We start from the raw sequence: 72,089 nt of genomic DNA, 5'->3' as shown, positions 1-72,089 counted from the left end.
GAACAGAATCCTTATCCTTGCATTGATCTTGTGAAAAGGCCTGCCCTTCGGACATACTTCAAAGAAACCATGTTCGACAGTTTGTGTATGTGTAAGCACCAGCAACTGATTACCAAATAAACGATGCCTATTTTTTGTTACTTACGATGCCATGGACTTAATTTTAACAGTTCAAATCTGCAGTCACAAGTTACCGTACACGTGGCAACTGTTTTTCTCAAGTTTTATGCCCCACCTTATTTCCTTAGGTTTAAGTCTTAATGCATGTAACACTGTTTGCTGATTAAAATATTTATTCAGAATTAGTTCTTTAGGGCCACATATACTGCATGGTATATTTTGTTTTATTCCTTGTAATTTAATCATGGTAATTAAACTTTTCATATGCGGTAGAGGAATGTCAGGTGTTAACTGGCCTTTCTTTGACGGAAATGGAGATGCGATTTTGTTTGCAGAGAAAATTTCAACGTGATCATTCATTTAAGCTAATTGGTGACAATTTTATTCTTTTAATTAATTTTTTTACTATTGTACTGTTGTAGTTGTTTAAAAAATCTGAAATTTACTTGAATAATGTTTAATCTTCACGTTCTATTTACTGAAGAAGAAAAAAAGAAGAAAAAAACTGTTGTATGATATTAATTATTTCTTCCAGTGCCGGGTTTAGACGTGTGTGCGTGTGATTTAAATTTTTAACGTAGCTTTAAGAATTTTTCAGTCATATCGCTACGATGTCAGCAGTGTGGCAGTTTAGACTGTGGATTGCATACGTTATATTTAAAAATGGTTTGGGGTTGGGGTTTTTTCTTCTGACAAATGAAAATTGACAGACATAATGTAATAATCGGGACTTCGCTGCGCAAAATTGAGAGATATTACGAGATCGGGATGTAGATGAGGAAATACCCCCAAAATCGGGAGGTTTTTCTCCCGGCTTGAGAGTTGACAGGTATGAACTGTCCGGGCTTATGGAATTTCATTCAGGACTTTAGTTTATTTAAGTCACCAGCCCGGGGCCTGTGCCTAACAAATTTCTTTTAGCAATTACTAGTACAGTACATAAACTATTATATCAGACTGCAGATTCAACTTTTGAATGTGCAACCCAAATGTGGTCTCCTGTCTGCCTCGCTCGCCAATGTCTATGTTTGTATTCGAGGACTGGCTAGTATAGCGTCACGGTACCACTTGATCTGTCGTCTCATTAAAACTCGGAAAAACTCGGCAATTTACGGAATCGTGGTATCTTCCACGCAATATAATCACTACCCGCTTACGATATTTAATTTATAAACATTGCACTCGAACTAAAATCTGTAGAGAATTGCATACGTAAAATAAAAATTTTGATTTCTAGCCTCCTTTAAGCATGGATGAAGAGACCTAAGTGACTATATCTGAAACACACAACTAGGAAATATCATATTTCTTGCTATAATTACATTAAAACAGTCAATTATATAAATTTTATATGTATTGCTTAGATATAACACTAAAATGCAAAACACTCCACCTAACATTGTCAGATCTACAATCTTTACCCACCACCTTCTTGTCAACGGCATTTGATGTATCTGAATATATGTTTAATATCCTACTGAAAGTTATTCTGTGGTTTACATAAAGTATGGACTTTGCTTGTTATTCACAAAGAGAATCATACGATTGCCTTTATAGTAAAGTTTATTGCACGTGCATAATGGAGTCATTATATTGCTGTAGCTGTCTATACAGTAGAATTTCAGTTCTAATATTAAACCTATGCAAACACCATGATATTAAAAATTCAATAACTTAGAATTTATGTGAGCTCATGATCAAACCTATATTTATCAGTATAGACGAAATCTGGATGACAGCTTCTGTGTATAGAAAAGGATATGAGCCGCGGCATGTGCTGTACATGCATGTGTTTGAAACACGTGCTTTCAGTTTCGAACCAAAGAGTCGGGTGCTAATTTCAGTAATGAGTGTTCCAAACTTAAGGATGTTTAAGGACTGAAACTCCATCAATAAAACAATGCCTCTATTTGTTTTTTCAACTTATAACTATCATACGCTCTCAAAAAAGATTAGTTTACCTAAAATATGATTTACATTATTAATCAGTCCTGGCCAGCCAAACGCATGTATACTCTATTTTATGTTCACCTATTACCAGGCTGGTTCCCATTTTTTTTTATACAATTAGTACTATATGTCCTTAAATAGAAAGAGGTATCAAAGTATTGACCTTTAACACTGACACAACTATGATGCTGAGATTATCTTCTGACGAAGCTGACAAATGCTGAATACTGTGGTTGTTAGATGTTAACTGGTAGAAGGCAAAGGACACAACTCCCGGAACGTTCACAACTTGGCCTTTTATACATATAGAAACCAAACGAACGGAAACCAAAACGAACCAAATGCGTTTGGTAACATATGAAGTATACGGAAAAGACGGAACAGACCCAAAATATGGCACAAGTGTCTGAAAATCTAAACGAAGGCAAACGTATGCCAGCTTGATACACTGGAAACACAATTGAAATAATGCATGTGTGTGTGTATTTGTATATGCTTGTCTGCATTAGCTTGCGTTTTCATGTGTGCGTTGGTATGTGCTTATGTGCGTTAGCGTACGTTTGTATGTGTGTGCGTTTGTATATGTATGTGTGTGTTTGTATGTGTTTGTGTGGGTTCGCGTACGTTTGTGTGTCTTTGTTTTCTTTTCTTAACGAAAAAAGAATCCATTAACAACAAAGTGATTGTATGTGTGTGTGAATTTGTGTGTTTGTTTGCTTTCCCTTATTCCGCTATAGCACCACCCATGTTAAATTTCCCCATGTTAAATTCCCATTGTCCCCAGACAGTCGCTATCCATTGTCATTATACATATCCTATGATCGATTCTCTTTGAAACTAAACATACTCAATATTATTTTGTCGTCAGGCAGACACAATAATTTTTGTCGCTAGACATGTCCAATAATTGTTGTCATTAGTCAGTCCCAATATTTACACATGCCGGGACCCTTTTTTAACATGGAAGTTCCTTGGGTGCCTGACTACATACATACAAACGTACGCACGTACATACATACATACATACATACATATATATATATATATATATATATATATATATATATATATATATATATATATATATATATACACATTGAATTTTGTTTTCAAAGACGTTCTGGATTATATAATTGTGACACAGCAAGACTGCTGATACATCAACACTTTCCGGATAGTTGGTACATCAGCATGTTCAAGACTATTAGAATTCATTCATTGATTTTATACATTTTGACTTCTAATAAAAACCTTAGGATTACTTGGAAGTTGACTCATAGTTGTTATGTATATTTGATTTAATTATATTGATTTAATTATATTTGATTTTATGGTTTGTAAGTTTTAAAATCTTTTTATTTTTTTTAATTTCATTATCTTTAATAAAAATGTAGTTCTGATTGCTAGGAACTTATACCTTTTTAGAAAATAGTTTGACCTTGACTGTTCGTTTTATTAAACACAAAATAATGACCTAGATCCTGACCTTGATTAAAAACCAGTACAAGCCTGGTAAATAATTACTATTTTTAATTTAAAATGATTGGTTGTTGTAGAGGTCATGATGTTACTACGTGTTTTAAGATGTAAACAATTTTTAAAATTTTTTATTTCCTAGAGTAAAATTATTGGTTTTCGTCAGGGTCATGTTAGGCGTACGTGATTTAAACATGATCACGTGACCCCCCTTTTGATTTCGCAATTTGGGGATTTTAGAATCTGCGCTTTAGAATACGATATAACCTTCGTTTATGGAGAGATATTCTTAGATAAGCTTTTACACTGGAAAGTGTTTAGTCGTTTTGAGTTATTTCAAATTACTTTGATTCTAAAAGATTATCTCTTTTTTCATGAAGATATACGTGTGGTCATACGAAATTCTGAAATAAAGACAGCTCTTATGAAAATTTATTCGAATTTCCGAAACCGGAGTGATATTTCTTGTTCCTACAAGGAACTGTAAACTTCAACACCTTGCACGGTACAGCGTACGTCATCGTCTTCCATGTTGGATTGTTTGTCGGGACTCGAACTTGAAATCATTAGAGCATTTTATTATTAAGACTTCTAAAATTTTATTTCTTGATTATTCTTGGATTATTTTTGGATTTGATTCTTAAAACAATAAGTTCATATTATTTTTATTTTTACAGAAATTTTCCAGGGAAACAAATTCTTATATTTTTCAAAGCTTGTTGTTGTCAATTTTTCTTGTGTTACTGTGTAACATAAGAATTGCGGTCTCGTCCGGAATAAAACTTAATATCACAATGGACACAGTTTTTGAAATCTTCAAGTAATACAAGCTGCTTGAGACTTTCATTATCTCGTTCAACTTTCTTGGCTAAATGCCATCTATCAAATAACTATCAAGTTTGTCCAACTTCTTTTCTATAGTTAGCTTTCAGGGACTAACTCTTAATCCCTTGGATGAGCGCTCAACTCTTCTGTCTGTTATTAATTTCACTTTGTATCATAGATTTTAATAAATGATTTTGCATTTTACAAAACATTCTGGTTTTGCTTTTTTCTGTAGCTTACTTTAAGATCGTAGAGTCTGAATACAAGAAGATTATAGCACCCGTCGATATTTCGTGAAATTGACACTTTTTTCGTGGCTATGCATCACTATAATAATTTTGTCAAATAGCTAGTGTTGCATATATGCATAGCTCCATGGAGACCATGTATATTTATTCTCTGATTTTGGCCTGTAGATTTGTTGACATGTAAAGACTTTTGATAGCGTTCAACAGACTGCAGCAATTAAACTATAGTGTTCAGTGCAATCAACTTCTTGCCTTTGTACTAAGGCGTGATACTGACAGACGGTTAAGAACCTCTGAAGTAGTAGAAGGTTTTACGGGTTCCGGTTCACTAAGCTTTACAGGGCTCAGTTTTACCAAAACAACGCTTAAAAGTTTGAAAAGCGGGAAGTCCGCTGAATCAAGAAAATTTGTGTATACGACATATTTTTTTTTTTTTTTTTTTTTTTTTTGTTTTACCAGGGAAACAAAATCGAGCTTCTTTCTAACCCAACCATTACGGCCAGGTTGCTAAACCACTTCGTTGAAGAAATTCATCGACTGATGGTGGATTCTCATTTAGCACATATTTACTGTTTCTATTTTTGTAATATGTCAATAGACAACGACAGCTTTTACCACCACATGATTTATAAATTGTAATTTTCCCTCGTATACCTTTACCACATCCATGACAGGGAAATATAAAAAAATAATTAAAGAAATGATAAACAATATACGATGTCACAACAGTGGATACAACAACAAGGGTTGATAATATCAACCCCAATCCTTGATTGTCGAGAACGCTTTACCAGCAAGATTACCAATAGTGCCGATGCCTTTATCACGAACAGGCTCAATAGCCTTCATCACTAATTGTTTTGCAATCGGTATTGCTTTTGGAGCCATCCTTCTCACAAAAACCATAACAGTATCACCATGTTCATCTCCGTAAATTGCTTTGTACGTTGGTAGTCGTGAATTTACCACCCTGACCATCAAAGGTCCATGTTGAGCATTGTGTATAATCATTTTTATATACTGATTAATCAATTGTTTAGTCGCTGTGATAATCATCAGCTATTTCATCAATAAGGGAACGATGCTGAGATCCATAATACCGTCAGTGAATAATCTTCGACAAATATGAGATATTTGATTAATAATTTCAGGTGAATTATTTCCTGCACGTTTTCCTCCGCTCAGAACTTCTAATCTATCTACGTTGGTAAGAACACTGTCAGGACAAGAAATAAGACCACTTCCTTGAGTACTTGAATAAAAGCCACTTCCAGTAGCGTATGACTCAAATTCGTAAATTTCATCAGTCATTATATCTCTCCTTAAGTCTTTAATAGGCATTCCTAAACCTTCTGGCATTTTTCTATATATACTAGTCCTATATGCCCTTACTTCGCGCTTAAAATCACGAAAATCTATAGCATTAACTTTCATAAAAGTGTGATTCTTGTGGGCGGCATATACTGTGAGAATCCAATCTTTAGGTAGTATATTTTCAGCAAAATCACTTTCTTCATATATTTTCTTCTATCATGAACAAACAGAATAAGTCTTACTCAATAATCTCCACTATTAAGTGAGTTATGAATTTTCTCTTGGAAAAGGTCTCTGTAAGGATTACCGTATTTTTTACTTATGTTTTGCTGCGGTGGAGGAAATTGATCAGAAGGTGACGGAGGCCGAGGAAATAGTTGATAAAGAGGTATTTGTTTTTCCTGTTCTTGTTCTATTTGCTGCTGAGGTGGAGGAAGTTGATAAGAAGGTTCCTGCGGTGGAGAAAGTCCTGATTGTCTATCAATATTTTTTATTTCTTTAACAAATCTTACATATCTTAGATCAGTATTTTTGGCCTGATTTTCGTTATAATATAAGATTTATTAAAAAGAGCACTATATGACAAACAAGGTAAATCTTCCTCCTCAGTATTTAAATTCCTTTAACAACACCTTCCTTAAATTTTCTGATTAATTTAGTATTTTCTTTCCATCTTTTATGTTTAGGCTCAGGACCTTTTTTATTTCACTAATACCTTCAAGTATTTCTTCATATGCGGGAGTGGCTGAGCAGCAGCTATGTCACCTGGAAGTGTTTATAAAAGCTTATTTGTTTTCTTAGTGTCTTTAGCAGTTTGTTTTAACTTTGGACGAAGACCTTCAGTTACCTCTGTAACTCTTTCAGTAACGTTTGTAACAGATTTAAATAATTTTTATGTACCTTCCGCATTTTCAACTTGTGCTTCTTGACGTTCTTGAAGTTTTTGGCTAAGAGAATCACGAACAGGCAAAAACGTTTTGATTCCTTCTGTCTTACTCTGGCTAATCTAGCTGTATAAGATTCAGCACCAGGTGAAATTATTGATATAAATAATGATCTAATTATAGCAGCAGAGGAGGTACGACCTCAATGAAACGTCCGGTGGGTAAACAAAACACATACAAATTTAGAAAAACACAAACTTCATAGATAAAGTAACAAAATAAACAAACCCAATTAGAGAAACTCTCGGTAAGTTAGTGGCTTCGGTTTGGCGTTATTGACCCTATTTTTCTCGTTTTCGTGGGAAGCTTTATTTTTTCAAAAATGACGTTCTAGCAAAAGATCTGTTCACCTCCTCTGCTGCAGGTGTCGATAAACAATAAATATATATTACACAATACGATGTCGATAAACCATATATATTACACACTTCGACAGTACGGTAAACCATATATAAATATATTACACATGTCCCTTGTTTAGTATCAATACACCATATGCATTACACATTTCGACAGTTTCGCGTCAACAAACCACATGTACATTACACATTTCGACAGTTTGGTGTCGATTAACCATATATAATTGCAATGGCAGTAGCTGATACAGGAAAGTGCCATTTTCACTGGTCAGAATGTTACCACGTGATCAAAATGAATTGCGTTCATTTCTGTATGAACTGTAAGAAGAACAATTGTTCCACTTCAATAAATAGAGTCACGTGTACAGTTAAAAGTTTAACGTTGTTTTTTCTGAGTTTATCGTGGTATAAACTGTCAGTTGCCGACTCAGACGGCAAATAACGCCCGAAGGTATTGTAGTTCTTCCCACCTTTTTACAGCAACAACAACACCTCGAAGTGACGTTCCTTCGTCCTCTTTATTTCTGCTAGGTCCATCGCCACCCTCGAGAAAGGTTCGTCAATCGGACGGGTGGTTCCTAATGACACAGGGCAAAGGGAGGTTTTAGGTGTCATTCGTTGACACTTGTCACAGGACAAACAAAACCTCTGAACATTTCCGTACACACCTGGCCAGTAAAACTCCCTCACCAACCTATCTCTGGTCTTCGCAACGCCCTTGTGGCTTCCAAGTAGACCCTCATGTGCTAGCCGAAGCACTTTTACTAGCATCGCTATCGACAACATATTAATTAAACGCGTCGGTCGCTTTCCTGTCGTACTGGACAGGAATATTCCTCTTGAAGTTTGCTTAACTCGCCAGTTAGCAAATTGTCTATAGGCAAAGTCGTGGGTCGTAGCGGCTTTGATCCTGACCTTCGCGTCATAGCCCTCGTCTCAACAGACCCCACGTGTATAGGTGACCAAGAAATAGGGTTAGGCTGAGGTAACACATACACACTAATATTACGAAGTAAGACAGTTCTGTTAAAATAATGCTTGAATTCGTCCCTTTACATAAAGCGAATCAAGAGTAATGTTAACGACGGGAGCGAATCTTTCGACGGTCAGCAAACTGGACTTCAAACGTCTCGCCTGTGGAATCTCCAAGCTTGAAATATCTACTATCTACCATGGCCGGATAACTATAGCCGGCCTTCATAGGTTAGCGCGGTACAAGATATTTTCATTCATTTCTCAAAATGGCTATGGAATTACGTGTCCGTTTTGGGAGCTCTCTTCGAAGATTTTCCGAAACGCTTCCGGCGACAGCTCATAGTGCCTTAGTAGAGCTTTCTTCAGAGAGTCGTAGTCGTCTACCTTGTTCAGTGTCATATTAAGGTAGACGTCTTTCGCGGTTCCCTATAAGAATGAAAAAAACTACTGATAGCCCACTGGTATCTGGGTAGCTGATAAACCGGTTATAACTTTTCGAACTGCGTCAAAAAGTAGTCAGTGATGTTGTCCTTTTCGTTGGACATGGACATGGTGATCTGTATTGGTCGTCCGTCTTCAGATCGCCTACTTGTGGGTGTTGAACATTCATTCAGGTCTTCACCCCTTCTGAACTCTGATTCGATCCTCAGCCTCTCCATGGCTAACATATGTTCGCGTTCTCTAGATTTTTCATCGGCCTGTAATATGGCTAGTTCGAGCTCTCGTTCGTGCTCAGCTGCTCGCACATCTGCTTGTCTGTCTTTCTATCCTTCGGCTGCTATTTCAGCTATTTGTTTGTCCTTCTCTAGTGCTGTGGATGATTCCTCCTTGTGTTATCTAACAATCCGCTCAACAAATGCAGCTAACTGGATGCATTCGAAACCTAATTCGTCCTTACAAATCGACTTAAATTCTCTAACTAATTGTCTGTCTGTCGCCATCCTGGTCTACTTGTACGGTGACACAAGAATTAAGTCCTTTACCTAGACTTAAGTTTTACTTCCCTGCTCGAAAATAGCCCCACACTTATCCATCCTACTTCGAGCATTGCCTGCTCAGTTAAACCAAACGTCCTCTTGCATTAACAATTAATAAACGGACATTATACAGCCGAGCTGTCTCCCGTAATACAGCGGAACGCTTGCTCACTCAAGGAATAATTAGTACTGCGTGTTGGGCCTGAATATATATTCTCCCAAGTGAATACAAAGATGAAAGATCGCTGTTTCTTGACAAGTAATATTGAAATTATCTCAGCTTAGTTACTTATTCTAGTCTATTTTTGCTCAGACTCTTTACTCGAATAACATGTTCTGATCCCCAGATGAGCACTCACTTTGTAGCGGTTGCTACTGGTGGTGTTGTTGTGAGGCTTTACTTTTTGTTTTACCAGGCGTCCGCTTTATTTGGCTATCGTTCTCTTGAGGGTGATCACCCTCGGTATTATTACACACGCTAATGTCTAGCTGGTGAAGACTTAGATGGCAAAAGTGATCGTTAACACGGTTTAGTGTTTCTCTAAAAATAAAGCCAATACGATGCATTAAGGTTTATCGTTGTCGTTTTCTTGCTTTTGTATGATTGCCCATAAAACGTTTCTCAAACTTCAGGATGATTGTACGTAAGAAAGAACCTAACCATCAAACTGAAATATATCTCTGATTATCACAGTTATGGCATGTGCGTTAGTTCCCGGGTTTGACAAGTGCGGTAACCTCCTGGATCTGATTGAAGCATAGTTACCAGGGTAGGAGTTGTGCGTTCTTTCCCAGTTGTGACATGTACTTAGTTTTCCCAGGAATGACTTGTTTATATTCCCAAGGAATGATTTTTTTCATATATTTCAGGGTATGACCTTTTCATAATTTCCAGGTATGAATTCTGCAGTAACAGTTTCTGCTCAGTAAAATTGCAAGATCACACAAATTCTATCATTGCTTGTCCTTCTTTTTCTCTGGTTCGTTGTTCTAAATTGCTCTGGATAAATATGAATATTCCTCCTTTCATTAAAATGGATAATTATTATGTGGATAGCAATAATATACACGATGACAATAATTACTACGTGGATAGCAATAATATACACGATGACAATAATTACTACGTGGATTGCAATACTTTAAAAGATGACAATAATTACTACGTGGATAGCAATACTTTAAAATATGACAATAACTACTACACTGATAGCAATACTTTAAAAAATGACTATAATTACTACGTGGATAGCAATATTTCAAAGATGACAATAACTACTACGTGGATAGCAATACTTTAAAAGATGACAACAATTACTACACGGATAGCAATACGTTAAAAGATGACAATAATTACTACGTGGATTGCAATACTTTAAAAGATGACAATAATTACTACTTGAATAGCAATACTTTAAATGATTATAATAATTCTACGTGGATAGCAAAACTTTAAAAAATGACAATAAGTACTATATGGATAGCAATGCTTTAAAAAACGACAATAATTACTATGTGGATAGCAATTCTTTAAACGATGATAATAATTACAACGTGGATAGCAATCCTTTAAAATATGACGATAATTACTACGCGGAGCGCAATACTTTAAAAAATGACAATAATTACTACGTGAATAGCATTACTTTAAATGATTATAATAATTACTACATGGATAGCAATACTTTAAAAGATAACAATAATACTACGTGGATAGCAATACTTTAAACGATGATAATAATTACTACGTGGATAGCAATACGTTATAAGATGACAATAATTACTACGCGAAGAGCAATACTTTATAATATGACAATAATTACTACGTGAATAGCATTACTTTAAATGATTATAATAATTACTACGTGGATAGCTATACTTTAAAAGAGGACAATAAGTACTACGCGGAGAGCAATAATTTAAATTATTATACTAACTACTAATTGGCTGGCAAAGATTTAAATGATGATAATATGGATAATTTAAATGATGATAATATGGATAATAATATGGATTATTAAAAGTATTACTACGTGGATAGCAATACTTTAAAAGATGACAGCAATTACTACATGGATAGCAATACTTAAAAAGATGACAATAAATACAAAGTGGATAGCAATACTTTAAAAGATGACAATAAGTACTACACGGATAGCAATACTCTAAACGATGACAATAATTACTACGTGTTTAGCAAAAATTTAAATTATTATACTAACTACACTTGGTTGGCAATGATTTAAATGATGATAATATGGACTCTGTGAATAGCAATAATTTAAATGATTATACTAATTACTACGAGAGTGGCAGTACTTTAAATGATGACAATATCAAATTCAGATCGTTTCACAAAACCAATAAGACCTTTCATAAACCGCGTTAGTCTTGACCAAAAATGCAGGTAATCAAAAGTTAAAAGGAATTTGTGTAGTAGGAATTAATTTAATTGTAAATTTTTACACGTGTGAGGTAGGAATTATGTCAAGGTATAATATGCCTTTGTACGTGTCATTTATGACTTATAGAAATGAATAGCTTTACACGTGTCAGATAGGACTTATTGAAATGAATACATTCACATGTTTCAGATTGGAATTATTTCAATAAGATGCTTTACATGTGTCAGTTGGGAATTATTTCCAAGTAAAACGTAACTTTACATGTGTCGTATAGCAATTACATGTACAATATAACGTTGCATGTGTCAGGTGGGAATTATATAAATGTATAATATAACTCCACGTGTGTCAGGTGGGAATTATATCAATGTACAATATAACTTTACATGTGACAGGTAGGGATTATATCAATGTGAAATATAACTTTGAATGTGTCAGGTGGAAATTTTGTTAATGTACAATCAAACTTTGAATGTGTCAGGTTGGAATTGTATCAATGTACAATATACATTTGAATGTGTCAAGTGATAATTATATTATGTACAATATAACTTTGAGTGTGTCAGGTGTGACTTATATCAATATACAATATACATTTGAATGTGTCAGGTAGGAATTATATCAATGTACAATATAATTCTATATTTGCCAGGTAGGACTTAAATCAATGTGCAATATAATTCCACATGTCTCAGGTAGGACTTCTTGTTGTTGTTGTTGTAGGGGTTAAAGCCATTTTTCAGCACAAGATAGGGTATACATGGCGGCCAGTATTAATGGTGGATGAAGAACCCGGGAAAACCCCAGAAAGAACCACCGACCCACGAGAAGCTACTGGCAAGCTTTCTCACATACCCACATTGGCTGAATCCGACACTCGAAACCACGCAGAAAGAGGTGAGATGGCAGCGATCCGTAACGAAGAGCTCTTTAGACCACTCGGCCACTCGGCCACTCGGGGCCCCCATGTAGGACTTATATCAATGTACATTATAACTTTGCATGTGCTACATACTCATTCTAAAAATAGCTCATGACTTTATGTAACCCGTGTGTTTAGGTGCAGCCAGGGGCAGAATGTTATCTTCTGTACTGATTTGAACTAAATCGTGACGTATCTATGTTAATGCTTAGAACTGAAAGATTATAGGATGAGAAGTCAAAATTTTGGAGTATGGTACACATGACAAATTACACGTGATTTAATGATAGATATAATTATGTCATCTTCCCAAAACCCCATCCCTCTCTCTCGCTCTCTGTCACAAACACACACACACACACACACACACACATGATAAAAATCTCAGCATTGTTGTGAATATGCATATTTGATGTGGCCCGTAAGTAGGTATCCTCAAAGTGAAATAAAGATATATCGTTTTCTTTTTGTTTAAATCAGACCCATAATTATTATCAGGTAATTATGAGAACTCTAGTATGTGGGCCTACTCGACACATGCTTTCATATGATACGATAGTTTTAATGCGAAGGTCTTAAAATTGCCGAATACTCTGAAATGCTAACTAAAGCCTAATGTCTTTTGTTTGGGTTCTTAAGATAACATAATCTTAAGCATGGGCATGGAAGATAAAAGCTTTTTTTTGAATGGCCAAACCGTTTTATAATTAACATTTTGTAGGAGCAGACGACATTCAGTGAAAAATCAGATTGATACCAGCCGCAGTATATTAGTTTCAATATGGCTGTGCCATTTAATCACTTTTAGGAATAAATGATAAGGCTCTTACAGTTGATAGGATTTTACGTAACGTTAACTCCTGTGGTGCTTTCCTAACTTGGGCACATACCTTGTAGCTCAATCAAATCGCAGCTCCAAAGATCATGTTTTGTGCGAGTGGACCGAATTTGTAGTTTTCTCCGTAAAACCTTCAGTCTTCCCGTGTTTAATGGACATGTACTGATATATATAATATTGCCACGTGATGTTCTAGGTCCTAATATCGATGTCTCCATTATATATGCTTAATCACAAATTACCCATAGTTATCTGGTAAATTTATACATGAGAATGTCTCATATATACTTCTAGCTGCTTACTTGGATCATTTTCTTCATTCGGACTTATAATTAGGGAACAATTTATGCAGGTGATGTTAGGTTTCGTATTGTATAGGTATCCAAGCGAGGATTTGTTAGCTTTGTTGCAAAACATATTCATAAGTCACATCGTTGTTGGTATGTATCAATAAAATCGTCTTAAAGATGACCAGATCATTTGAATAATAGCGTAGGTAATTGCATCATCATCATCATTATCCTTCTTCTTCTTCTTCTTCTTGGGGGTCCTGACTGGCCGAATGGTCTTAACCACTCACCGTTCCGGATCACTGCCATCTCACCTCTGTCTGCGTGGGTTCGAGTCTCATGCTTGGCTAACGTGGTAATGTGAGAAAGTGTGCTAGTAGCTTCTCGTGGGTCGGTGGCTCTTCTTGAGGTTTTCCTTGGTTCTCGATCCACCAGTTAGGCCGCCATGTATAGCCTATATTGTGCTGAAAATAGCGTTAAACCCTACAACACAAGCAACAACAATCCTATTCTTCTTTTTCTTCTTCTTCTTCACCTTTCATTAGTAATTTTTATATAGATATTAAAATGGCTTAGCTTGGTAGAGGCCACTTACTATCTTTGGCAGATCTCCAGGAAGGTCTAAGGTTATCTGACGGATCCGGTGGCCTAATGATTAAAGTGTCTACCAAACATGAGGTCGAGGGTTCGAACCCTGCTGAGTCATACAAAAGACTACTAAAAATGGCACTAAGAGCTACCTCGCTAGACACTCAGCATTAAGAGGTTAGTTTTAGGACTGGTCGGCCTGGTGTCAGGATAATGTGACTGGGTGGGACATCATGTTATATGTCTTAGGCGTGATGCCCCATTGCTAGAAATCACTTTAAAATGCCACACTGCAGACATCTTAGCGATATGATATGATCGGAAAATTGTTAAAGCTACATTAAAATGTAAATAACACATACACACCTAACACTGTATGTCTTATCTCGAACACCGACGTCTGTCCTATTTAAGGCCACGTCCCCGAGTTCAGGCCAGCAGTCTCTGGCCGCGGCACAAGAAGTATGGCTGCCATGTTTTTACTCCTAGGTCTGGTTATGACCGTCTTTGGTGGTAAGGAATTTCCTGAATCTTTGGTTTAGTTGTTTTCCCAAATATGCAGACTGATTCAAGTCCATTGAGACCAAAATGTTATGAATCAAATATACGTTAATTAGAAAAACTTTGCAAATTTTATGTCTAAATTTATGCAAGGAAAAACAAACATTTTTCAACCTATGTTCATTATCTCCAAGGAAATACTAATACAATTACTACTACTACTACTATTAATAATAATAATAATAATAATAATAATAATAATTCTTTACAGAAGGGATAATAAATTTAACATTTTCTAATCATGCACATGATCTAATGTGTACATCAGCTTTGCCTTTATTTAGGAGCGTATTTTAATATTTTTAGTTAATTTCATTTTTTCTATGAATGTCATTAATGAGCAGAAAGGTAGTCTGTCATTAATAGGGATAATTGGTACTTAAGTGCTGTCTCACCTTTACCCTACTTTTCTAATATAAAGTCGCGTGATTACAAAAACGTAGCTCCTTCAGGGAATACTCTATGGGATACGTTTCGTAATATGCTTTCAATCGTATTTGAAATGGGACGTCTGTGTTTCAGAACTGTAGATTTAAATGCTACACGTGGACGGCTCCACTAATAATGGCATTCTTAATTAGAGTGTCGTATCCACACAGAACGAAGTTCTCCGCGTCTATTCCGTCATGTCCGAAGATTTCATCAGTATAGCACGACGGTCAGGGACATTTTAAATGTCAGCTGTAGTTTAGCATCTAAACATTATCATACCTACTATCTTAACCGAATGCAAAGTAACGATTACATTACATGAAAAAAGCTGTTCATACAATGAATATAATAATGTTATTATTATGGAAAATTAGAACAATCAACATCTGGTCTAGGACATTCGTTATTTAAACATGTTGCCCTTGGTAAATCAAGCGTATTAAGTTGGACATTCGTTATTTAAACATGTTGCCCTTGGTAAATAAAGCATATTAATTTGGACATTCGTTATCTAAACATGTTGCCCTTGGTAAATAAAGAGTATTAAGTTGGACATTCGTTATTTAAACATGTTGCCCTTGGTAAATAAAGCGTATTAATTTGGACATTCGTTATTTAAACATGTTGCCCTTGGCAAATAAGAAAGCAATATCATGGGCATTCGTTCTTTAACTATGTCTTCCTTAGTAAATAAGGGATTATTATCATGGGAATTGTTATTTAATTATGTGGCTTTTGGTAACAAAGGGAGTGTTATCATGAGCATTCCTTATTTAATTATATCGCCTTTGGTAAATAAGGTACTATCAAAATTGGCAATCGTTATTTAAATATGTCTCTCGTCGTAACTAATGAAGTATTATAATGGGCATTTGCTATATAATTATGAAGCTTTAGGTAAAACAGGGAGTGTTATTATGAGCATTCCTTCTTTAATTATGTCGCCTTTGGTAAATAAGGTAGTATGAACATGGGCAATCGTTACTTAAATATGTCTCCCGTCATAAATAATGAAGTATTATAATGGGCATCTGCTATATAATTATGGCTTTTGGTAAATAAGGGAGTATTATCTTGGGCAAGCATTATTTAATTGTGTGGCTTTTGGTAAATAAGGAAGGATTATCATGAGCAATCGTTATTTATTTATGTGGCTTTTGGTAAATAAGGGGATATAATTATATGCATTCCTTATTTAATTATGCTGCCATTGGCAAACAAAAAGTATTGTTATAGGCATTCGCTTGCTCATATGAAAATGGAGAGCATAATTTTCTTTTGCATCGCATAATTTTTTTTTAAAGTCTGCGTCGAATTTGAAATCATTGTGTCAGCAATATGAAAACCAAAAATCTTTAATTTGTCACCTACGTTTTTCAAATGCATAGGTATTTGTACCTCATACATTAAGGCGAAATTACCATTCATATTATTGTGTCTAAATCATGCGAGATCAGTTCTTGAGTTGTATCAACTATGATAAGTTCTGGAATATTCTTGAAAAGTCAGTAATATATTCGAATAATCCGATCGTGATGAAACGTCTTCATTAATACCGCCATTGAGCTGTCACGAGGTCATTAAACTTTCATACAACAAATACAGGTAGACAATGTAGTCAACATATATAAAATTATTTACAATAGTACTTTGGAGATTTAATTACATGGTTGCTCTAAGTCCCTTGCTTTTTTCACAGCAGAAAATCATTTGCAGCCAAGGTATAATATTCTCTGGATCCTTCTTCATTTGCAGCAGTTAGGGCAGGAACCTATAGCAACCCAACATGCGCGGATGGTCGGCATACCATCACCCATCTGTTTGAATGGAAGTGGTCAGACATTGCACAGGAGTGTGAAAGATTCCTCGGCCCCTATGGATACTGTGGTGTCCAGGTAGGGATATTTCTTTGTACTATCGTTAATTATTGCATAATTTTCAGGTTGGAACACGGCATGAAAGGGATAGTCTTAAACTCCAGATTATTGTAAACATTTGCGTTGCGATAGCACTGGCCCCCACAGAACCGTTCTTAAAACCAACGTTGAAATCCGTTGATCCGTTGAACAGCAATATAATACTGTCACTGGAAATGTTATTCATTCGTTTTAACATATAAGCAGAATGAAGTTATTGTTTTGCAAGTTTTAATTTGGGATTATTCAACCGTTTTCTTCTCTGGAAATACAAAAGTGTTATGTAAACGTTCATGGAAATAAAAAGATTTCAAGTTATACTGAAATTTCAAATAAGGATTCCAGGATTGTATGACTGTTTTTCAAAGACTGTTGGCACATGAATACTTTATGAGCCATCAACATGTGGGACACTATAGGGACAATGGGGACTTAAATTTTAAAACGGGTATGTACACTATTTAACATGGGGAATTTGTAGGGACAATGGGAATTTAACATAGGTTGGGTTTGTATAGGGGCAACTTCATGGTACTAGACATTGACAACAATGTTGCAATTGGCTGACGTCAATCGGGCGAAGCAGTGACAGCGGAAAAAAATCTATAACGCTGTGCGGGACGGGACAAATAATTATATGTAAATTATAACAAATGTCCCGCGGAGAACTTCCGCGCGGTACTAACCAACGGTACAGGTTGACCGGTACCGTTCATACAAAAACACAATTGATGAACATGAACCTATCACATAAAACATCGATTAAAATGTTTTAGGCAAGAGGGAATGAATCTTTTCTAGACATATGAGTGGTCCTGAAAAGGGCCGTTTAGTTTTCTTCTTTTATATTTACTCCTCTTCTTTTTCTCCACCAGCACCTTATTTTCTCCATCACATTCGTTTTTTTTTTCTTCTCCTTTTCATTCTCATTCTCTTCCTCCGTCTTCACCTCCAGTTTCTCCCTTTTTTCATTCTCCTCTTATTTTTCTGTGTTTTCGTTCCATCTTCCCATATCTTATTTTTACTCTTTCTCCTCCTTCTCATTTTCTTGTTAAATTATTTCCTTTAATATTTTTACCTCTCTTCAAGTTATGCATCTCCATGCTTTAAAATGTGAGAACTATAAACCCCATACTGCATCCTCACCAACATTTCCTCCACCATGCGTATCGTATCCATCACCTCTTGCAACTGTATCATCTTCTGGTTGCTTGCCATTTTATATTCAATGCTGAATGGCGCTAATGACGAACGCTGCGCTTTATGTTTCTCAAGTACGGACGCTAAGGAAAAGATCCCCTCTCACCAACTGCCCATATCACCTACCAAACAATTCACAATATTGAGAGTGGTAATCTAATATAAACGTTTGTACAAAACCACTATAATTTCGATCAATATATAGTTGGAGATAATACAAAACACATCATTACCTACAATCACATCATCAAAGGAGCTAGTGTTTATAGTCACGCTCCTCCACATTCACATAAATCAAACACTCATCAGTATAGGGACAAGGAATTTGGTAAGAGAAAAACAAAACACACATATACGCAATCAAACGTACACGCCCCCACATACACACACACACACAAATACACAACATGCACACAATAGACGTACGCGCGCACACATTCACACACAAATAAACACACTCACATATACACAAATAAACGTACGTGCGCACACAAACACACACACACACAATTATATATTGGCGAACTTAAAAAGTGTCTCATTTCGAAAGGTCTGGTAAGCCCTGAGAAGGGCTGTTTTTTATACTCCAAATACACCTTGTTAATGGCGAGATCTCCAAGGCAGGGCGCCCACATATAACGTCTGCTCCAGCCATTATCCGACTTGATGTGTCTTGTTGTGAGCGCAATGGTGGGTTTAGTGGCCACATCATCCAAGTCTGTACTCTAAATGATGGTGAAAACTTCCCTCTGACGTCTGTTCTGCAGCTGGGGATGTTGATGAGGTATCTTTATTGTCTGTCTACGTCGCGGCTTCTACTCTTCCTGCTGTTTCTTCTATTCTGGCACGTTCTGCTAAGGTCTCTATAGCCTGCTCGTCTAGAAAGCACCTGGGATACTCCAGATGCATCTGGAATTCAAAAAATTTACTTATTCTGCTTATCTTCTGATTTGTTTCGTTGACGATGGGTTAGCTCCGCTTTATATTTCTCAAGCACTGACGTGAATGAAAGCACCACCTTGCGCCAAAACTAACAATACTCACTCGACTGTCAATCACCAGGAACCCGAGGACCTAACCCCCCCCCCACTTACGTTCACTTTTTACGTACAGACAAATACACACTATCTTATAAGTCAGGGAAACAGTGTTTTAAGAGACACTTCTATTTTTACATACAATAACACATACAATATATTACAATGGCAGGGAATGTAAGTCTTCATAGGCATACTTCTATTTTTTTAACCTCCATCTTGATTTGGTCTTTTAGTATATCTTATATCAGGTCTTGGGGCACTTTTGACTTCCTGACATTTTCAATCTCATTAGGCTTGTGTACAGGTTTAGCCCGAGAAGATGTAAAGTCACGTGACCTCCTTCCTTCAGTTTAGGTAAATTAGAAGGCATCTTCATAGGTGGATGAGTCAACCATAGATAGTCAGACTGGAAATCGACTCACTGTTTATATTTCAAGAGCGGATGCGATATTAAAAAATCCCTACGGTTTTGTTGGGTAGGAACGCTATATGCTTATATCATGTTGAAGGTAGAGAGAGAAGTCAAATAATATAACTTCACAATGGTTTTATAAAACGAACCACCGACACTTTGTTTACAATACATACTTTTTTATATTTAACTGACAAGCAGCCAACACATCATATAACATTTTTCCAAACAAGTTGTTTTTGATAAGATTAGCAACGTTGTGAAGTCAAGTTAGACTTCCACGGATGTTTGTCATTGGACCAATGATATACAATACGTTTCTTAACTAAAATCAAGAGATAACCATAATGGTCAAAAAACACTTTTTCATCGTTCCTAGAACAGTCACGATCAAAATAAGTCACTAAATGTTCTAAAGAATATCCAAGACTGCGTTGATGAAGAAAATACACACAATATTGTCAACACATCATATAATATCTGCCTTGTAGATTCACATTATTGAAGCGTGTCGTCTGGACATTTCTTCTCATAAAGACGATGTTGTCGTCGTCCAAAGGAGGTAATCCATACGACTCAAAATACTCCACACAGTCATTGTGGAGAAAATAGACGATTACGCAGAGGCTTCCTGGGTAATGATTATTATTAGTGTTGAAGACACAAGACTGATGGTCTTTAGGTTTACGATGAGGAGGTTCAGCTTTAGCCCACACGACAGGATTCCAAGAAGCGGAGTACAAACTGTTGTTCAAAAGGTAATAAGGTTCCCAGGTATCGATTTTGTTTTCTGTTTTCTTGTTTTTCACATGTAATGATAAGTCATCAAATCACTGCCCAGTAATGGGCTCTTTCGCTTCGTCTTTGCATTCTGGGCCAAGATAGATTCGATGTGATGGACCTCCAGATGGAGGGAAAAAATGATCGCGCAAGTTTTTATACCACTGATGAAACAATACTTCTTTTGCGATGGGACCCACAAGCGTCCGCCAGATACTCTCAAATTTTTATTATTGACTCATTATCAGGCATTTATCGTTTTGCATTCGACTGGGTGGATGGTTTTGACATCTGTAGCTACCTTTTTTGATCAATGCTGTAATTTATTTTCCGCCAGATATTTAGTAAAACAGGAAACAAAATTCTTGCTTTAGCCATCTGGATATGTTTTTGTCTTGTTAGTTGGATGGTTTTGCTTCCAAAATATCCTCCCATTCCATTTTCAAACAAACTGATCTTTCAACGAGTATTCCGTAGCTTCTGCACACTATCTCCTAACAGTTCTAAAGCTTCTTAACATTTTAAGCGAGCATGGGCTGTCACGTAGGCCGCAATGATAACGTTTCTACATTTGTCGAAGTTCAGTGCATCCTTGTAATTGATTAAGATCAAGTCCTCACGAAGGACGTCCACGTGTTTCATGATTTTCCTCTGGTCGTGAATCATTAAGAAGTAGCGGGAAGGATCGGACGAATACTATGTATTGGGTAAACACGGTCGATTGTCATTTTGCCCCACAAGCAAATCAACATCGACTTTATTCGTTTTTCTCCACGTGGATTAAAGTGATGCCTTTCTGTTACAAGTATTTTCCTTTGTTTTGTTTTTTGTTTTTTTGGTCTTCGGAAGTGTGACACCAGGAGGGATAGCAACTGGTTTCTTGTTTCAGTTTCAAAAGGGCATCTACGTAGCCTGGGAAAATGCCTTTCTGAATTTGGTCTCCTTTATGGTATTTTTCTGTCATGAGAAAGTGTACATTTTGTACACTTCTTACAATTGGTATCCCAGGTCGCGTGCTTTCATCAGTTCCACGCTGACCCACGTTCCCGTTATGCGATAACAAGGTTTTGGTCTTGGTTACAAGTTTCGGCACAGGTAAGGTACAAGAAAGCGTGGCAATGGTGAAACGGGATGAAACAAGTTCGAGCGGGGGGGGGATACATTGCATTTGATAAATCATTTGTATTGTCCAATGTTGACCACGTCGCCGTGTTCCATCGGCCATTCCGAGTGCCCTGTGTAGAGGTGACAATATTTGCACACATACTAGTATTTTCCTTTCTCCATGTCGGCTTATTACAGCAAACAGGTGGTATTTGTCCATCATCCGTACAATCTGTCGCACGGGTTCAGAGGGTCCACCAACTTGCAATTCTCCACGATACGTTCAAACACGGGATCGATTTCCAAACTGTGATCGTAATCTTTTCCCACATGTCCACAACTTGGTATCCTTACTGATCTTACTTTAATCGCCTCTGACAAGTGGCCTCGTACAAATCTTCCACGGTATGTTGTACAAACTGATAAACTGGTTTTTAGCATAACCCTGAGGATTGCAGATGGGACATCCATGAAAAAGGCAAACAATAAATGCGATCTTAATGTTTTCTAAGTTCCAACCATCCACGAATACGTTCCAATTGTATTTTCACCTCCTCCGTTTCGAGCGTGTGATAGATACATTTGTCTTCCTTGTTGCACGAGTAATGTAACCAGAGTAGGGCTATGACCGTGTGTTGACGTCTAATGACCTTGTTCGTCTGAGGCCTTATAACAGCCATGGATTTCTTGGGCATGAATCGTTTCGGTACACTAAGGAACACGCTTTAGCAATGGTGGATGCTTCTTTCAAAGGAGTTATCACTCCGTGTTCACTGAACAGTTCTCGAAATTGTCCACGACAATACTTTAAGATTTATTCCAGAAAATCGATGAGGTCTGAGGCGTGAGAGTGTTACCAAGCGCAGAAAGCTTTTCGTTGTTCGGTGCTTATGTTGTCGGGGTCATATTATTGAGCATCAGGAAAAATAGGTAGAACGGTGTATTATTTGACTTCGGTATTGCAAAAGTGCGGAAATAGCCATTGACCATTTTTGTCATTCCAAACGATTTAGGCATTTGGCTCAGTGGGATGGCCAAGCAATACATATAATCCTTAAACTGCACTTGTCGCACTTGCAAGGAAATGATTTTGCCTCCGTTCAATGTCACTTTAGGACGTTTGACGCTTTCCTGTGTATAGTATTTCAGAAAAAAACTATTTCGTTTCTCGAGATATTGGTAGCCATCACCGTAGTACAGCGATGGCAATCTCCTTAATGTTCGATGTCCTCGTGGCTCCAAATCTCGTAGATAGGGTCTAAGATGATCCATTGGGCGAAATCGATCAGTGTGTACTGTCCCCGGATGATGTTTTCATGTCCTCCGTGAATCTTGCTGCAGTGAAGGCAATGACTAAAGATAGACTATTAGATGCACGCCTAGTACGCTCGATAAGCCACGCAAAATTCAATCAGGAATCTGAATGCCGATCTGTTGCATGTATTACAAATCTTTTGGTCGTCTTCTCCTGTTGTTGGGGCTGGTATATTTGAATGTGGCGTTCATGTTTCAAGTTCACAATTTGCTAACAAATGTGACATCGTTTCTTTCCTGGATATACATGAGCCTTGGCACAATTGGTATGTAATCTCAGGAGTTGGCAAGCACGTTTCTGCTGTGAACTTTGCGTCTTCGGATGTTTTTGGTAACATATTGGGCTGACAAAATGCGCTGAAAAGCTGAGTAATGTATACGGTTTTGTCCTTTGTCAAGGTTTAGAGACCAAATATCCTAGACATTTCGTTTCACAATGCCTTTACTGCTCTCAATTGTTATAGCCACATTTCCCACAATTATATAACAGGAATCAAGTGATATTGGCAAGGTCATCAAAATGTGTATAGTGATGATATACCTGAATGTACTTTCCGTCTTTGAAAGTTTTACCTCGAAACGAAGTTCTCGCACTTCTAGAGGGTGTAATGTCAAGGTGTAGCATTGAGCTTATACGCCTTGTAATGTTTGGAATTCAGGAATACAACAGGGTTTGTCTTTGTACAGACCCTATTCTTGTAACAGTAGTTCTACTTCTTTTTGATGTTTGGATATGTTCGATTTTCAAATGTCCTCCTAGGCTCGTTTCTAATTTGCCGTGTCGTTTGTGTCGGCATACGTTCGTCCCACTACGACAACCATGGTTAAATACATCTGATCTTGAGATTTAATGATTGGAACAAAGCTGAACTTGATGATGAGAATGTCGTCCACCAATAACACCTTTTTGCGTCCTGTTCCTTTGAGAAGAGAAACGTGGGCCATATATAGATTTGCTTTTCCATCGGTCATGTGAAAGCTTTCGTTTTGCTGCTGCACATGTTGAATCTAGTCGATGACTTTAGAAGGTGTCCATTCAGATAGCCTTCTGAACTCGATACAAACGGGTGGATTCAGATTTTCGTGATAAATGGAAAGTGTTAAGCGATCGTCTTCTATGGCTTCATATTGCTGTTTCAGTCTGGTTAACAAAGAAGTCCTCAAATCGGTGATGTGTATAGTGATGAATTTGTTTCAGATTCTGTATCTCTACCAAAATGTATAAAAGTACCGTCACCGTTTGAGTTTCTCTCTCCTGCTTCGCTCCTATACCTTGTTTCTTCTCTCTCTCTCTGCTTCATCTTCTTCCTATCGCTTCATTTGTGCCTCTTCTTCTACTCGCTGTTTTCGTTGAATATGAAAGGCTTGTTCCGCTTCTTTCTGCTGTTGCTAAAATTATTATAATTCTTCGTTTTGTCTCTGTTTAAAATCCTCGATATGTGGTAAAGAAGGAGAACGCAGCGACGGTGCTGGTATCTGAACAAACGCTTTTGGAGAAGAGAGAAAATACACTAATTCAAAATTAAAATCGTTCTATTATGGAAGGAGGACTGTGGTAACTTTGGTAGACGATGTTATGCCATCACTTCTCGTCTCCCCTACCAGTGCACCCAAATTCATCGTCTTCTTAGTTTCCGTCATATTCTAACTCTGATGCATAGATTCACTGCGTACAGACGCTAGCGAACCTATATGGAGAATATGACGGCACAGGTAGCTCGCTTTTGATAGAACGACAAACTCATCCATCTGACTGAATTCTGTAACACATGTTTGGATTGGTGAAAAAAACATCATTGGTTTCTTTCCACTCCTCCACTATAAATAACTGCGGTTCAGTTCATAGCCTTCACCTGGTCTCGTTAAGAGAAGTGGACTAACGTAGAATCATCAACCCTTCTGTCCCCGACGCTGTGCAACCAGGATTATCCCATGTATATCAAATCACGTGTTATCAACCAGATAACAAATGCGACCTTTCGGAAACGAAGGATCTATGTGGAGAAGCAAGGCTGTCTGAACATAGTCTTAATGTACGGCCTTCGGGTCATACGAAGTTTGATGAAGAGAACAAGATCCATGAGGTGCTCTCTATGTAAACTGAACGGTATTAAAAAAAGGTTCTTTTCAATGCCAGTGATACGTCTAGAAAATATTTACTCTCTCATGCGTTAAAAACTATTAGTCGATATTTTATGTGATAGAATGATGTTCATTAATCCATGTTTGTATTGTTTGTGTGAACGGTGAGGGTCGACCCGTTCCGTTGGTTAGTACCGCGCGGAAATTCGCAGCGGAACATATGTTATAATTTATTGCTTTTTCCGCTGTTAATGTTTTGCCCGAATGAGGTCAGCCACTTGTCACTTTGTTGCCAATGTCCAGTACCGTGAAATCAGCCCTGTTCCATTCATACTGTCTCTCTACAAACCCAACCTATGTTAAATTCCCATTGTCCCTTTAGTGGATATAATATTCCCCACGTAAAATTTCCATTGTCCCTTTAGTGGATATAATATTCCCCACGTAAAATTTCCATTGTCCCTTTAGTGGATATAATATTCCCCACATTACATTTCCATTGTCCCTTTAGTGGATATAATATTCCCCACATTACATTTCCATTGTCCCTATAATGTATACACCCCTTTTTAACATTAAATCCCCATTGTCCTTATCGTGTCCCATATTACTAATTTTAGAAATTATATAGTTTTTGGGACTCACTCGTCTTCATAAGTTGACTAGAATTATCCTTGCCTAATATCTGGACCTTGACACTTGAGGCTGGGCTATCACCTCGCCTGTAATTATAAATACCAGTAGATATGGGCTGGGCTAAGTTTTCACCTAGCCGATGATTCCAAATACCACTGGATCCGGTCTGCATTACGTTTTCACCTAGCCAATGATTAGAAAAACCACTGGAAATGGGCTGGGCTAAGTTTGTATCTAGCCAATGACTATAAATACATCTAGATCCAGGCTGAAGAATTTATTTGTTATCAGTGATTATTGATATATTAAGCGCAACGATTGTTCAAATGACATGGATTGTATTTTGAGTATATAATTGATAAAAAGATTGAAAACAATAAACTAATGCAGATATATCACGTTTCCTGTTAAGATCAGTTGTATTTCGTTATATTGCTCATACTAGTTAAGGTTAGTTGTATTTCGTTATATTTTTCATACTAGTTAAGGTAAGTAGTAGTTCGTTATTTTGTTCATACAAGTTAAGGTAGGTTGTATTTAGGTATATTGTTCATACTAGTTAAGGTTAGTTGTATTTCGTTATATTGTTCATACTAGTTAAGGTATGTAGCAGTTCGTTATATTGTTCATACTAGTTAGGGTAAGTAGCAGTTCGTTACATTGTTCATACTAGTTAAGGTAAGTAGTAGTTCGTTACATTGTTCATACTAGTTAAGGTAAGTAGTAGTTCGTTATATTGTTCATACAAGTTAAGGTAGGTTGTATTTAGTTATGTTGTTCATACAGGTTAATTGTATTTAGTTGTATTGTTATATCCCAGTGTCCCTATAGTGGATATAAAACTATCCATGTTAAATGCACAATGTCCCTATAGTGGATATAAAACTCTCCATGTTAAATGCACAATGTCCCTATAGTGGATATAAAACTCTCCATGTTAAATGCACAATGTCCCTATAGTGGATAAAAACTCTCCGTGTTAAATACACAATGTTCTTATAGTGGACATAAAACTCTCCATGTTAAATGCAGAATGTCCCTATAGTGGATATAAAAATCTCCATGTTAAATGCACAATGTCCCTATAGTGGATATAAAACTCACCATGTTAAATGCACAATGTCCCTATAGTGGATAAAAACTCTCCGTGTTAAATACACAATGTTCTTATAGTGGACATAAAACTCTCCATGTTAAATGCAGAATGTCCCTATAGTGGATATAAAAATCTCCATGTTAAATGCACAATGTCCCTATAGTGGATATAAAACTCACCATGTTAAATGCACAATGTCCCTATAGTGGATAAAAACTCTCCGTGTTAAATACACAATGTTCTTATAGTGGACATAAAACTCTCCATGTTAAATGCAGAATGTCCCTATAGTGGATATAAAAATCTCCATGTTAAATCCACAATGTCCCTATAGTGGATATAAAACTCTCCATGTTAAATGCACAATGTCCTTATAGTGGATATAAAACTCTCCATGTTAAATGCACAATGTCCCTATAGTGCATATAAAACTCTCCATGTTAAATACACAATGTCCCTATAGTGGATATAAAACTCTCCATGTTAAATGCACAATGTCCCTATAGTGGATATAAAACTCTCCATGTTAAATACACAATGTCCCTATAGTGGATATAAAACTCTCCATGTTAAATGCACAATGTCCTTATAGTGGATATAAAACTCTCCATGTTAAATGCACAATGTCCCTATAGTGGATATAAAACTCTCCATGTTAAATCCACAATGTCCCTATAGTGCATATAAAACTCTCCATGTTAAATGCACAATGTCCCTATAGTGCATATAAAACTCTCCATGTTAAATACACAATGTGCCTATAGTGGATATAAAACTCTCCAAGTTAAATGCACAATGTCCCTATAGTGCACATAACACTATCCATGTTAAATACACAATGTCCCTATAGTGGATATAAAACTCACCATGTTAAATGCACAATGTCCCTATAGTGGATATAAAACTCACCATGTTAAATACACAATGTCCCTATAGTGGATATAAAACTCACCATGTTAAATGCACAATGTCCCTATAGTGGATATAAAACTCACCATGTTAAATACACAATGTCCCTATAGTGGATATACATCTCTCCATGTTAAATGCACAATGTCCCTATAGTGGATATAAAAATCTCGATATTAAATGTACAATGTCCCTATAGTGGATATAAAACTCACCATGTTAAATGCACAGTGTCCCGATAGTGGATATAAAACTCTCCATGTTAAATACACAATGTCCCTATAGTGGATATAAAACTCTCCATGTTAAATGCACAATGTCCTTATAGTGGATATAAAAATCTCCATGTTAAATGCACAATGTCCCTATAGTGCATATAAAACTCTCCATGTTAAATGCACAATGTCCCTATAGTGGATATAAAACTCACCATGTTAAATGCACAATGTCCCTATAGTGGATATACATCTCTCCATGTTAAATGCACAATGTCCCTATAGTGGATATAAAAATCTCGATATTAAATGTACAATGTCCCGATAGTGGATATAAAACTCTCCATGTTAAATACACAATGTCCCGATAGTGGATATAAAACTCTCCATGTTAAATACACAATGTCCCGATAGTGGATATAAAACTCTCCATGTTAAATGCACAATGTCCCTATAGTGGATATAAAACTCTCCATGTTAAATGCACAATGTCCCTATAGTGCATATAAAACTCTCCATGTTAAATGCACAATGTCCCTATAGTGGATATAAAACTCTCCATGTTAAATGCACAATGTCCTTATAGTGCATATAAAACTCTCCATGTTAAATGCACAATGTCCCTATAGTGGATATAAAACTCTCCATGTTAAATGCACAATGTCCCTATAGTGGATATAAAACTCTCCATGTTAAATGCACAATGTCCCTATAGTGCATATAAAACTCTCCATGTTAAATGCACAATGTCCCTATAGTGGATATAAAACTCTCCATGTTAAATGCACAATGTCCCTATAGTGGATATAAAACTCTCCATGTTAAATGCACAATGTCCCTATAGTGCATATAAAACTCTCCATGTTAAATGCACAATGTCCCTATAGTGGATATAAAACTCTCCATGTTAAATGCACAATGTCCTTATAGTGCAGATAAAACTCTCCATGTTAAATGCACAATGTCCCTATAGTGGATAAAAAAATCTCCATGTTAAATGCACAATGTCACTATAATGGATATAAAACTCTCCATGTTAAATGCACAATGTCCCTATAGTGCATATAAAACTCTCCATGTTAAATGCACAATGTCCCTATAGTGGATATAAAACTCTCCATGTTAAATGCACAATGTCCTTATAGTGCATATAAAACTCTCCATGTTAAATGCACAATGTCCTTATAGTGGATATAAAAATCTCCATGTTAAATGCACAATGTCACTATAATGGATATAAAACTCTCCATGTTAAATGCACAATGTCCCTATAGTGGATATAAAACTCTCCATGTTAAATGCACAATGTCCTTATAGTGGATATAAAAATCTCCATGTTAAATGCACAATGTCCTTATAGTGGATATAAAAATCTCGATATTAAATGTACAATGTCCCTATAGTGGATATAAAACTCTCCATGTTAAATGCACAATGTCCCTATAGTGGATAAAAACTCTCCGTGTTAAATGCACAATGTCCCTATAGTGGATATAAAAATCTCCATGTTAAATGCACAATGTCCTTATAGTGGATATAAAAATCTCCATGTTAAATGCACAATGTCCCTATAGTGGATATAAAACTCTCCATGTTAAATGCACAATGTCCTTATAGTGGATATAAAAATCTCGATATTAAATGCACAATGTCCCTATAGTGGATATAAAACTCACCATGTTAAATGCACAATGTCCCTATAGTGGATATACATCTCTCCATGTTAAATGCACAATGTCCCTATAGTGGATATAAAAATCTCGATATTAAATGTACAATGTCCCGATAGTGGATATAAAACTCTCCATGTTAAATACACAATGTCCCTATAGTGGATATAAAACTCTCCATGTTAAATGCACAATGTCCCTATAGTGCATATAAAACTCTCCATGCTAAATGCACAATGTCCCTATAGTGGATATAAAACTCTCCATGTTAAATGCACAATGTCCTTATAGTGCATATAAAACTCTCCATGTTAAATACACAATGTCCCTATAGTGGATATAAAACTCTCCATGTTAAATACACAATGTCCCTATAGTGGATATAAAACTCTCCATGTTAAATACACAATGTCCCTATAGTGGATATAAAACTCTCCATGTTAAATGCACAATGTCCTTATAGTGGATATAAAACTCTCCATGTTAAATGCACAATGTCCCTATAGTGGATAAAAACTCTCCATGTTAAATACACAATGTCCCTATAGTGGATATAAAACTCTCCATGTTAAATACACAATGTCCCTATAGTGGATATAAAACTCTCCATGTTAAATGCACAATGTCCCTATAGTGGATAAAAACTCTCCGTGTTAAATACACAATGTCCTTATAGTGGATATAAAACTCTCCATGTTAAATACACAATGTCACTATAATGGATATAAAACTCTCCATGTTAAATACACAATGTCCCTATAGTGGATATAAAACTCTCCATGTTAAATACACAATGTCCCTATAGTGGATATAAAACTCTCCATGTTAAATACACAATGTCCCGATAGTGGATATAAAACTCTCCATGTTAAATCCACAATGTCCCGATAGTGGATATAAAACTCTCCATGTTAAATGCACAATGTCCCTATAGTGGATATAAAACTCTCCATGTTAAATGCACAATGTCCTTATAGTGGATATAAAACTCTCCATGTTAAATACACAATGTCCCGATAGTGGATATAAAACTCTCCATGTTAAATCCACAATGTCCCTATAGTGGATATAAAACTCTCCATGTTAAATACACAATGTCACTATAATGGATATAAAACTCTCCATGTTAAATACACAATGTCCTTATAGTGGATATAAAAATCTCCATGTTAAATGCACAATGTCCCTATAGTGGATATAAAACTCACCATGTTAAATGCACAATGTCCCTATAGTGGATATACATCTCTCCATGTTAAATGCACAATGTCCCTATAGTGGATATAAAAATCTCGATATTAAATGTACAATGTCCCGATAGTGGATATAAAACTCTCCATGTTAAATACACAATGTCCCTATAGTGGATATAACACTCTCCATGTTAAATGCACAATGTCCTTATAGTGGATATAAAACTCTCCATGTTAAATGCACAATGTCCCTATAGTGCATATAAAACTCTCCATGTTAAATGCACAATGTCCCTATAGTGGATATAAAACTCTCCATGTTAAATGCACAATGTCCCGATAGTGCATATAAAACTCTCCATGTTAAATGCACAATGTCCCTATAGTGGATATAAAACTCACCATGTTAAATGCACAATGTCCCTATAGTGGATATACATCTCTCCATGTTAAATGCACAATGTCCCTATAGTGGATATAAAAATCTCGATATTAAATGTACAATGTCCCGATAGTGGATATAAAACTCTCCATGTTAAATACACAATGTCCCTATAGTGGATATAAAACTCTCCATGTTAAATGCACAATGTCCCTATAGTGCATATAAAACTCTCCATGTTAAATGCACAATGTCCCTATAGTGGATATAAAACTCTCCATGTTAAATGCACAATGTCCTTATAGTGCATATAAAACTCTCCATGTTAAATGCACAATGTCCCTATAGTGGATATAAAACTCTCCATGTTAAATGCACAATGTCCCTATAGTGGATATAAAACTCTCCATGTTAAATGCACAATGTCCCTATAGTGCATATAAAACTCTCCATGTTAAATGCACAATGTCCCTATAGTGGATATAAAACTCTCCATGTTAAATGCACAATGTCCCTATAGTGGATATAAAACTCTCCATGTTAAATGCACAATGTCCCTATAGTGGATATAAAACTCTCCATGTTAAATGCACAGTGTCCCTATAGTGGATATAAAACTCTCCATGTTAAATGCACAATGTCCTTATAGTGGATATAAAACTCTCCATGTTAAATGCACAATGTCCTTATAGTGGATATAAAACTCTCCATGTTAAATGCACAATGTCCTTATAGTGGATATAAAAATCTCCATGTTAAATGCACAATGTCCTTATAGTGGATATAAAACTCTCCATGTTAAATGCACAATGTCCCTATAGTGGATATAAAACTCTCCATGTTAAATACACAATGTCCCTATAGTGGATATAAAAATCTCCATGTTAAATGCACAATGTCACTATAATGGATATAAAACTCTCCATGTTAAATACACAATGTCCCTATAGTGGATATAAAACTCTCCATGTTAAATGCACAATGTCCCTATAGTGGATATAAAACTCTCCATGTTAAATGCACAATGTCCCTATAGTGGATATAAAACTCTCCATGTTAAATGCACAATGTCCCTATAGTGGATATAAAACTCTCCTTGTTAAATGCACAATGTCCTTATAGTGGATATAAAAATCTCCATGTTAAATGCACAATGTCCCTATAGTGGATATAAAACTCACCATGTTAAATGCACAATGTCCCTATAGTGGATATACATCTCTCCATGTTAAATGCACAATGTCCCTATAGTGGATATAAAAATCTCGATATTAAATGTACAATGTCCCGATAGTGGATATAAAACTCTCCATGTTAAATACACAATGTCCCTATAGTGGATATAAAACTCTCCATGTTAAATGCACAATGTCCCTATAGTGCATATAAAACTCTCCATGTTAAATGCACAATGTCCCTATAGTGGATATAAAACTCTCCATGTTAAATGCACAATGTCCTTATAGTGCATATAAAACTCTCCATGTTAAATACACAATGTCCCTATAGTGGATATAAAACTCTCCATGTTAAATACACAATGTCCCTATAGTGGATATAAAACTCTCCATGTTAAATACACAATGTCCCTATAGTGGATATAAAACTCTCCATGTTAAATGCACAATGTCCTTATAGTGGATATAAAACTCTCCATGTTAAATGCACAATGTCCCTATAGTGGATAAAAACTCTCCATGTTAAATACACAATGTCCCTATAGTGGATATAAAACTCTCCATGTTAAATACACAATGTCCCTATAGTGGATATAAAACTCTCCATGTTAAATGCACAATGTCCCTATAGTGGATAAAAACTCTCCGTGTTAAATACACAATGTCCTTATAGTGGATATAAAACTCTCCATGTTAAATACACAATGTCACTATAATGGATATAAAACTCTCCATGTTAAATACACAATGTCCCTATAGTGGATATAAAACTCTCCATGTTAAATACACAATGTCCCTATAGTGGATATAAAACTCTCCATGTTAAATACACAATGTCCCGATAGTGGATATAAAACTCTCCATGTTAAATCCACAATGTCCCGATAGTGGATATAAAACTCTCCATGTTAAATGCACAATGTCCCTATAGTGGATATAAAACTCTCCATGTTAAATGCACAATGTCCTTATAGTGGATATAAAAATCTCGATATTAAATGTACAATGTCCCGATAGTGGATATAAAACTCTCCATGTTAAATACACAATGTCCCTATAGTGGATATAAAACTCTCCATGTTAAATGCACAATGTCCTTATAGTGGATATAAAACTCTCCATGTTAAATGCACAATGTCCTTATAGTGGATATAAAACTCTCCATGTTAAATACACAATGTCCCTATAGTGGATATAAAACTCTCCATGTTAAATGCACAATGTCCTTATAGTGGATATAAAAATCTCGATATTAAATGTACAATGTCCCGATAGTGGATATAAAACTCTCCATGTTAAATGCACAATGTCCCTATAGTGGATATAAAACTCTCCATGTTAAATACACAATGTCCTTATACTGGATATAAAAATCTCCATGTTAAATGCACAATGTCCCTATAGTGGATATAAAACTCACCATGTTAAATGCACAATGTCCCTATAGTGGATATACATCTCTCCATCTTAAATGCACAATGTCCCTATAGTGGATATAAAAATCTCGATATTAAATGTACAATGTCCCGATAGTGGATATAAAACTCTCCATGTTAAATACACAATGTCCCTATAGTGGATATAAAACTCTCCATGTTAAATACACAATGTCCCTATAGTGGATATAAAACTCTCCATGTTAAATGCACAATGTCCCTATAGTGCATATAAAACTCTCCATGTTAAATACACAATGTCCCTATAGTGGATATAAAACTCTCCATGTTAAATGCACAATGTCCCTATAGTGGATATAAAACTCTCCATGTTAAATGCACAATGTCCCTATAGTGGATATACATCTCTCCATCTTAAATGCACAATGTCCCTATAGTGGATATAAAAATCTCGATATTAAATGTACAATGTCCCGATAGTGGATATAAAACTCTCCATGTTAAATACACAATGTCCCTATAGTGGATATAAAACTCTCCATGTTAAATGCACAATGTCCCTATAGTGGATAAAAACTCTCCGTGTTAAATACACAATGTTCTTATAGTGGATATAAAACTCTCCATGTTAAATGCAGAATGTCCCTATAGTGGATATAAAACTCTCCATGTTAAATACACAATGTCCCTATAGTGGATATAAAACTCTCCATGTTAAATGCACAATGTCCCTATAGTGGATATAAAACTCTCCATGTTAAATGCACAATGTCCCTATAGTGGATAAAAACTCTCCGTGTTAAATACACAATGTTCTTATAGTGGACATAAAACTCTCCATGTTAAATGCAGAATGTCCTTATAGTGGATATAAAAATCTCCATGTTAAATACACAATGTCCCTATAGTGGATATAAAACTCTCCATGTTAAATGCACAGTGTCCCGATAGTGGATATAAAACTCACCATGTTAAATGCACAATGTCCCTATAGTGGATAAAAACTCTCCGTGTTAAATACACAATGTCCCTATAGTGGATATAAAACTCTCCATGTTAAATGCACAGTGTCCCGATAGTGGATATAAAACTCTCCATGTTAAATACACAATGTCCCTATAGTGGATATAAAACTCTCCATGTTAAATGCACAATGTCCCTATAGTGGATATAAAACTCTCCATGTTAAATGCACAATGTCCCTATAGTGGATATACATCTCTCCATCTTAAATGCACAATGTCCCTATAGTGGATATAAAAATCTCGATATTAAATGTACAATGTCCCGATAGTGGATATAAAACTCTCCATGTTAAATACACAATGTCCCTATAGTGGATATAAAACTCTCCATGTTAAATGCACAATGTCCCTATAGTGGATAAAAACTCTCCGTGTTAAATACACAATGTTCTTATAGTGGATATAAAACTCTCCATGTTAAATGCAGAATGTCCCTATAGTGGATATAAAACTCTCCATGTTAAATACACAATGTCCCTATAGTGGATATAAAACTCTCCATGTTAAATGCACAATGTCCCTATAGTGGATATAAAACTCTCCATGTTAAATGCACAATGTCCCTATAGTGGATAAAAACTCTCCGTGTTAAATACACAATGTTCTTATAGTGGATATAAAACTCTCCATGTTAAATGCAGAATGTCCTTATAGTGGATATAAAAATCTCCATGTTAAATACACAATGTCCCTATAGTGGATATAAAACTCTCCATGTTAAATGCACAATGTCCCTATAGTGGATAAAAACTCTCCGTGTTAAATACACAATGTTCTTATAGTGGACATAAAACTCTCCAAATTAATGCAGAATGTCCCTATAGTGGATATAAAAATCTCCATGTTAAATACACAATGTCCCTATAGTGGATATAAAACTCTCCATGTTAAATGCACAGTGTCCCGATAGTGGATATAAAACTCACCATGTTAAATGCACAATGTCCCTATAGTGGATATAAAACTCTCCTTGTTAAATGCACAATGTCCCTATAGTGGATATAAAACTCTCCATGTTAAATGCACAATGTCCCTATAGTGGATATAAAACTCTCCATGTTAAATACACAATGTCCCTAGAGTGGATATAAAACTCTCCATGTTAAATGCACAATGTCCCTATAGTGGATATAAAACTCTCCATGTTAAATGCACAATGTCCCTATAATGGATATAAAACTCTCCATGTTAGATGCACAATGTCCCTATAGTGGATATACATCTCTCCATGTTAAATGCACAATGTCCCTATAGTGGATATAAAAGCTCGATATTAAATGTACAATGTCCCGATAATGGATATAAAGCTCTCCATGTTAAATGCACAATGTCCCTATAGTGGATATAAAACTCTCCATGTTAAATGCACAATGTCCCTATAGTGGATATAAAACTCTCCATGTTAAATGCACAATGTCCCTATAGTGGATATAAAACTCTCCATGTTAAATACACAATGTCCCTATAGTGGATATAAAACTCTCCATGTTAAATACACAATGTCCCTATAGTGGATATAAAACTCTCCATGTTAAATGCACAATGTCCCTATAATGGATATAAAACTCTCCATGTTAGATGCACAATGTCCCTATAGTGGATATACATCTCTCCATGTTAAATGCACAATGTCCCTATAGTGGATATAAAAGCTCGATATTAAATGTACAATGTCCCGATAATGGATATAAAGCTCTCCATGTTAAATGCACAATGTCCCTATAGTGGATATAAAACTCTCCATGTTAAATGCACAATGTCCCTATAGTGGATATAAAACTCTCCATGTTAAATGCACAATGTCCCTATAGTGGATATAAAACTCTCCATGTTAAATACACAATGTCCCTATAGTGGATATAAAACTCTCCATGTTAAATACACAATGTCCCTATAGTGGATATAAAACTCTCCATGTTAAATGCACAATGTCCTTATAGTGGATATAAAACTCTCCATGTTAAATGCACAATGTCCCTATAGTGGATATAAAACTCTCCATGTTAAATGCATAATGTCCCTATAGTGGATATACTCCTTTTTAACATTATGTCCCAATGACTCTATAGTGTCCCATATTTCTGCTAACATCAGCTCATTAATTTATTCCGAACTTTAATTATTTGACCATGTGTCTGTTATACTTCGATTATTTGGCATTCAATGTGCAATACCATACGTTTCGTTTTCGACACTTTTACTTTGTATTCTAAGAAAATATATTGATTGTTGATTTTTACAAAAGGTTGTTGCTTTTCACTCTTTTCTTTTAACTTTTTAAGAGTATACACTCGTAATAAAGTTTTGAAATTATATAGTTGTTGGGACCGACTCGTCGTCTTCATTTGCCACTCCACATCAATTAACTAGAATTATCCCTGCCTAATATCTGGTCCTTGTCACTTGAGGCTGGGTTATCACCTAGCCGATAATCAATAATTATAAATACCACTAGATATGGGCTGGGCTAAGTTTTCACCTAGCCAATGATTAGAAATAGAACTGGACCCGGGCTGGACTAAAAATTTCACCTAGCCAATGAATAGAAATACCACTGCATCCGGGCTAGATTAAGTTTTCACCTAGCCAATGATTAGAAATAGAACTAGATCCGGTCTGGACTCAACATTTCACCTAACCAGTGAATATAAATACCACTGGATCCGGGCTGGATTATGTTTTCACCTAGCCAATGATTAGAAATAGAACTGGATCCGGGCTTGATTAACAATTTCACCTAACCAATGAACATAAATACCACTGGATCCGTGCTGGATTAAGTTTTCACCTAGCCAGTGATTAGAAATACCACTGGATCAGATCTGGAATACGTTTTCACATAGCAATTGATTAAAAATACCACTGAATCTAGCCTTGCCTACGTTTTCACCACGTTAATGATTAGAAATAAAACAGGACCCTGGTTGGACTACGTTTTCACCTAGTCAATGAATAGATATACAGCTAGAACAGGCTAAAGGATTTATTTTTCATCAGTGACGATATATCATACACCACGATTGTTCAAATGACGTGGATTGTATTTCGATTATTTAATTCTTTAAAAAATTAAAAACAATAAGCTTCTACAGACATATCAAAATGATTCCCGTTACAGTAGATTCTATTTCGTTATATTGCTAAAGTTAATTTAAGTAGGTTATATTTAGTTATTATGTTCATTGAGGTTAATATGGGTTATATTTAGTTATATTGTTCATACAGGTATAGTAATATTGTTCATACAGGTTAAGGCCGGTTGTATTTAGATATATTGCTCATACAAGTTAAGGCCGGTTGTATTTAGTTATATTGTTCATACTAGCTAAGGCCGGTTGTATTTAGTTATAGTATTCATGCATATTAAGGCCGGTTGTACTTACTTACAATGTTTATACAGGTATCACCGCCGAATGAAAACCGTGTGGTGACCAGCCCCAACAGACCGTGGTGGGAGAGATACCAGCCTGTCAGCTATAAGCTGGAGACCCGCAGTGGAAATGAACAACAATTCAGAGACATGGTGGAACGTTGTAACAAAGCCCATGTTAGGTTCGAACAGAATATATTTATCTTTTGTCTGCGAATAGAACCATTTTCTCATCTTTCTTTGTAATTAAATCGTATAATTTAATGTAATACATTGGAAACAAAGACTTGCAGAGGGAATACGTTTGCAAGGTTTGATAGCATTTAAATTTTTCTGATTAATTTAGTCTTTTTTGTCAGTGATAGCAGATATTTTTTAGACGTGGTAATTTTTCGACTCACATTTTGACAGAGATATTAGTGTCATATATGCATGTTTCTAAGTGATCTTTCTTTTCTTTTTTTTATTGCATTTCTTATCAGACTTCGTTATCTATATCCAAACAACGATTTATACAAGCCGCATGTCGCTTAAAAGTACACTATACACACATAAACGCATTCACAGTTCCACCAGTTTTGTTCTATATCCCGTGAGGAGTTAACTAAAGGAAACCTTGTAGCAATAATCAATTGAATACAAGCCAACTAATTCTCTATAATGCCAAATTCTCTTCCGACATCATTGACTGGATCTGAACAAATTCTCAGTGTGCTTAATTTTCTCCTATTCAATATCGCTGTCGAAGTAATGACTCTATCGTAAAAAAACAATAATGTTTGCAGCATAAGCTCCGTGTACATTAAGAAGATTCTATGCTTTTTCGTGTTTCATTCTGTACAATCTCCAGAGAATTATTTTTTTTTCAAGGATCTTCCCTGATCTGGTAATCAATCACATGACTGGCTCAGGTGGAAGTGGTAGCGGTACAGGTGGCTCGAACTGGGACGGTAACTCCCTAAGCTATCCCGGTGTACCTTACTCAAATTTGGATTTTAATGACGGTTCCAAATGCCACACCGGGGATTTGAATATTCACAATTACAACAATGCAGAGGAAGTCCGAAATTGTCGTCTGGTGTCATTGGTTGATCTTAACCTGGGCAAAGATTACGTCCGAGGGAAGATTGCCGATTATATGAACCACCTAATAGACATCGGTGTAGCCGGTTTTAGAATCGATGCCGCTAAACACATGTGGCCAGGAGACCTAACCGCTCTTCTTGGACGTGTACATAATTTAAATACTAACTATTTCCCTAGTGGAACCAAACCTTTGATCTTCCAGGAAGTTATTGACATGGGTGGCGAGCCAATCAAAATGTCGGAATATTTCCAATCCGGAAGGGTTACCAATTTCATTTATGGAATAAAGCTAGCTCAGGTGTTCAGGAAACAGAACCAGGCTAAATTTCTAAAAACCTGGGGAGAGGGTTGGGGTATGCCGAATACCAATGACGTCATCGTGTTCATCGATAACCATGACAACCAAAGAGGCCATGGAGGTGGCGGTATGTAGACATTGCATTCGTCTAATGCAATCATGACGTATTGAGGATAAACTGAGGTAGTTGACCAACATGTTTCTTTTTGAGCTTCACTAACTCCGATGCATGAAGAAACGTGGCTGTTGGATGAGAAAACGTAGAATTAAAATGTTTTTTTTATAAAAATTCCTAGATAAAAAAAATTAATTAAATGTATGGACCACACCTTGTATTCTATATCTTAATCATGTAGTCTTTCTGTAGTTTTTGTAACTGTTAAATACAACATAAGAAATTAGGATATATAGGGAAATATATTTATGTCTACTAATCAGGTTTGTTTGAAAATTTGTATATGGGTACCTACAGGTTTAGACGGATGAAAAAACAGAAAAGGGTGTGTTAGCTAGCTGATTTTAATCGGGAAAGCTTGCCGAAACCTCAAACACTAAATAAAACATCGTTGAAAGTGGATTTTCTGACCAAATATAAGAAAGAATAAATGCCTGATTCTGACAATCAACAATTGATCAAATATTCTCAAATCTTTTGATACTTTTGATACAAAATACTTTGACAAACCATTTAGATATATTCATAAGGGAAAATGAGAAACAAACGCAGAATCGGGGAGATACAAGCATTGAAAAATCGTTGACACATTCAAAGGCTTACATATATTTTAATTGCATGCGCATAATTTCTCTAAACGTTTACTTAATGGAATTATGTTTTGTTTTTCTTAAACAGAACCGCAGATTAATATTAAAACATGGCGAAATATGTTGTAAGATTAGCAGTTACATTTAAAGGGGGAAGAATCATCCGTTTTGACATTTGAAAAGCTTTTTTTCCCGTGTAATTTTGTCAATACGTTTGACATAGATTGGATGCATTGATTTTCTCAGTGTTCTTATTACATTAATGTTGTTCATATCATGCGTCACTTCCGTGACAGCAATTAATACACGTGTAAAGGTCAGTCAAGATCATACTTTTCAACGTAGTTATTCGTAACTAGTCAGCACATTCACAAGAGTGATACATTTGTGGTGTCCACTTCTAAACGTTTTAGAATAAGATGATACCGTAACCTTGATATTTAACATTTAAAGGGAATTTGCAAAAATACATTATTTTCCCCACATTTCTTACGCAATCGATTTTTCATCTTTTCCAAAAGAAGTACGTGCAACATTATAGAACGAATTTAGCAGACCATATACATTGTTACAGCCATCGACTTTAATACTAATAAAAAATCTTACATCAAATGCAGGTGGCGTCTTGACACACTTCGAGCCCAAACCGTACAAAATGGCGACTGAATTTATGCTGGCGCATCCATACGGATGGACACGCGTCATGAGTAGTTACAACTGGGACAGGTAATAATGATTCAAAATTTAATCGGTTGGTCATTGGAAAAAATATATATCGACTGTTCATAATATGCAATTAACAATCATAATTCTAGTTTTGCATACGTATTTATATCGGAATATAATTTCACCTCCGATTTTGTTAATTATTGCAGTATATTCTGTCAAGAAATATGATTAAAGAAAAGACACCTCAATTATTGATACTGCAAATATAGTATAATTTACAGCTATTTGTTCCCTGTAGTCAAACGAAAGACTTGCCTCATTTACTTTCAAAAGATTTGCATTCGTTATGAAACAAATTGTGCAATTACCTATATAATGAAAAGAGTCAATATAATTTTACAATATCTGGCTGATCCTTACTAATACACACTAATTTCTTCGTCAGGAATTTTCAGGACGGTGAAGATAAGAACAACTGGATAGGTCCACCACACAATGGGGATATGAGTATCAAGGATGTTACAATCAACAGTGACATGTCATGCGGAGACGGATGGGTATGTATTATCTCAATGTAACCTCTGTCTTTCTGCTTTCACTGAAATATACTAGTAACTTGGTTTAAAAAAAACGTGTACACAGACGCCATATAGGTCATAAGATAATTGGGGTCCCGACAAATAGCATGCAAGTGACAAGGCTTAAATATGTCTTCTTTAGTTAGTAATAAGAATGACAAGAATTTCCTGAAACTGTACGTTCTTAGTTCTGCAAATCCGAATTAAATTAGCTCTGTAATGGGTTCTAAAACACGATTGCGCAACGTGAAATTGTACAATAATTTCGATTACATTTCCAAAAGCAATAACATTCTTATTATTGCACTCAAAAGTAAATGAACATGACTTGCCGTAGCGTTGTTTTGATAATTTCAATTGAAAGAGTTAATTGTCCCATATTATGATTCAAAACATTCAAAGACACGACAGAAACACACATTCAACTTAGTCGATATGCTTCCGTCCCTGCTCAGATCACATCTACTTGATGTGGGATTGACAAAGATAAATCCAGTCCATAATCAGCGTAACTGAGTAGAATCGACAAAAAGAACAAAACTCCATTCATTCCAGACCAACTGGAAACGTTGATGAAATCCACATTTGTTCAGAAAATGACTAAATTTAAATTTTAGGTAGACGAAAACGACAATGTCTTTTTATTAACTAATGTCAAGCGCGACGAAGTTCGAAAATCTCTGGTCGGTGCTATGTGTGCATTAATATTGGTAGTGTGTATTATTTAATCTACGGTCGTGCATTTGATTTGAAATGCATCCTAAATTCAGTTACTTTGTTTTCTTTTAGTGTATTTGTTATAATTAATCCTTTGATGGATTAAGAAAATAAGAAAACAATAAGAAGGTTACTGTTTTTAAATGGGAACATATGAATTCGTTTTTTCGGAATAATACTGCTGTCGCAGAGGTCGAACGGTATTATTCATAAAACAACTATTCATATGTTCCCATAAAATACAGTAAATTTTAAATATTGTTCGCATGCATAGTCAATACACCCTGTCTATATACCTTGTATGTATATAATGTCTGCATATATTACCCATATATCTTGTCTAAAACACCTTGTTTTATATATTCTCACCGTATTGTCATTTTCCATATGCTCGGTCTAAACACTTGTCTGCATAAGTAGCATGCATACATTGTCGGCATTACTATATTTATAATAAAGGAAAAGAATAAATGTTTTACGAAAGAAGCTTTCACCATCATTTATTGAAAATAATGGATGTGCATTTGAAATTTAAACGTTTAGTAAGAATTGAGCAACAATTTTTATAGGCATGCGAGCATCGTTGGCGTCAGATCTACAACATGGTAGCATTCCGTAACGTAGTTCATGGCACAGGACTGACACATTGGTGGGACAATGGCAACTACCAGATCGCTTTTGCCCGTGGAAACAAAGGTTTCATTGTCATGAACGCCGAAGGAAGCGATCTGAATTCCAATCTACAGACGGGACTACCCCAGGGAACATACTGTGATGTAATTTCCGGGAACTATGAGAACGGACAATGTACAGGTGCATCAATTCACGTTGGAGGCGATGGACAGGCGCATTTTCACATTTCCGGTGGATCGGAAGACCCTGTCATAGCTATTCATATAGGTAATTTTAATTGCCACAAACGTTTGATACCAACTAGATTTTTACTGAATGGATTTTTGTCTTCACAACTACACAGCTAATGCAAAATGAGGTTGGATTTCATGAATTTGATTCTGTTGTACTGTCTCATGTAAACCATGCCCATCGCGCTGAAGTTTGACACGGCACTTGACCATAATTATCAATTAGTATTCTTTCGATATGTAACTATTTTAAGAAGTAACACTGTTTAATTATCAATTTTTTGTGTGAGAATGAAAATATCTAATAAAACTTACGTCTTTGACTGGAGACAAGTCACATAATTTGTTATCAGTTATAGCTTTATTCAAAAACTTCGAAACTTCAGAATTTGTTTAAATTACAAACACTTTGCAAATTTTAATTATGTTAACAGTCAATAGATTTTTACATAACTAAAAGAGGGATTGGGTTTTGTCTGGATCTTTAAATCATATTAAATGCACATATTCTATATGTCGAATAATATATATATATATATATATATATATATATATATATATATATATATATATATATATATATATATATACATATATATATATATATATATATATATATATATATATATATATATATATATAATGTTAACTGTGTACATTTTAGAACATTTGGAATATATATATATATATATATATATATATATATATATATATATATATATATATATATATATATATATATATATATATATATATTCCAAATGTTCTAAAATGTACATAGTTAACATTTATTTTAATATAATTTTGTTTCCAAGCCATGCAGACAAATTATAATTTCTTCACTTTAACATTTGTATATATAACTATGATATGATGACGTTAATTATCTCTTTGCAGGAGCAAAGGTCGGAAGCCCCAAAAAAGTTACCACATGAGTGAATCGTTTTGAAATAATGAAATTATATACTGGAAGATGTTTACATTCATCGCATGAGAATTAAATACTTTAAACCTTCCTGTTTTGATTCTAACATGTATTTTTCCATTTTTTCTAACTATTATCACACATTCCCCTGATATGGCGCCTTTTGAAGTAAGGCATACTCGTTCGAGCTTTAATGTTTTTTGTAGATACAATCTAGGAGAAGGAAAATAAAAAGAATATCGATCAGGTCGATACCAGTTGCAATTAGTTACATGCGATATTCAAAGCTAGTGACTTGGTAACTTATTGCTTCCCTTCTAATCTGTCATACTTTTCGAATTGGTTTTCTTGTAAACGTGAAATATTAAAAAAAAAAGAAAAAACGTAATTAGATGTATGCAGCAAAGCGGCTTTATTCCATCTCATGTAAAATACTTCGAATATCATAAGATAAGCAAGGCCAAGCCTACGCCATCGTATACTGTCTACGTATGTTCCTATCTAGCGTACTTTCAAACGCATGGATTCGGTTCAGATATTATTTCCGGTTCATTATTTTCGAATGCAGTCCCAGTCTATTTTTAGAGCATTTGTTCCTTTAAAAAATATTAGTTTTCGTTTTTCTGGTCATACAAGAAATAGATGTTGAAACTATATGATGCTGTTTTTAAAGGCAAATGATGCTGATCCAGAAGCGAAATGTGTGATCCATTTCACATTGCATAGTTTACAGGCAAGCCTGTTTACGAAATACCGGACAAGCTAAGACGAAAACTTAACTGCAAATTAACCCTTGGATATAATTTACATTAGCATACGAATTAGTATGTTTTGGACGCGGTTGAAAATTCAGTACTGAGAAACCGAATGTTCAGGCTATATAGCGAAAGTAATTTTGATCAGAATTCATATTATATTTTGTCAAAATGACTTGTCTCCCTTTTATAACTTAGATGGACAAATAAATGAAAATCTTAGAGCAACAAAAATTGCCGATAAAAGGATGAAATTCTATGTTTATGGTACTTAAGGATGACATAATCGTACAGCTCTTGTCCAGTGGTAACATCTTGAGAGAAGAAACAATATATCAGCTATGGAAATTTTGAGGCAGTATGTTCAACATTGATCCAGAGATTCTATTAATAACCGGGCATGGAGACTGACAGCTAAATGTACAAAATATTGGCAGCGGAAAACATAAAGTACACTTTGAATATATATTTGAACATCCTTCCCCACAGCAAAGTATTTAAAATAATTTAAGAAGTGTGTGTGTCTGTGTGTGTGTGTGTGTGTGCGTGTGATTTTGATTTCTAACGCCATTTTAACCATCGTCCAATCATATCGCTACCATGTCTGCAGTGTGACAGTTTAGAGTGATGTCCCACCCAGTTAGATTTTCCTGACACAAGGCCGACCAGTACTATCCCTAGCCTCTGTTACGTTGTTAGGCTCTTTTAAACAGTAACAAGAAAAGAGTGAAGACAACAAGCCTTGTAAAATTTAACAAAGAATTTTTTCTCACTAGATAAATAAGTTAAACATTAGAAAAACAATTTACTGTTTTGCGAATCAAACCGAAAGATAATCAAAGAATTAAAAAATTGAAGTCCTGATAATAAAATGTTCTAATGAAACTGAGTTCAAATCCCGATAAAATCCGAAATTGAAGGCGATGACGTATGCTGTGCTCAGCGATTTAGCTATTTATTGATGTCTCAACGGTTCTTTGCCGAATTATAGAAAATAGCATTAAAGTGTTTTAGATCTTTATAAATTGCAACAATTGTCTTTGCTTATGAATTTTTTTGAGCACAATTATTTCCAGAGAAATAATTTTTTGGAATGCAAATAATTTGAAGACAAAATACTTAGCCAAAAAAAACTGGTCACAATATAAAACACTTTAACTTCTCAAGCGTTAAGGCAAGTAATTACTATTCTTTCCCTAAACATCAATAATAAATCTAGCAATGACGCAAAAACATATGCCTGGATATAGGTCAATCGTCTCGAAAAACCTAAGCAATACATGCCATTTTTCGCTTACTCCAAGTATGGCCTCGCTTCGACTTTATGGATCTTACTCTGAGAAAGAATTAGAAAAAATAAAAGGTTGTGTAATTCAGCTCTTACTGGTTCTGAATCCATGTCAGGAGCTAGGTCAACATTTGATACAAAGTTTATATTCTTAGTCGTTTACAAAAAAATAGGTCAAACAGAACTGAGCGGAATATCTTGACAATATCAAATCCCGTAAATAAAGTTACATTACAACAGAATATAAAAACTAAAACTAACAAACGAACAATGAATTAAATCAAACATAAATTAAATCAAATTGACATAATACCTCTTAAAGCTGAGCGCCAAGCAAAGCAGCTCTTAGTACCAGTTTTATCAGTCTTTAGCATGACTCTACGGAGGTTCGAACCCGCAACCTCCCGCATACAAGGCGGACACTCAAACTACTAGGCCATTCGGGCGGTCATGAAAGAAGGTAGCATCAGTGACATTGATGGAGGATGCCATTTGTAAGCACCTTCTACTGAGGGATACTGATCACCAACCTGTGAACGTCAGAAATCGTATAGGTGATGGATGGCACAAAGCATTAAACAAAGGTTAGGAACATTAATCCTTTTTACCCCCTACTATTTAAAAAGTCAAATATTAATACAATCGATAGTGTGTTATTTAAAATATTTCTACCCATCCCACCGATAGCTTTGGCTTACATCAATTATTGCATCAATTAGTGCATTGTAGTCAGTATTTAGTAGTGTAATCTGTCTCGGTTTTTAATTTCGTTCTTATCTCCCTTCTCTTTATATATTGATGTAAGTTTCCCTTCCCTAAAAGATTATGGCATTTCCCCCTTAAAATGTATGTTATTTTATAACGCTTCTAGTACGTCAATACATTCGTTTTTCAATTTAATATAAAAAGTCAGATGTAATTGTTAGAGCACTTGCCTTCTACTCACTTAATAGACGATACAAGTCCAGTATTTGTTATTGTTGGGTTTATTGTGCATTGAGGTTGATAAGTGGAGATTGATATATTTCTCCTGCTTTGTTACATCCTGCAAATACAATAAAAATACATTTACTACAACAATAAATAATACCGTCATCAGTGCATTATTGTTCTGCATGTTTTACATTGATTATTTTTACAGTACATTCAATACGAATAACTTATAATACCATATATTTATCAATTATCCCTCTAAAGAGATATTGGAACAACTAAACCTAAACAACAGTGTTTAGAGCAAAATTAGAGAGCAGACAGACAGAGAGACGAGCGTATGGACAAAACTATATGCTAATACAATATGCAGGTTGATAACCTATTACAATTTACTAAAATACATCAACATACATTCTAGTTACAAATATCTACCATATTGTCTAAATATGATTGACAACGTTCGCCATGAGAATGTACAGATGGTCCAGACTTAAATGGCGACAGTGATTATTAAAAAAACTTTAGTATAATTTTTCTCAGTAAAAGCAAATATCCTTGATTGTATAAAAAGCAAAGACTGGTTGCATCAATCACAACGAAAACTGAAATATGCCTGCAACATTCAAAGGTTCGCCTAATGCATTAATATTTTGTCAGACGCTCTGCGCATGTTTCCTTTAGGTTTGAATGTGTATGCATTCGTTGAATTTTGTAGACTCGATTAAATAAGATTGTTTCAAATACATTTCTGTAATTAGTCTATGGTCGACTATTTCCCCAGCGGTGCCAACCCCTTTATGATCCAGTAAGTGATTGGCCAAGGTTGAGAGCCATTCAAAATGTCGGAGTTTTTCCAAACTAGTAGGGTTACTAATTGTTTCTACAGCTTCAATTTACTCAAGGATGTAGGAACCATAATCACGCTAAATGGATTCACAACTAGGGAGAGGGTTGGCTCGTGCCAAATTCCAATGATGTCATCGTCTTCATTGATAACCATGACAACCAGAGAGGAAATGGTGGTTGAGGTATGTAGAGTTGAATCTCCTTTTCATCAAAACTGACAATTTGTATGAATACTGCCTTGTGATTCTGGAGACATTTTATCATCTGCAAGTAGAACAACGTGTAATCCGTTGAACGTATCTCCAATCGGATAATAACTTCAAACGAAGCAGTCATTTCACATAACATATATATCGTCCAATTTGAAGAAGCTCATTGTTATTTATCGACAGACCTTATTTCGTTATTACCGGAGTCACTGCGCTCATATTCTTACATCAATTGAATCAACATTAGATGCAGCTATTTCATTCACAGAATACATCGCAAACTATTTGAAAGGCGCAAAAGTGGCATTTAATAAATACCAAAATCCTTTCAGTTGGATATGCAATAACAGCCTCACACATTCTTCATACTTCTACATGTACCATACTCGTTCTTTTCGCTAGCATAGATGAACACGCGTATATGTGTGTTATACCCAGGCCTTTGATGGCTGTGGGCAGTGTTGTGACCCACTCTGAGCCTAAACAATACAAGATGGTGACAGAAATCATGTTGGCACATCGGTAAGGATTAACCCGCATAATGGTAATTACAAGTAAGACCGGTATGTAAACAGAAGCGAAATGCTGCAAAAAACCTAAAGAAAAGAAGTCCGTAAAGTTACATATTAACACGTTTTATCAGCTACAAGGCAATGTTCAATACACGAGTACTGTTCTATTTCTTTCTTTTTGTTCTTTGCTGTTTCGTCCTGTCACACTTTTCTTTGTTTCAATCAAAATTTTAGTAGAGGTTCGTTTCACTCGGCATGTGCAATAGATATCCAGTGCAAAACATAATGACAAATTCATAACAAGTAACACTAGATAAGGGGCCACTAGTGGCCGAGTGGTCTAAAGCGCTCTCCGTTACGGACCACTGCCATCTCACCTCTGTCTGCTTGGGTTCAAGTCTTGGGTTCAAGTCTCAGATTCCGCCAATGTTGGTATGTGAGAAAGCATGCCAAAAGCTTCTCGAGGGTCGGTGGTTCTTTCCGGGGATTTCCCGGGTTTTTCCTCCACCATTAATACTTGCCGCCATGTATAGCACATCATATGCTGAAATATGGCGTTAAACCCTACTACAACAACAACAACATCGGATAACTAGTTTTGAAAGATGTCACCGCAACAGTTTTGCCCATCGGGAACAGTGTGGGAAAATGTAAACAATCTGGTGATATTTTAGTTCATACACATTTAATTTATTTCGGCAATTCCCTTCATATTTTATTTTTCGATTATGGTGAAAGGAAACAAAACATTTCCTTATAATGTCGATAGAGTCTTCACAAGGGATGGAACAGTTTACAAGACTGCTGTGTTATTGTAAGGAGTAAGAATCTTAAGGATTATGTCCCTTGTAATGATTTCATCAGGAATTTTGAAAATGGAGAGGATAAGAACAGTTGGATGGGTCCGCCATAGGACCCGGACATGAGTATTAAGGATGTCAGCATCAATAGCGATAGGACATGCGACAACGGACGGGTAGGTATAAGTGTGTTTACATATTGTCTAGGAACGGAAGGCTAGGTATAAATGTATAGATATACTGTAAGAACGGAAGGATAGGTTTAATTCAGTATGATGAGGGTCTCTAGCTCATTATGATTACTGCAAGGTTTGAATATGAAACTACACCTAGAGTCAATGCCTAGTTTTAAATGTGTTTGAGATGAAATTTTACAAGTTTAACCAGTTAGATTTTTGTTTTGAGAAAGACAAATTCAGGGACTGAACCATTCGCTACTGCTGATGTGTATTTCCACTGCCTTGCCTCTGCAGTGACTGATAAATCTGCTGGTAAGCAAGCACTGCTATCAGTCATAGCAGATATATTCACTTGCCAGTTATGTGCTGTAGAACTTTGTGTTAGAAAGATTCACCTTACATGTTCGGAAGGATAGGTTTAAGTGTATTAATATAACCTGAAGGAACGGATGGGTAATTGAAAGTTTGTTGACATGCCCTGTAAGATCGGATGGGTAGATACAAGTTTGCTGACATAGCCTGTAGGAACAGATTGGTGTTACAAATGTGTTGACAGTCTGCAGGAACGGAGGGTAGGTATAACATAGGAGCAATGACCTCTGCAACAGGATGGGTACATTTGATGTTAGGGATATGGCCGCTGTGAAAAGAAGGGTTAGCTATAGACCTTTCGTGTAGACAGTTTTTACATAGATTTTTCTTCCTCGCCGATAGGTGCCAACAATAACATCGGCCATTAAGGTACTTTTTAAGGCTGGTTAGAGAGCATGCAAACTTTATAAGTTTGACTATTTATGATACAGATCTGTTAACTGTAAACGCTCACTTTATATTTAGTGATTCATCTCATAACACTAATACAAGCAATACGATCTTAGTGTCATCTAAAGGCAGATTTGTAAAGCACAAATCGATCAGTCTTATGTATTACTCTTTGTACACCATTGAGGGACCAACTATATTCAGACTGTGTCTTGTGTCTTGTTTATCTATCTATCTATCTATCTATCTATCTATCTATATATATATATATATATATATATATATATATATATATATATATATATATATATATATATATATATATAGATAGATAGATAGATTATTTATTTATAGTAAGACTTATTGTAATAACTTTGTGCTAAAGAAAACTTCTTTAACCGTTTATAGTGTGATGATGTGAGTGGATATGTATGCTAATAACAAATGTTTTGTCTCTCTTTACCAAATTAAATTTTACTCATCAAGATCTGGTTTCCACAAACATTTGGTATGTAAAAAGGTATAAGTGTGTAAAAACTAGATTTAGTAGGACATGGTCCTTATTCATGTTCTAATAATACTTCAAAATTACATGCCAAATTGTGGTTTGTTGACATACGTCTTCCTCATAAATCCAATAAAATAATTGTGATATTGCTTCCTGTAACGTCATATCCAACACATCTTTCTTAACTATGAAGATCAGAATCGAGACTTTTTTCTTATGACATTCTGTTTTATAATCGGGCATCTCATTCACCATATTCACTCTCCATTTCGCTGTAGTAATATATAAGTTGGTCTGCTATTCAAAACAGGGGAGATTTTAAAGTGCTTTAATTTATTTCATGGCAAGTCAATTACAATTGTGCATATTTTGCAGATTTAAGGTGTTATGTACGATTTATCTGAAAGGCCGTAACTGCCAGCAGCAGGAAAGCTAAACTGTTATTCTAGACATACATAATACTTCTAACAGAGGGTAACAAAATAAGAGCTTCGATAGCGCTAACAAAAACAGGGCAAAAATACCACATCCAAATCGCTTAAAAACTTCAGCACATTCTACCATTCTAAGACAACTTCCTGGATAACATGCAACCTCATCAGCTAAGATAGCATCTCCAAAATCGCATATGGTATTTCACAATCACCCCTTTCCGTATTCCACACAACTGTGTTTGACATCGACAAGAAATTCCGATCTTGTTGGTTTCGATGATGTTTTCTCCTGAGCAAAGTGAGCAGTAACTGATGAAATGGTAAAACTATTATCGAGTAATTATTCAGCATAATCAGTATATTTCGATGCAAGATATTTCATTTCTGAGTGGAGAAATTCTAAACGATAAATACCTCCATTAGGTCGTACGGACTAATCATAATTTCCTCATTCGGAACTTTTGAAACAGCCATAAAGATACAGGATCGCTTTTACTAATTTTATTTATAAAATCAAAAGTATCACCTTGATAAAATATAATAGTTCTATCTAGTGGAAATGTTGTTACGTAGTTCGTCCAGGCTTGCGCGTTGTGATCAATAATCTATACTGAAGCTACTTTCGATTTATTCTTTAATTTGTAGAAAACCTCGACGATTATTGTTCTTACCAGTATCGGAAATTTTAATTGTCTTTCAAGCTCGGCAACGTCGTTGATCGTAGCGTCATGTTCCTTGACACTCGTATCAATACGAAATATTCAGTAAGGCAGTTTATTCTGATGTCTAGCATTGGGGCGTAATGCCGCAGGCAAATGACATCATGTTCAACCCAGTCACCTTTTCTTGACACCAGTCGGACCAGTCCTAACACTAACCTCTTAATCCAGAGTACCAAGTACATGCAGATAAATTTCAACAAGAATTCTGAATTAGAGAGCATGTAGATTATAAAAAGTTATATATCCGGTGGTGTATTAGAATACATGTATAAAATACTAAATTACGTGAATGATGTGGTATTAGAGAACGTAGGTAATCCGCAGTTACATCTAAGGTGTGGTAATTGTAGAGAATACTGCATTGCATACAGGTTGTGGTGTGATAGTACATGTAGACAAAGCTCACTTACATATTGGATGTGGCGTTATAGTACATAACGACAATGCTCACTTACGTATTGGATGTGGCGTTATAGTACATAACGACAACGCTCATTTACGTATTGGGTGTGGTGTAATAGTACATGTAGGTAATGTTTGATTACGTACAGAGTTTGGTATCGGATGTAATGTGATGTGATGTGATTTGGCTTTTTAACGTAACTTTAACAATTTTTCAGTCATATCGCTACGATGTCTGCAATGTGGCAGTTTATAGTGATGTCTAGCACTGGGGCATCATGCCTCAGACATGTAGCATGATGTCCCCTCCAGTCACATTATCCTGACACCAGGCCGACCAGTCCTAACACTAACCTCTTAATGCTGAGCGCCAAGCGAGACAGCTCTTAGTACCATTTTTGTAAGTCTTTGGTATGACTCGGCCGGGGATGGAACCCACGACCTCCCCGCATCCGAGGCGGACACTCTAACAACTAGGTCACCGGAGCGGTCTGGTATCAGAGAACATGTAGATAATGTTAAATTGCATATAAGGTGTGGTATTATAGTACATGTAGATAATGTTAAATTGCATATAAGGTGTGGTATTATTGTACATGTAGTTAATGTTAAGTTGCATATAAGATGTGGTATTATGATACATGTAGATAATGATAAATTACATCTAAGGTGTGGTATTATAGTACATGTAGATAATGTTAAATTACACGAATGGTGTTTGGTGCCCCGAGTGGCCGATTGGTCTAAATCGCTAACCGTTCCAGATCACTACCATCTCACGTCTGCCTGCATGGGTTCGAGTCATAGGCTCGGCTAACAAGGGTGCGTGATAAAGCTTGATGGATTACAACGATATAATCCAGATTTTCTTTGGATGAGCTTCTCGTGGTTCGGTAGTTTATCCCGGGGTTTTCCAGGCTTCTGTCTTCACCAGTTATACTGGCCGCCTTGTATAGTCTATTTTGTGCTGAAAATGGCGTTAAACTCTACACCAATAGCAACATATATGGTGTGTATTATGGTACACGCAAATAATCGTGTACTTTTGTGTAATCCTGGTAAATGATTGTATTTTATTATTTTTTAATTCCTAGTCATGGTTGTAAATTTTAAAAAATATCTAGTTAGATTTTGCCTATATGACATATGATCTGTTAAGACTGTAAAATTACATATGATCATAGATGCATATAACTTTGTTGACAATTACTCATAATAATCTTAATAATAAGACTTATTATCACCTTTTGGATTAATTTCGCATTGGCTAATCAGGTTCGAACGTTTTTAAGTGGAATTCTTTAACTTCCGATTGGTTGGACTCGGACACAAGAATAGGCGTGTTTGAGACAAATTGACTAGTAAAACCTGGCGCTTGGACTGTTTTGTGGAATATATTATTAATGGATGATGTACTTAAGGAGAGAACTGAGCAGGGAGAGTCATTGCTATTATGGAGTCATCTCCTTTTTTGTGTTCCTGTTCTATGTCTGCAGACATATTTTTATTTTGTTCGTAGATACTTTTCGAAAGGAAAAAACATTTGTTTGGACTGTCCATTCGAAACATAAATTGCTAATTATTTGGACGTTCAATTATTATGGAACCCGTTTGAGTTATTCAAAGTATTTGTGGACAACAATATTTTTACAATGTCAAGATTCTTGGCGGACCAGTATACTTCCCATTCCCATTTTTTGAAATGTATTCGGATCTTTTAATTTATTGGGCCTTCGTTGAACTTTGTCACAATTATTTTGAATTCACTCTCACATTTTCATTTTTAACTTTGATAATTAGGTTTTCATTACATTTTACGAAGCGTTTTGTTTTCTTTTCTTCTTGCTACTTAGTTTGTGACCGCAGAGTTCTAATAAATGCTGAGTTACATTTATGGTGTGATAATATAGTACATGAAGACAATGCTAAATCACATACAGGGTGTAGTATTAGAGTACATGAAGACAATGCTAAATCACATACAGGGTGTGGTATTAGAGTACATGAAGACAATGCTAAATCACATACAGGGTGTGGTATTAGAGTACATGAAGACAATGCTAAATCACATACAGGGTGTGGTATTAGAGTACATGAAGACAATGCTAAATCACATACAGGGTGTGGTATTAGAGTACATGAAGACAATGCTAAATCACATACAGGATGTGGTATTAGAGTACATGAAGACAATGCTAAATCACATACAGGGTGTGGTATTAGAGTACATGAAGACAATGCTAAATTACATACAGGGTGTGGTATTAGAGTACATGTCTATCATACCAACGTACGTCCAACGTGTGATGTTAGAGTAAATATAGATCATGCTAAATTACATTAAAGATGTGGTATTAAAGTGTATATTCTCATGTATATTATGTGAATAGTTTGTGCTTGACCTTTGGCCATGAATAATTATATATATATATATATATATATATATATATATATATATATATATATATATATATATATATATTGTGCGTACCCGATTTGTGTCCTGTTTGTAAGTTATAAATAATACCGGTGTCTGAGTTCAAGGTCTAGCCTTCTTTACAAACTTAGAATGTTCTGGAAGCGAACTTCTGGCGCCTATCCTAGTCATTTTGTTATGTCTTTTTTTAAGGTTGTTATAAACAATACTATTCATTCCCGTTTTAAAAGTTCAGTCTCTTGGAATCATTTACATTGTCTTCAAATATGATTGGAGAGAATTAATGTAAGTAAAATATTCTTTTGAAATGCAACATGTTCGTTAGCGTTTGGACTAAAACACCAATTTGGGATAATTGTGAACTCATTCAAATACATTTTTGGATTATATCGTTGCAATACATTAAGACTGTTGGCACAGCAACCTTATTAAGACTAATAGTACATCTTCACATTCAGTATTGGTATTTATTCCGAACACTATACGTTTGTATGTGTGATAGAACAGTTATCATTTTTATGTGATAATATCGTAAATTCGTCTGATATTTTATTTTTGTTTTCTGGGTAAATTATTGTTTCGTTTACGCTTACAACACGCTTTGGTTTTGATTATCTCTGTTACATTGTTTTCGACCACATAATTGTAGCATTGAAGATAATGCTAAATTACACATAGTGCTTAATATTAGAACTAAATTCTCAAAATGTCTTCCTCAAGTTGCAAATGTTGATTATCTTTATTATTGCTACGATGGTAGGAATGCACTTCTCACTCAATATCAATCAGGTACCCAGAATAAAAATTCATAAGGTTTATATTCTCATGATAAGATAATTCGCTTTATCTTAAATGGAAGTTTGGATGACTTTACCAACTCGTGTTCAGATTAATTTACAACTAAATGTAAATATGAATCCTGTCTACTCTCTCTCTCTCTCTCTCTTGGACCGAAATGTTGATATTATTTGAAGTATCATATACAAGATAATATAACGTCTGAATCGTCTGAATTTGAGAAGAAGCTGTGAGAAAATGTAGAAACCTAGCTCCGGTTCTTAACGTTTACTAACGTTTACACAGTTCTTATACTGTGAATATTTGTTTTTGTTGTAGAGAAATTTGAGGATTAATCTTGACACTTTAGTGGTAATACTCACCATTTCCATTTTACTAATTTTGGAAACTCTGATTGTCTAGCCTGGTTATTCATTCTGTTTAAAATCCGATCTCCACAGTCCAACGTTGAAATCTTGCGGACACCATAGTCCAACGTTGAAATATGGTGGACACCACAGTCTAATGTCGAAATCTGGCGGACACCAAAGAGTGTTTATGTTATGTCGACCTTGTCAAAGCATAACTTTCAAATTTCAGAAAGTGACACACCTAGTCCAGAATTTATAATTTTTCTCGTGGGTCGATGGTTCTTTCTAGGCTTTTTTTCGGAGTTCTTCCTTCACCATGTATACCGGCCGCCATGGATAGCCTATCTTGTGCTCAAAAACAGCGTTAAACTCTACAACAACAACAGAATATATAATTACTAAAGGTAACTCTTCCTAACAGGGATTTATAATGCTTAAACTGATCAGATTCTAAAATGAAGTAGACTGGTTATCCCAAACGTCACCAAAACAAACTTTTCTTGGTGTCTGTCAATCTACACGCAGGACTCTACGTATCTTATTTTTGTTCGTTTCTCTTTGTCAAAATTTTGGATACCCCATGCTGCTGGACGCTGCAGAGTCCTACACCTGCACAAAAGAAATATATATTTGCACACATAGTAATAATGCGTTTAGAGAGTGGTTGCAAACTATTAACAACTTTTTTAATTGTCAAGCATCAGCATTGAATGGGTTTGTTTTCTACCTTGTTGTGTATTAACCTTTCATCTGCCTCGACTGGGAGAAAAAATAAAACCTTTCGTAGAACATGCTGCCTACTGTCTAGCGTCAATTAGTACTAGTGAAGAAAAACATTGTAAACAAAGTAAGATCAGTTTAATAACTGGAGAAGCATTTACCTACAATACCAGAGGTGGAGGGTCGGGAACCGGATGACACCTCGTTTCACCTCCACTCCCCCCCCCCACGCCTCACCATCAATGAATATGTTATCTTTATAGTTAGATAATTAAAGGTATACTCTGGAAACACTTAAAATACATGAGATACAAGTGTCTTCTATGTATGGGTCCCCATCACTCACTCCCCTATAAATGGAATTCATGGTCAGCCTATGCGTAGAAAGTCGAGATTTCAATGATTTTAAGTAGCATGCGAACATCAACATGGACGAACATAAAGAAATGTTAAACAAATCAAGAAAACAAACAAAGGACAAGTCCTACCTGTTTCTTATGCTTTTTATAGTTTTCCACCTGTTGCACATCGATCTATATTCAACACATAAGTATTTATATATCATATATTTTGGCAGAAAGGTGTATGAGACCATTATACATTCTTTGTATGCAATGGTAGAAAGTAATCACTGGCAATACGTTCACTACAGTTACGAAATGTATAAGATTAAAACCTTCTCTGGCGTGTTCTACCTGGATATTGTTTCAATAAATTATGCAAATATACGAAGCAATCTGGTATTTTGTCTGAAAGCATATACTCAACAAATAACCAATTTAAACATCTAGTACTGTATTCTCCATGTATTTGTCCTATACAAGGGGTGCAACGATACACCCCGAACTATATTGAGATGTATTGCGATGTACAAAACCCATACTGCTAAACATAGTGCAATACAATAGCACTTAATTAAACCAATACAATAATCAGTATAATATTTACTATTTCAAAAATACAACTTGTCTATGTGATCTTACCTTGTAAGACTTCAAGTTGCACTGCATGTTATGCTTATCTTGTTGGAAATAATCTCAAAATCCTTTTCGGTGTGAAAAAATTATTTTAGTAACATTAAAGTTCAGGTCTACACACTTGTCAGGCAGCTTGAAAAATTAAAGCAAATTAACGAGGCGTTAATATTTTTATATGATTGACCACGTATTTCTCATGCAAAATATCAGATGCGACTGCTGTTTGTTTTAATGTTGTTCTCTCTTCATATTCTTTCAAGCTAAATTATAAACCGTAACTGAAGATGTTGCATACTTAAAAGTATGTACATTCCGTCATTTGAAGAAAAGAAAAAATTATATAGAGGAAATTATATATTTACCAACAGGGACGATTAAGTAGGCATACTGTTCGTTTAGTGCCATTATCAATAAGGCACAACTATCCGAGCGAAAGTGCCGAGATTTGGTTGGATGAAAGCACTACCGTGAAATAATTGTGGTACAGATAACTATACTGTGGTATGTATTGTCGAAACAACAAACCGCAATGTAGGGTGTACCAGTATATCTTAGCAACCCTACTTTATGCATTCTACATCTAAGTTACTAGTCCGCGAATAAGTTAAGACTCTCTCTCTCTCTCTCTCGCGCGCGCGCGCGCAGAATAAATGCTACTCACTGTCACCATACCATGGAGCTACGGTACTCATTTGGTAGAAAGTCGTACGTATCATCGCACATGGCAGAGCAGGTCGGCTGCCTCGGCGTATCTTATGACAGGCACAGAGGTCTGTCTTGCTTCCTATTGGCTATTTACAGCTAATAATGTGATAAAGCCATAATGCCGCTGTTACGTGCAAAACAGTATTGTATCTCAACATCATCAAAATGATATTGAATCCTGGCAGATATTGGTCCTAAACATTGTTGGGTTCCATTATAACCAGATAACATCGGGGTGTAATTTCTCCCTCGAGCTAAGAAAGCAGTCAATTTGTACATGTATCCGAATTAACCCGCGAGATTACCAGATTTCACTCGAAAGCTACAATAAAAAATTTGACGTCACCGTTTTAAACATAAGAGGTTCACATCACGCTGCGTAGGCTTGTCTTCAGTGTATATTCCAGCGCATCAGCTGGTTACAAATGTTCACCCGAGTCTTATTTTTGTCTAACGCATGCTCTTTCTTCTCGGATCCGCTTAAAGGAGCGGGTATGCCCTTTTAAACTGGTTTCGATTAACATGTGCGCCATGTGCCAATGTTGTTGTTATTAGATTTGGAGCACTCCGGAAAATTATTCAATTTACGAATGCCTTCGTTGACTGAATTAAGACGTGGCACTTAGTAACTCAAAACTAAATAATTTGAATGTCGTTTATACCACGATTATTTCAAAGAATGTTTTATGCCAGTTAACGTTAATAAACAGATCATTTCCTTCTTCTAAATTTTAGTTACATGACATGGAAGAGTGGTGAAAATCATGAACAATGGCGACATATGGGGTTTTAAAGTTCAGGTATAACTAATAAAGTAAGCCCTAACCACAGTCAGCATGAGACAAATCGCTCACATACAAACCTGGATACGCCTTATAACAAACAGTATTCATAATCAAGTGGCGAGGTCTTTTATTGCTGTTAATGTTTGCTTGTCTGATTTTTAGATTCTTTAAAGTGTTGGTTTATGTTACCAAACACGGATATGACAGGGTTGTAAATATTTATAGAAGACAGTGTTCGTAGGTGCTTACACACTGTGTATATTGTACGCCAGATGATACGGAAAATATTTGCTAGTCTCTCTCTCAATTGCACACAAACACACACGCGCACTTCTCTCACTGTCTGTCTGTCTCTCGCACACACACGCACACACACCAATGCACACAGGCACATACGCGTATACAGTGGATGGGAGTTGTTGACATTGTACCACAAATCTCATCAAGAACGAATTAGCACGTTGTTTTCAAGTTAAAACCCAATAAATATATATGTTCCCATTCAAGATATCCTCTTTCATCAGCTCTATAAAAAAGTAACGTTGTTCACCTAAACCTGTCTGTTTTGACGTACACCTGTCTGAAAGCAATGTGCAAAGAATTATTTTTATAATTTCACTGTATATTTCATGCACATGGTTACAAAAATGTATAAGGCAAGGGAAATTCTGATATTCTTAGAATATATTATCGTCGATAATAAACTATATGTTGAACTAACCTGGTTTATAGTATCGTTCTAACAACAAAGTAATTTTTATGGTAAGTAATTTATATATATGTATATTTGTGAAAAGACATTTGATTCAAATAATATTGAAAAATAACTCAGCTCATTCCAATACGTTTTACTATATCTCTGTTTAGTTTACCAGCACTTTATTCTGTTAAATATCGAAATTTGCGAGAACGTTTATAAAAGGAGCATACGCTTAAGTGAACCTTGGACTTTTACTACATACTTGTTGTTCTGTTCTATTAGAGTACAGCAAATATACAGTGGTCAGCTATAACGTTTTACGGATGTATGCCAAAACATTTTTACAGCTGAAATTCTGGGGGGGGGGGGTGGTTTAAGAGCTTCCCTCTTATGCATATGTACGAGTGCACAAGGGCAGTACCTGATCAAACCATACGAATGCTCTTAGACCCCTAGGCAGTCGAAATCTTAGCCCCCCCCCCATCGCAAATTATCTCCTAATAAGTTTTATCAATATTATTTTGATCCGTTGTCGCGTGGCCCCTGGGCCGGTGCCGGCCCTGCATATTTGTTAATCCGACAATGCATGTAGGGGAACATAATCGTACATCAAATGTTCGGAGATAAAGCTCACGTTCATAACATTTAATTTGGAAAGACCCTGTATATTGACTTCAGAATCTCAACATCTTTATGATCTGTTATCGATTTCAAAGGAATTGTTTTAACCGAATTTATACAGATTTGAGTAAATATTTTAGACATGTAACAGACATGTATAACTTTATTTATGAAACAAATAAACACACTGATTCTGTTTGATATAATTGCCATGCAGTGAATTGAAAAAGTCTTGTGTATTCTGATACATCGGTCACAGTACCTTTGCACTATCTAATTTTTTTTTATGTAATTCAAGTGTTCTTATATGACTTACGATTGACAAAATTTACTCTTTTTTAAACTAAATAGCACATTAGTCATGCAATCCACAGTTCTGTTATAAACACATCAATGATAGTCACCGATAAAATCGACTTTCCTAACACGATATTCGGAGCTAAGTCTGATATGACTCCCTGGTAGAGACGCAGTCAGGCTCGCCGTCAAGGAATCGAACCATGTGCCCGTTTTTGTATCGTAGGTACCTCAGATTGCGCCAAGATATACGTTTCTTCTTAGGAAGAATAATATAATCAGCTCATCATTACAAATCTAAAATTAACCTACCTTAAAACATTCATACAGAGGTCCGGCGACTTTAATTAGTTGACCATGTGTCCTGTGCACGTGTAAAACGATCCCATTTCTTTACTTCTTATGTTTGTATTCTTAATTTCTAAGTTTTAATACAGTAAACATGAAAATAATTTAAAACTTTCTGTTAAATTTAAGATTGTGGGCATCGTGTTATATAAAACAAATATATATTCCTTATCCAGGTAGCATATATTATTAAACCATGACACGCTGACTGCCTCTAGACACCGATACAGCTCTACGTATCAGGCGTGGGTACATGCACGTTCTGACTCTTATCAAATCACGACGATACAGGGATTCATATGAAGTTATTGTTGCAATATAATATATGGGGCACGTTTATGTTGTACATTGTCTGTAAACATCATTAACGTCTATTTCGAGGTATTCTGCAAAGTCACATCCTTTCGTAACATGATCGGCATTTATGGTAAGTTGCGTACCTAATTCCATAGTGTATAAAACAAAAACAACCACGTTATACATTTCAATAAAATATCGATTTGAAATGCGAGATCTGACCAAACAGAAAGAATCATACATTCGTCATGGCTACTGACATGTACAAAAGTATCATAACTCGAGAGTGTGCCATGCTAATATTCTGAATAAGTGCAAGAGTTTTAGAACACGTCGACTCCCGAGGAAATGGACACTAATATCACCGCAGATCTGGGCGGTGACGAAGTCAAAGATTCGGATCCTGATCTGGACGTGAGATGCGGATACGGAAAGTGCAAACCGAGATGGCTGCAAAAACTGAACAACTCAAAACTTCTTCTCGCCCTCCTATGTTCTTTCACTGCTGTTCAAGGTGAGTAAACAATAACAACAACAATAACAATAACAACAACAGCAATATGAATAATAATAATAATAATAATAATAATAATAATAATAATTTGCAAAGGTCCAGATGAACAAAGCAGACTAAATGGCCGTGACTAAACTAATTTTTATTGCAGACGACACGATAAAGAAGTGTCAAAATGCGACACGTGTCCTTAGCCGTGGTAAAATAAACTATATTGCAATGATCGGTATGTGTCGATATTGTTCTCCATTATTGTAATTTAAAAAAAAAATGATTCCCGAATGACGACGTAACAGTGCCACTACAGGCAATAACAATTCAACTTTGGGTCAGACTTTTGTTGATTTGCCATTACTGCCATTTAATTCTTGAAATCTGGCAAAACATGGATTATACATTCACAAAAAGAGCTATAAATGCTGGAGTAAGCCGTAAAATTTCTTACAATTTCGTTACTTTTTGCAAATATCATTCAAAAGGGAGGAGACGGCATGAACTGAGACATTGCAGACATAAACTTATAGTGGTGGTATCAGTCTGAGAGCACATGGGACCATTATGGGTCCATTTAGATCTTTCAGGTACGTTTTGGTCATTTGGGGTACGTTTTGGTCATTTGGGGTACATTTCGGTCATTTTGGCCACATATTATCATTTGCGAACGGCGTAAAAGGATCATTTTATAATCTAGACTATTTGACGCCTTCGTCACTAGAGTGACACCCTGAAGCGCATAGGTCAGAATTAGTCTAGCAGGCTGGAATATCTTCGTTTTTATTTTTTCTCCTCCAACGATCATGTCTTTGACTTTATGACAATAATTCCGATTATATATCTCTTCAAATTGTGTTTTATTTAAACTTTATATACCATATCATAAGAACTCATGTCGAGTTGATCATGAATAAGAGTAGTATATGGGGGCGATATACGGACAATGGGAAAGTACGTTACGAAACACCATGGGGCGATATACGGACAAGGTTTTTCAGATCATCGTGGGGCGAGATACGGACAATGAAAATTGAACATGGTGAATATTGCGCCTGTAATCGGACAAGGGAACGTGAAGTTGTTGCATAGGACAGTATGAATCGAACAGGTGAGGTGACGTCAGAATAATGGAGATTGGTAACAATGTTGCAAGGGGCTGCCGTCGATCGAACTGAAGAGCGGGAAAAATCCTACAAAGCTTGGCGGGATTGGAATAGAGAGACATATGCATACATAACGCATACATCACATATATGGTAATGACAATAAATATCTTTTGAGGGATATGAGTTGACCTGAAAAGAGCCTTTGGCTTTTTTATTAACATCATTCCGTTAGTATATAATAATAATGAGGACTTTGTATAGCGCCTAATCATTATAAGCTCTCAGCGCTTTACGACATTAGACAACACCTATAAGATATATAAAAAAAATATAATGATATGATTACAAAAACAAACACCATGAAATTAGAAAACATTAATAAAACATGCTGAGAATATTTAAGGTAAGAAACATTGGGTCTTTAAGTTTCTTCTTGCAGTCGAAATAAGTGAGTTTTGAGAGCTCTCTTGAATGTGATCACTGTGTCTTTGTGTCTAAGTTCAGTGGGCAATTCATTCCACGTTTCTGGGCCTTGGTATGCAAAAGAACGCTGTCCATATGACTTTGTTTCCATAGTGATAATAATGAGTATACGATTATCAGAAGAGGAGCTTATGTATCTTGCTGGTGTGTACACATGGGTGAGGTCTGATAAGGTATGTTGGACTAGAGTCCGACAGTAAAACATAGCAAAGAGAACGAATTTTGTGTTTGATTCTGGATCGAATGGATAACCAGTTTAGGGTACAGAACAGCAGGAAGGTGTGTTCTGATCGTGGTACTAGTCTAGGTATGATCCGATCAGCTGTGTTTTGAACTTTGTGAAGTTTCTGGAGCAGATATTGAGATGAACCAGACAGAATTGAGTTACAATAGTCCAGTCTTGAAAGTACTAATGAACACACAAGTGTTTTAGTGGCATCAACTGAAAGATATTTGTGAACTGAATTGAGCTGATGCGTCTCAGCTCAAGATATGCAGCCTTGCATATGTTCATGACATGTTGGTGCAATGTGAGAATACTGTCCAGAGTAACACCTAGATTTCGTACTGATTGTGTGAATTTAATGTTGGTGTTGCTGATATTTATTGTCTGAGGTAAAGGATGTGAATGAGAAAGTCTTTGTGTTGTGATCAGAATGGCCTCAGTTTTATCATCGTTCATCTGCAGCTTGTTACATGTCATCCATGATTTCACATCAGAAATGCACCTCTCTACACCTTGGATGGTAGCATCAACTTCAGTTGGGTGGCTAGATTTGTATATGTGGGTGTCATCAGCGTACACTTGTTGAGACACTAGATGATGATATATAACAATTGAGAGCGAGTGAGTGTACAGATTGAAGAGAACAGGTCTGAGAACAGACCCATGTGGAACACCACACCATAGATCAGCTGGGCTGGAGTGTATTACATTTGCAGATACAATTTGTGTCCTGTTGACCAAGTAGGACTTTTAGCACAGTAAGGCTGCATCATGAATGCCTAATACATGCTGGAGACGGTGAAGTAATATATCATGGTCTATTGTGTCAAATGCTGCAGACAAATCAAGGAGGGTGAGAACTGTAATCTAATATAGGGCATATCATAGGTCTTCTTCTCTTCCTCAGACTTCTTCTGCTTTCTGGACCGCAGCTGAGGGCTCTCTTCAGACAGCCTTGTCTCTCAACATAGATTTTTCTTTTCCAAACGCTCGTACCGGCAATCCTGATGATTGTCCATGATGATCTGACTTACATGGGTAAGTCCGTACGAAACAGCATCGACAATAGGAGGTTAAATGATTCAACGTTAGTCCACATCTTCTCACCGATCCCAATTCGCGTTACGAATTCAGTTAAAGTACGGAGTCCGTCTCCCAACGCGAACAGAGCTGCCTGTTACGTCACAGTCCCTAAATAGATTCGCTAGCGTCTGTGCGCAGTGAATCAATGCGACAAAGGTTTTAAACCTGACAGAATCTAGGAAGGCGATGATTTGGGGTTCACCGGCCGTGGAGATGAGAAACGACGTCACAGCAGCGGCTACTAATGTCAACACAGACCTGCTTGAAGAAGAGACCGATTTTGATTGGGATTTAGTGGATTTTCTCTCTTCTTCGCAAGAATTTGTTCCGGTAATAGCACTTTTGCCATCTTGTCCTTCTTAACCACACGTCTATGATTTTAAACTGAGACATAAAGAAGAATTGGATAATTTTTTTTGCAGTAGCAGAAATGAGCAGAACAAGCTTTTCTTCTTCAACAGCAATAACAAGAAGAAGAAGCAATAAGAAGCAAATGATAGGAAGAAGAATCAGCAGCAGAGAAGAAACAAGGTCTAGGAGAGACGGAGTGCAATGAAAATCAAACGTTAAAGGTACTCTTAGATATTTTGGCAGAGTTAAGGAGTCTGAAAGAAATGAATCAGACTTCTTTATTAGGACCCAAGAGAAAAAGACCTCCACGAGCCAAACACTCCAACCCTGTTGCTCTACCTGAGATACCACCCTTAGTGATTTCTACCAAATCATTGACAGGACCAAGTCCAGAAGTAGGCCTTGGCCGTTGAAAAATCTTAACGTAGTTAAAGTTGATTATTTTCCGGTCCTGGGATTTTTTGTTTTTAAAGAACACCTAACGGTCCTTTTCAGATCCATCCACCTCTATCGAAAAGAGAGAGCATTCATTTTGCCAAATTCAATTAAAACTCAAAATCATTTTTTTGCCAATGATGTACGTCTGTGAGTGAGTGGGTGAGTTTAGGTCCATATTCTAAAATATCAAAACCATGAGACATTTCCATTTTCTGTCTGATCTATTATGTTACAAATTTTAAAATTCATTTTACGACACTTTAAAAAGTTCTCTTATGTTACGTGTTTAATCTCAAATAAACAGTAACACAAGAAAGAGTGAAAACAAAAAGCTTTGAAAAATATAACAAATTATTTATTTCCCTGGAAAAATCCTGGAAAAATGAAAATATACTAATTTAGGTTTCCATAATCAAATCCAAAAATAATCCAAAAATAATCCACGAATACAATTTTTGAAGTCCTTATATTAAAATGTTCTAATGATTCTAAGTTCGAGTCCCAACGAAGAATCCAGATGGAAGGTGACGCGTATGATGTAACCTGTACTGTGCTGAAGTCGACAGTTCCTTGTAGAAACACAATAATTAATTCTCCGGTTTTACAAATCCAAATAACATTTTCAAGAAATGTCTCTGTTCAAGAATTTTGTATGAGTACACAATATTTCCAGAGATACGAATTAAGTTTTTAGAATCAGAAAATTGAAAATAAAAACTCAAAACTTCAATACTGGTCACAACAGAAGAAAACAACTTGACATGAAGTGTTTTAAACCCCCAGATTCTCTCTCTCTCTCTCTCTCTCTCAACATCACTATTTATATTAAGTATTTCGCAATTTTGGAAATGCCTACTTGCGAAATAGAAGTTCACGTGATCATGTTTACATCTGAAAGTCACGGAGCCCCTGTATATCCTTGATAAGAACCAATCATTTTACTCCAATAGAATGTTATTTACTTGACCCTCAATCAAGGCCAGGTACTAAGTAAAAAAAAACTAAATTTTCTCGAAATTAGCAAACAAAATTACATTACATTGACAAGTAAAGAAAATAAAAAGATTCCAAAACCTACAAACAAAATCAAATCAAATCAAACATAAAAATTAAATCAAATATAAATTAAATCAAATTTACATAACAGTTCATAGACTTCTTCTGTGTGTTTTGTTCACTCACTCTGTTTTTTAATATGTTCACTTTCACGGGTTCTTCGTCTTCTTATTCCTCACTTTCTCCTCGTTTTCTTTTCTTCTCTTTTTTTATATCTTTTCTGGACGTTTCTGGGTTTATTTATTTTGGGAGGGTATCCCTTCTTCCCATACTGATCCCCTGTCTTCCTCTTGCTCCTGTTGGTTTTTACAGCATTCTGAAGACCAATGTCCTTTATCTTGACAATGATATTAGGTATCTCTTCTGACACCTGTCTTGCCCGTCTGACGGTATGGACACTCTGTAGCTCAATGCCCATACGTCTTACAGATGCAGCAAGTATCTTGATTTTATCGCGAAAGGAGGGAGTAGTCCGTCAGCTTGTCTGAAGAAAACATTCATATGGCACCTCGCAAAGCTCTGATTAGAAGTTCAATGTAAATGGGCTCTTCCATCATTCTGGTCGTTTGAGAGGGAAATGAATACTAGGAAGAAAGAAAGTGATCCTTTATATAGGAAGGCACTGCTTTAACTTGGAGAAAGGGTTCAGTGGCGTTTAGAATGTAGTTATTTGACTTATTGCAACCATGATGAAACGATCGAATCATTACGTGAAGAAAGGAGGAGAAAGTAATAGTTAGAAATGTGATTTATCGCCTCGCACAGTTGTTGAAGTCTTTGCTCAAATTCATGCCAGTGATTTGAAGATGACATAAGTGAACCCGAATCCAGACCTAGAGACTTTGCACCCAACCAAAGTCCACCATTAACTCCTCAAAAGTGCTACCACATTCGAGAGACGGAAAAGTGCTTCTGTAGAACACTTAGAACGATAGCCTATACGTATACGATGAAGCTTAAAGATTTCAAATCCGACGTACCGATAGGGAAATCAAAAGGGTTCATCACTGATGTGTGAAATTCTTTATTTGCCACATTGAAAGGACAACGTGAACCCAAAGAAGACGATCATTTGAGACCCTTCATTCATCACGACAGTCCAGTCTGAAGCCCCCGTTTGAATTGCGTTTAGCAGACCAGCTGAACTGATGCCTTCCAAAGTCATCGACAAGATTCAACACGTGCAAGAATTCAACGACAAGTTTCACATCGCCGATGTAAAAACGACACTGTGCATGACCCACGTTTCTCTTCCCAAATGGACCGGACAACGCAAGAAAAGTGTTTTTGGTGGACGACATTCGTAGCATCAAGCGTAGCCTTGTTCAAATGAATACCCCTCAAAACCAGATCTGTTTAGCCCGTGCCAGTGTGGTGGGACGAACGTATGCCGACGAGAACGACACGGCATAATCAAAAAGAGCCTGGAAAACTATTAAAACATCGAACCGTGCTAAAACGCTAAACATTGTCTTGATGAAGGACAAGCATGAGTGCATTGCCCTGCTTTTCACTGCACGTTTGTCAGACCTGCCTGTTACCAACAACATCTAAAGACGCAAGGTTCACTGCAAAAAAGATCTTGTTTACTCCTGAGATTGTGCTCTGCTTGTGCACAAGGCATACGTACCAACAGTGCAAAGGCACACGTAAGTTCAGGAAAGAAGCGATATCACATTTGTCACCAGATCGTGGACATTGAACACAAACACCATCTTAAAAAATACCATTCCAAACATCAAGACGAAGAAGATTGCAAGAAGAAAGGCGATTTGATAATTTTCGATTTTGAATGCATGCATGAGACCGGCGTTCACATTCCTAATTTCCGTGTTGCTCTTCAAACGAGCTAGAAGTGCATCCAAGAGCGTATTTTTAGTCATTTTCCTCAATGTAGCACGATTCCAATACGACGTGAAACAATATTTCGGGGACCTAACATGTCGATTTTGCGCAAAAGATCCTATACCCCATTCACGAGACGTGGAGAAAAGAGGACACCGAAAGTTACGGAGATTGTCATCGCCATGTCACGGTGATGGCTCACAATTTCGCAGCTTATGACACTTGTGGACACTATACGGAAAGGATCTTAGCTCACGTCGATGCAAGCACAATTTCAAGATTCGATGAGTTACTTGTCTATGCCTTAAAGTCGAATGTCTGAATCGTTTGGAATGACAGAAATGGCCAAAGGTTATTTTCCACACTTTGTAAAAGACCGAGGCCAATCGGCTCACCGTTCTACCCCTTTGTCTGAGGATCACTACTACGACCCCGACAAAATGTGTACCGAACAACGAGAAGCTTTCTATGGTGGGTACCACACTCACGCATCTGACCCTTTCGACTTTCAGGAAGAAATGTTAAAGTTGTGTCGTCACTTTAAGGCGTTGCTGTGGAAAAGTTTGAAAACTGTTAATGGAACACGGAGGGATCAATCCTTCGAAAGAAGACTGCACCAATGCTTAAGCGTGTTCCATAGTGTACCGCCTTCGATTCATGCCCGAAAACACACTTACTATCATAAGCCCTCAAACGACGAACTTATTCAAACGTCATTAGTCGGTCAAAGCCTTATACAGGCTACATTACTTGTGCGACAATGAAAACAAATGCATTCAACAATTCAACATGCCCGAATCGGAGGAGGCAAACAGTCCATCGGAACGTATTCGGTGGATGCCTGGGACTTTTACGGCGTCTCATATGCTACCTCAAAGTGACACTAAAATTAGTTTTTACAATAGACCATGGAAGACGGCACTTGAAATTAGAACAGCAATGATATAAAGTGGTGAAAATGTGGGAACACGAATAGCATCGGCGTTTGAATACCGATCCCGAGTATAAACGCATCGTGGAAAGTTACAAGTCAGTGGACCCACTTAACCCGAGGGACAGTTTATACGAAGGACAGACGAATGCCACATGTTTGTTTTACCACGCCGACAAGGAGTAATGAGAAGAAATCAAGTACTTGGACTTGTATTCGGTGTATCCTTACGTGTGTAAATATCGTCATTTCCGCAGGGCACCCACAATTGCTGATGGAACACATAGACCTTGACAACATTCGACTATACAAAGAATTGATCAAATGCAACGTCTTGCCTCTAACGGCCTTGTACCATCCCGTTTCCTCTCACCATTGCCAAGGAAAACTGATGTTTACTTTGTGCCGTACTTGTTCCGAAACATGCAACCAAGACCAGCCTTGTCTGCACACCCAGGAAGAACGCGACTTGACGAAAACGTAGGCAAGCGTGAAATTAGTTAAAGCTCTGGACCTGGAATACCATTCGTTAGAAGTTTACGAAATTTACATCTTTCGCAAGACAGAACACTACCACAAGGGTGACCAAACTCAGAAAGGCATTTTTGTTGAATACGTTAATGCCTTTTTGAAACTGAAACATGAAGTCAGCGACTATCTTTCCTGGTTCCCCACTCCCGAATACCAAAATAAATTCAAAGAGAGATATTGGGAGCAGGACGGTCATCACTTTATACCACGTGGAGAAAAACGAAGGAAGTCGATCGTTTGCCAAAGTGTTGTTGAATTGTTTGTGGGACAAAATGGCACAACGCCCATGTTTGACCAAGATTGCGTATTGGAGAGAACCTTCCATTTACGTCCAGATGATTCACAACAAAACGAAATACGTTAAACACTTGGAAGTCGTTCGTGAAGACTTGAATCTGGTCAATAACGAGGTAGACCTGGACATTGTAGGAGCGGAAAAGTTTTGAAATGGCATCATTGCGGCATATATGACACCGCACATGGAGTATAAACTGAAAGGATTGACTATCAATTATCCTACAAGTGGAGTGCTGAATTTTTGCGTACTGAAAGAAGCTTTGCAGTCTGGACAGGATGGAAACTTTAAAGTAACCAACTACGAACCGTACGAGATAGTACGTATATCCACACACCAAATTGTCAGTCGGCCTTTTTAAAAAGTGTATCAAGTCGTGTACCAGAAGAGATTGCGACTTCATAACCACTTCTCTTTGACGTACGGACACATCGATATTAGTCAGCATATAAAAAGGGACAATGTCCAAGACCGATAGTTCATTGTATATACCAAGACCAAACGAGAAAGATGGACACTTTTAGACAGACATCATTCAAGTTCGGTGATTCTCAACTGGAGTGCGATGCTGTGCTTGCGTTGGGAGCGATGCCGTACGATGTGAACTGAGCGACTGAGTATCATATCACGGGACCTTTTCTATTACTTCAGCAAAGCTTCAAGGCAACTTTGCTATTACTACTACTACAGCTACACCTACCATGGAAAGTGATGTTGTGCATGACAAATCTGACGGATGTGAAAGCGATGCCACTCGTTACAGAGCACCTATCACTTTAATGGTTTTCGTTATCAATGTCATCCTTCACGTGAAACCATGCAGCTACCACCCAACGGATGTCATGCAACCCTAACCAAACTCCTGCTGATTTCATCGTACCCTCATCAAAATGAGTCTGTATAAGATGAATACACGTTCCGTGTGCGTTTTTCCTGAATACTGCAACTCTGAAAGTCGATTCTAAACAGTCCAAGGAAAATTGCCTAAATATCTGCTATGACCTACCCCTATATAATTAGCCAGAGCCGGATTAATCTACCTGAGCAAAGGGGATTAAATCAAGGGCTTCAGTTACGGTTTGTCATTTCACCAGTGGGAGCAGAAAGATTCCTTTTGCATGGAACGTGCTCAATTGTCTCCGAATAGCCACTAGCTACATTTAGTGGGACGACTTCAGTAATTACTGGATGGATACTTTGCAAGAGAATATTCGTGGTTTGCCTGTAGATTTCAGAGAACTCATTTACCGAGAGTTGGACAAAATACAAGTTTAACGCAAAGAACACTTGCATTCGTTACGTCACCGGTTTTGGAACCACTGGTACCGGAAAGGTATAAAAGCACTGATTCATTTCAAAGCGTTCTTTTGGACAGCCATTGAATTGCGTGAAAATAATAATGTTTTGGATGCCACTTATTAAACGTACAAGGTGATCCTAATACATGGAATTCCAACGAACGAGTTAGAGGATTACCATTATATTTACACAAGAAATCATGGTTCAGTGGAAACGTCTGTACGCCGTTTTGGCTGTGGCTTAGTGACTAAACAATTTTGGTACGGAACTAACATAAAAGCGATGCGGTTAAAAAATGTACGCTTACTATCTCATGCCAAAGAGGGTATAAAAATTGCTACCATGCCACGACCTTTATCAGTGGTAATAGAACAAATTTCGTGGAAGGAAATCAACACGATTATTCAAATGGTGGAGAATTACCAACATTCATTAAGAGAACTGTGTCCCATGAATTGGGGTCGATGAGTGGTGTGTCTTAGTGACTTCCTTTCTACGATTTCGT

General features: G+C 36.2%; 2 protein-coding genes across 3 annotated transcripts in view; both read left to right on the top strand.

Moving 5' to 3' along the window:
- Nucleotides 1–14,611: 14,611 nt before the first annotated feature.
- Nucleotides 14,612–44,134, top strand: LOC149783611 (alpha-amylase-like). 2 transcript variants are annotated; one of them, XM_089931861.1, is made up of 8 exons: nt 14,612–14,744; nt 16,980–17,119; nt 38,174–38,325; nt 39,014–39,654; nt 40,910–41,018; nt 41,407–41,518; nt 42,826–43,156; nt 44,017–44,134. In XM_089931861.1, exons 1-8 carry the CDS (start codon nt 14,696–14,698, stop codon nt 44,052–44,054), a joined length of 1,572 nt encoding a protein of 523 aa, XP_089787987.1. In that variant the 5' UTR covers nt 14,612–14,695; the 3' UTR covers nt 44,055–44,134. The 2 variants fall into 2 exon arrangements, with proteins under 2 accessions (XP_089787987.1, XP_089787988.1); XM_089931862.1 differs by having other exon boundaries at nt 14,618–14,744; nt 16,983–17,119.
- A 17,569-nt stretch (nt 44,135–61,703) lies between these two features.
- Nucleotides 61,704–72,089, top strand: part of LOC149783610 (solute carrier organic anion transporter family member 4C1-like) — a 69,337-nt gene continuing 58,951 nt past the window's right edge. The window contains exon 1 of the mRNA XM_089931859.1: nt 61,704–61,946. Within this exon, the coding sequence (XP_089787985.1) occupies nt 61,781–61,946 (166 nt within the window). The 5' untranslated portion in view covers nt 61,704–61,780. The remainder of the gene's footprint in view (nt 61,947–72,089) is intronic.

This window comes from Sinohyriopsis cumingii, chromosome 14, assembly GCF_028554795.1.
Source record: "Sinohyriopsis cumingii isolate HCF-2022 chromosome 14, ASM2855479v2, whole genome shotgun sequence".
In the NCBI taxonomy this organism is placed as follows: domain Eukaryota; kingdom Metazoa; phylum Mollusca; class Bivalvia; order Unionida; family Unionidae; genus Sinohyriopsis; species Sinohyriopsis cumingii.
This window is presented reverse-complemented; position numbering and strand designations above follow the sequence as displayed.

Coding starts and splice junctions, on each gene's coding strand:
- LOC149783611 (XM_089931861.1), top strand. CDS start 14,696: ATGGCTGCCATGTTTTTACTCCTAGGTCTGGTTATGACCGTCTTTGGT. Junction 17,120..38,173: donor ATGGATACTGTGGTGTCCAG/GTAGGGATATTT, acceptor ATGTTTATACAG/GTATCACCGCCGAATGAAAA. Junction 38,326..39,013: donor TGTAACAAAGCCCATGTTAG/GTTCGAACAGAA, acceptor TTTTTTTTCAAG/GATCTTCCCTGATCTGGTAA.